The sequence below is a fragment of the Eptatretus burgeri genome, chromosome 4 (assembly GCF_056783735.1).
Source record: "Eptatretus burgeri isolate ZD-2024b chromosome 4, Ebu_testis_v1, whole genome shotgun sequence".
Taxonomy (NCBI): Eukaryota; Metazoa; Chordata; class Myxini; order Myxiniformes; family Myxinidae; genus Eptatretus; species Eptatretus burgeri.
In genome coordinates, this window is record NC_140964.1 from 99302037 (window position 1) to 99374125 (window position 72089).

At 41.6% G+C, this 72089-nt stretch overlaps 1 protein-coding gene and 1 long non-coding RNA gene across 4 annotated transcripts in view; both read left to right on the forward strand.

Moving 5' to 3' along the window:
* The first annotated feature begins 14052 nt into the window (after positions 1-14052).
* On the forward strand, positions 14053-27845 carry LOC147028738 (uncharacterized). The gene is made up of 3 exons (XR_015056948.1): positions 14053-14431; positions 16428-16512; positions 27556-27845. It is a non-coding gene; the product is annotated as an uncharacterized LOC147028738 (long non-coding RNA).
* A 22061-nt stretch (positions 27846-49906) lies between these two features.
* LOC147028739 (E3 ubiquitin-protein ligase DTX1-like) overlaps positions 49907-72089 on the forward strand; it is a 60850-nt gene continuing 38667 nt past the window's right edge. The window contains exon 1 of one of the 3 annotated variants that reach the window (XR_015057690.1): positions 49907-50537. Coding sequence is in view for 2 of the 3 variants with exons in the window: in XM_085879411.1 (XP_085735537.1) it covers positions 49970-50537 (568 nt within the window). In the remaining variant the exon portion in view is untranslated. Of the gene's footprint in view, positions 50538-54317; positions 54458-72089 lie in introns of those variants that run through there. The other 2 variants (XM_085879411.1, XM_085879412.1) reach the window with 2 other exon arrangements.

The following is a 72089-nucleotide window of genomic DNA, read 5'->3' on the forward strand; positions in this document are numbered from 1 at the left end:
TAATAACTTTTCTGTTGATTTGCCTTTAATATTAAAACTTTTATGATCATCACTTAACCATTCTTTCTTTGAGGTTTCTTTCTCACATGCAAAAGGAAGGTCTTTATGCTTATTATGAAGATCACTCGGGTACCTCAAATCAACTTCAAAATAATAACCTTCTTCTTCGTCATTCAATTCCTCTTGAGAAGAAATAACAATATTCATCAAAGCCTTTTCATAATCCTTTTCTTCCACCCACTCTAATTTACCATAAGGCAGAGATTGAGACATTGCCCATCCATACAAATTATTAGCATCAGAATACATCAAATAATTACTATCTTTTTCACTATCATAATTTGGAAGATATTTATTATTTGCTTTAGCATATCTTTTTGAACATACTTGTGATATTCCACCGCTCTTGGACTTCTCAATCATCAAAAGCATATCAACATCACTGATTAAATCTATATCTTGTTTTGTCATTTTCAGCATTGCACTCCAAGCTAAACCAGGAGCTGTGAAACAGTGGGCAGGATCTAATCCATAACAATTTTTATTATGACAGAGTGATCTAAAAGCTTCAAACACATCAGCTAACAATAAAACATCTGTTTTTAGATATAAATCATGATATTCTCCAAGGTTCTTTATCTTAAATATTTTCCATATTTCTTGTGCGTGTTTATATTCCTTATCACTTATCTCTTCTTCATAAAGGTTGTTATAGAAACTTTCTTTTGATGGAAGTTGTGTTTCTTTAAATCTCATAAATGAATCCATATAATCATAAGGATAAATTCCCTTACTTGTAAGAATTTTCTCTTTACTTTGAATTTCATTCCTTGTTTGAATTTCCTCTCTCGCAAGAATTCCTTCTTTAATCAGAATTTCATCTTTAATCTGAATTTCCTCTTTAGTTAGAATTTCATTCATTGTTCGAATTTTCTTTACAATTAGAATTTCATCTTCAGTTAGAATTTCTTCATTAATTTCCTCATTAATTAGAGTTTCCTCTTTACTTTGAATTCTCTCTTTAATCTGAATTTCCTCTTTAGTGAGAATTTCCTCTTTTGGAAAGAATGAATTAAGATTTGGAAAAGAGTCCGTGGAGCTTAGATTTGATGCGAGGTAGGCTAGTGGTGTTCCCATAAACTTGTAAGAATCTAGAAACCTAATACGAGTTAAAGGTTTTGTGAATATCATTTTTGTAAATGAAATATACATTTGGCTTGTGTTTGTTATGGCAGAAATATTCCCTGGTGTTTTTGAAAGTTCATTTATAAATAGATGTGTATCATAGTTGGCGCTGTTGTGAAGAAAGACTGGAATAAAAGAAGGCAATTTATAATTAAGATTACAACAGGAATGAGCGGGACCTCTATAATAATCACAGAATAATCTATCGAGATAATCTATCGATAATCTATAATAATCTATCGAGATAATCACAGAATATACATTGTTTATAGGCTTTTGACTCTGTGTTTAATCCCTGTCTTTCACACGCAGGACAATTCTCAAATTTGTCATATGGAGAATCAGGAAAGTCTAGCATATTTATAAAGTAAAACTTTACTTAAACTGAAATTCATCTATACTTTCAGTTGTATATTGACTCATATTTAATAATATTACCATCGATATTGATATACTTTTTTTCATTACCAGATTCAACGACAACATTTTTTATTTTAAAGGTAATTTTAAAATGATCGTGAACTACTATTGAACGAAATGTCATTTCACCTGATATATTTACATCCTTTATTTCATCAGGATTTACATCTTTAGGGTTGTTGAAAAAAATACAAATTTCTCCTTGCATATTACAGATGGTCTTATCTTTTCTTTCTAAAGCTTCATCCATAAGGTTTTTGTTTTTTGATACTTTTTCTTGTTTCATTGCTTTTTCTAGTTTTGAATATATTACCAGAAGGAGAGGAGAAACTTTTGTTAGAGATACTTTAATTGATGTTCTACCAGGTATACTAAAAGCCCTTCCACTGAAGGAAATTGAAGAACTCATATTATTTACCATAATTGTTTTTATCCAATAGTTGTTATATTTATCTTTGTTCAATTTTACATCCTTGACATATTTCTCAGTATCTTTAACAAATGAAGAGATTGATTGAAACTTGTCTTTTGTGTCTTGAAACATTGTATTTATTAAGTGAAAAAGTTGGAGGATAAAATGGTTTTAAGCACAGATTCACCTGTAAAATAAACGAAATTTTCATCAAGAAAATTGTAGTTTAAGCAAAGATTTATTATATAAATATGGTGAATGCAACATACTGCGATGTTTGTAATCACAAATATCGACATTATAGAAAACACCTCCGAACCAACAAACACACATTTAATCTATTTCATAAAATATCTCCTCTTGAGTTGGAAAGAAAACATTGTGATATCTGCTCAAAGGATGTTTGAAGAGTAGTTATAATAGACATCTTCAATCACAAAAACACAAGAAAAATGAGTTTAAAGTAAAGGGAGACTATTATATTGAAAACACTGATGGGGCATTTAAAGGGCATATAAAAATAAGGATTTTTCAATTTGGAGAACCCGGTCCATCATCAATAGCTGAATCAATTGAAATACTGAAACCTGATGTTGAAAAAGTTATTAAAAAGACATTAAAAGAAATGAAAACTTTAAAGTTTTATATGGGAGTGAAAATGAATATGAAAAGACAAGATGAAGAACAAACTCCTTATATGAGAACAGATCTTCATTTTATAACATCATTTCAAGATTTTTTGAATAGTAGGGTTTAATGAGAACTATCAAAACAAGAGGAGGATGTTGATAATACAGTGGTAGGAAGTGGATTCAATGTTAAAAAAATCATCTTTTTAGATATACACATTCTAAAATCAAACCCTCTTAAAGCTTCTTCTTATATTGAATTACCAAAAGAAATAAAACTAAAGAAGGCAGTTGTTAATATTAAGAACAATGATAATAAATGTTTTCTCTGGTCTGTTCTTGCTCACTTTCATCCACCAAAATGTAATTCAGAAAGAGTAAAACAATATATGAAATATGAGAATACCTTGCACATTAAAGATTTTAAATTCCCAATGCCACTAACAGATATTCCGAAATTTGAGAAAAAGAATAATCTTTCTATTAATGTATATGGATTAACGGATACAAACAAAGTTCAAATATTAAAAATTTCAAACAACTATAAAAATGAAGAAACACACATTGATCTTTTATATTTTAGTGTTGGAAATAATTCACATTACACATACATCAATAATTTATCAAGATTAATCTCTTCTCAGGTATTCAGAACAGCAAACAAAATATATCCTTGTAAGCGATGTCTTAATTCATTTCATACAAAAGAACGATTAGAACAACATTCAAAATATTGTAGTAATCATAAATCAGCTGTAATTACAATGCCTAAACCTGGTGAAAAGATTTCTTTTGAAGATTATAATAAATCTATCATGCACCCATTTGTGATATATGCTGATTTTGAATGTATCCTTAAAAAGATAAATACTGATTCTCCTATTCCAAAAGAATCATATACAAATAAATATCAAAAACATATTCCTTGTGGTTTCTGTTATTATATCAAATCATCTGTTGGAGAAAATTATAACAAACTTGAACATTATAGTGGAAAAAAAGCTTCACAAGAGTTTGTAAAACGATTAGAAAAGGATTGTATAAGACTCACTAAATTAATGAAAGAAACAAATGAACCGATTAAATTAACCAAAGAAGAAAAATTAGAATTTAGAAAGAACAATATCTGTCATATTTGTGAGGGGGAAATTAAGGAGTTTAAAGTTAGGGATCATTGTCATCTTACTGGTAAATATAGAGGTCCCGCTCATTCCTGTTGTAATCTTAATTATAAATTACCTTCTTTTATTCCAGTCTTTCTTCACAACAGCGCCAACTATGATACACATCTATTTATAAATGAACTTTCAAAAACACCACGGAATATTTCTGCCATAACAAACACAAGTCAAAAGTATATTTCATTTACAAAAATGATATTCACAAAACCTTTAACTCGTATTAGGTTTCTAGATTCTTACAAGTTTATGGGAACACCACTAGCCTACCTCGCATCAAATCTAAGCTCCACGGACTCTTTTCCAAATCTTAATTCATTCTTTCCAAAAGAGGAAATTCTCACTAAAGAGGAAATTCAGATTAAAGAGAGAATTCAAAGTAAAGAGGAAACTCTAATTAATGAGGAAATTAATGAGAAATTTTAACTGAAGATGAAATTCTAATTATAAAGAAAATTCGAACAATGAATGAAATTCTAACTGAAGAGGAAATTCAGATTAAAGATGAAATTCTGATTAAAGAAGGAATTCTTACGAGAGAGGAAATTCAAACAAGGAATGAAATTCAAAGTAAAGAGAAAATTCTTACAAGTAAGGGAATTTATCTTTATGATTATATGGATTCATTTATGAGATTTAAAGAAACACAACTTCCATCAAAAGAAAGTTTCTATAATAACCTTTATGAAGAAGAGATAAGTGATAAGGAATATAAACACGCACAAGAAATATGGAAAATATTTAAGATAAAGAACCTTGGAGAATATCATGATTTATATCTAAAAACAGATGTTTTATTGTTAGCTGATGTGTTTGAAGCTTTTAGATCACTCTGTCATAATAAAAATTGTTATGGATGAGATCCTGCCCACTATTTCACAGCTCCTGGTTTAGCTTGGAGTGCAATGTTGAAAATGACAAAACAAGATATAGATTTAATCAGTGATGTTGATATGCTTTTGATGATTGAGAAGTCCAAGAGAGGTGGAATATCACAAGTATGTTCAAAAAGATATGCTAAAGCAAATAATAAATATCTTCCAAATTATGATAGTGAAAAAGATAGTAATTATTTGATGTATTTTGATGCCAATAATTTGTATGGATGGGCAATGTCTCAATCTCTGCCTTATGGTAAATTAGAGTGGGTGGAAGAAAAGGATTATGAAAAGGCTTTGATGAATATTGTTATTTCTTCTCAAGAGGAATTGAATGACGAAGAAGAAGGTTATTATTTTGAAGTTGATTTGAGGTACCCGAGTGATCTTCATAATAAGCATAAAGACCTTCCTTTTGCATGTGAGAAAGAAACCCCAAAGAAAGAATGGTTCAGTGATTATCATAAAAGTTTAATATTAAAGGCAAATCAACAGAAAAGTTATTAACAACATTCTATGATAAAGAGGGATATGTTTTGCATCAGAGAAGCTTAAAACAGTTTTTGAGAGAAGGATTGAGAGTAGCTAAAATTCATAGAGTTTTAAAATTTAAACAAAGTCCTTGGGTGAAAAAGTATATCCAATTCAATACAGATATGAGAGCAAATACAAAAGTAAAATTTGAAGGGGACTTTTATAAATTAATGAATAATGCTGTATTTGGAAAGACTATGGAAAATGTTAGAAACAGGCAAAACATTAGATTCGCAACATCTTGGAAAGAAGCTTCGAGATTGATAAATAAACCAAGTTTTGAGAGAGAAGAGGTTTTTTCCGAGAACTTTTCTGCAATTCATATGAAAAAGGAAAGTATTGTAATGGATAAACCAATTTATATTGGAACAGCAGTTCTTGATTTATCAAAGATATTGATGTATGATTATTTGTATAATGACTTAAAGAAAGAGTATGGTGAAAATGTTTCATTGTTGTATATGGACACTGATAGTTTTATCCTAGATATGAAAACTGATGATGTTTATAAAGATATGAAGAAAAATATTGGAGTATATGATACAAGTAATTTCAGCAAGAAGAGTGAGTTATTTTCCAAAAAGAATGAAAAGGTTATTGGTAAGTTTAAGGATGAGTTGGGTGGAAAAGTAATGAGTGAGTTTATTGCATTGAGAGCAGAGGCATATGCTTATAAGTATGGTGATCAGATTGATAAGAGGTTAAAGGGAATAAAGAAATATGTAATAAAGAAATCAATAACTTTTAGAAATTATTATAATTGTTTGATGAATAAGAAAGAAGAATATAGGAAAATGAATACAATAAGAAGTTATAAACATAACATATATAGTGAAGAAGTAAATAAAAAGGCATTAGGAGCCTTTGATGATAAGAGATTTATTTTAGATAATGGAATAGATTGTATTCCATATGGATATTGTATGATAGAGTGAATAGAATAGATTGTGTTTTAACGATGGGAAGATGGGTTAGGGTTTTTTAAGGGCTACCGCCAGGGTGGTTTTGCAATATATAAATGGTCAAACCAAGTATTAATCAAACTAAAGAGTGGAGAAAATCTCAGTCTTGGTATATAAATGGAAAACATAATGAATGTGAAAAATATCAAATAAGTCTTATTGAAAAAATAACTAAAACAAAGGTAAATAAAACAAATAAGCGAATCAATTTAAAAAGTAGTAAGTTAGAGGATGTAAAGAAAAAAATGAATATCCTTGAATGGACTGAAAACTTTGATGGTTATCAATTGAACAATGAAAAAACAATTTACTATAATCTCAAAATGATATGTGGTCAGGAGGTGGTCAAACAAGAGCATTAAGAGAAGTTTATCATTTCGTAATGGCACAAAAGGGGTATCTTAAAAAATATAAAGATTCAAATGTTTTGTTTTTCAATGTTTTAGATGGGGATTATTGTGCAAAGAAAATTATACTATTGAAGGAATTTGAGAATGAACAAATCTTTATAGGTTCAATGAGTGAGCTAAACAATATGCATCGGTTATTTGATAAAGAGTGTCCCGAGGCTTAGACGTTTTAGATATTTCTTTCGAATCACCTTTAACAAATCACATTACCACTTTCGTACTTGAACAAATCTTTATCTTATTGTATGGATTATTTGAAAAAAAAGTGTCCCCAGGTTAAAAGGGGAGACAAATAAATATACCTTGGGATAAAAAGGGGGTTTATTTTTCGGGAAAAAAATATGAATCGCTGAAAATCCCCCATTCATTTACATGGGGAAAAGTGAACCAGAACCAGTATATTCACCCTACTAACGATCTATCCAAGACTCCAAGGTAGAACCACAATTTCCAGAAATATTGTGGGTTTCGGTGATAGATCTCACATAGTATAACTGTGGATCATCAAGGAAAACTCCATTTTTCCAATTTTAATGTTGTTCAGTGATTGATCTCACATAGTATAACTGTGGATCATCAAGGAAAACTCCATTTTTCCAATTTTTATGGGTTTCAGTGATATATCTCACATAGTATAACTGTGGACCACGAAGGAAAACTCCATTTTTCCAATTTTTATGGGTTTCAGTGATAGATCTCACATAGTATAACTGTGGATCATGAAGGAAAACTCCATTTTTCCAATTTTTATGGGTTTCGTTGATTGATCTCACATAGTATAACTGTGGATCATCAAGGAAATCTCCATTTTTCAAAATGTCTGAAATTTGTGAGTCTCCAAGGTAGGTTTCATATTAAGAACCATCTTCGCAGAACCCTTTTCCCGAGTCTCCAAGGTAGTTATTTAAACCATCAAGGCAGAACTCATTTACTGATTTTTTTCAATATTTGTGAGTCTCCAAGGTAAAACTTGTATTCTGGCTCATCAAGGTATAACTTGTTCAGTGGGTATTGTCTTGATAACTCACAATTAGTACTATTGCTGTAAAACTTTCAGGATTTTGCTGGTTTCCAAGGTATAACTCTTTGGTTGGGTCATCAAGGACGAGCTCGTACTGTGGGTCTTGGTCGCTCACAAGGTCTTCAATCAAACCGACAATTTCGTCCCAAGTTGTGGCAAAAGCAGTATTTTCATTTCGTATTTCAGATGCAATTTCCTGTGAGAGAAAATAATAATGTATTAATTCAGTGATTCAATTATTAAATGAGTATGCTTAAATCAAACTGTAAATAGGAAAATAAAATCTTACCTCAACAGATCAGAGGTTTGAATCCAGTTCATCATCTTGAAGGTTTAGTTCCATACAAGTAGTAGAACTCCAAGGAACGCCAAAATCATCCCACTCAAGGTCTAGCTCATTCTGTGGGTCTTGGTCGCTCACAAGGTCTTCAATCAAGCCAACAATTTTACCCCAAGTTGTGGCAAAATCGGTATTTTCAGATACATTTTCCTGTGAGAGAAAATAATAATGTATTAATTAAGTGATTTAATTATTAAATGAGTCTATGCTTAAATCAAACTGTAAATAGGAAAATACAATCTTACCTCAACAGATAAGAGGTTTGAATCCAGTTCATCAACTTGAAGGTTTAGTTCCATACAAGTAGTAGAACTCCAAGGAACCCCAAAGTCAGCACAGCACTCCATTCTCAGTGGAAGTAAAAAAATATTGTTACGAATTCGCGCCCGCCGGCGTGCGAACAGCCGCTTTTGCCAATGGCGGCCGTCTCGCCCACCGAACAGACAATTCAGTCGCGACTTTCCAGAACAACGCTGAAAACCAGTCACAGGTGTGCTCCAAGCGCACACCACGGCCTAGTCAATATTCTACCCGCGCGCGACAGGGTCAATTGTCGATATACCTAATTTTTCACACGGGCAGCCTACCGAGAGACCATACCTCAGCGAGGTCTGCTTGGACACGAACCACTTAAGTGGTTCGTTCCGTTCTGGGATAACCGAGCGGGGTATTATCGCAAGACCTCACTGGACCCCATTCTTTTATCGGCTATCAAAGAGCCCACTATTATTCCGAAGGCAAGATAGCAGTTCAATTGGGGAGAAAGGACACAATGAAGGGGTGACATTTAAGCAAGCACATTTATTATTTACACGTATACAATCAAGCAAATGAATTGGCGGGAAGGGACAAGGCGCGAGCAAGACAAAGCACTACAACCATCTATTATTTATTATTCACAAGCACTTAACAACAGTTCTACAACAGTCCGTGTCCTCCGCTCTCCTGAACTTCTCCCCCGACTGTGTTCTCCAGACTACAGACCTCACTGACTGACTCCACCGACTCACGACTTCGAACTGGCGCTCCGCTCGGCCTTTTATAGGGCTCAAGAGACGAGATCTGACCTCCGCTCTTCGACCTTCGACCCCCACTGGCCCCGCCCCTTTCTCTCTTTTGATCCGAATTCTGAGGCGAAGCTTCCACAGAGCAGACGTGCGCGAGATCACCAAACTTGCTCGGTGAGCAAACCCCCACATGTGCCTGCAGCAATGCTGTTCAATGCGGACTCGCCGCGGCTGGTGCAAAGATGGCGTCACTTCGGGGATGAATGTGAGGCGATGTTATTCGGGTTGGTCTATTGGGGGAGATGCGGTTTTGGAGATGGTGAGATGTCGTTCTTGTGAAGGCGGTTGTGGAGAGGGTGGTTGGTGGTTGACGTGGTGATTGGTGGGTGGCGTGGAGAAGGTGGTTGGTGGTTGGCGTTGTTGTTGGTCCAAAATAACGATAGTAAAGAAAAACGGCTAACTCAAAGATCACAGCCCTGTCCACACGTATAATTACATTAAACAATGGTGGGGAAATCTAACTGAACACGGACTTATCGGCATTACTGAACTAAGGACCTATATGGTGTTCTGCGAATTTCCACAGCCATAACAATATGTTTAAAATGGAGTCTGGGCTTGAAACTTTTATACAGAAAGACTGGTTTCCCTGGGCAACCCCAGGCAAGCCCAGGCAAGCCTTGTGAGTCAGATGTTGTAATGTTGTGTTAGAATGAAGACATTTTTTTTTTTTAATGGAGGATTCTTTGAAAATTCCTTGAGCAAGCCCAGGCAAGCCTTCGTTGGGAAATTTTTCAAAACCATAACATTCTAGAATTTTCTAGTGAATTCTTTGTGAGTCGGAGATGAACTGGAAATTATGTAAGAGTAGGAGGGACTTAGTGAAAGTGGGCGGGGCTGAGAAAAAATGGGCGTGGCTTTTGAAAAATACCTGATGAAAAGTGGGTGGGGCTTAGCAAATGTGGGCGGGGCTTATTAAACAGTGGGCGGGGCTTATGAAAAGTGGGCGTGGTTTATGCAAAAAATAATCTGAGTTTCAGGAGATAGACGAGAGCATTAAGAGAAGTTTATCATTTCATAATGACACAAAAGGGGTATCTTGAAAAATATATAGATTCAAATGTTTTATTTTTAAATATTTCAGATGGGGATTATTATGCAAAGAAAATTAAACTATTGAAGGAATTTTAGAATGAACAAATCTTTATAGGTTCAATGAGTGAGCCAAACAATATGCATTGGTTATTTGAAAAAGAGTGCCCCTATAGGGGCTTACATGTTTCAGATATTTCTTTAGAATTACCTTTAACAAATCACATTACTACTTTACTACTTGAACAAATCTTTATCTTATTGCATTGGTTATTTGAAAAGAGTGCCCCTAGGTTAAAAGGGGAGACAAATAAATATACCTAGGGATAAAAAGGGGTTTTATTTTTCGGGAAAAAAAATATGAATCGTTGAAAATCCCCCATTCACTTACATGGGGAAAAGTGAGCCAGAATCAGTATATTAACCCCACTAACGTGGGCAGATTTTGACCAAACTCGGGTGGGAGGTACATCTTATGACCTAGTGCTTTGGAAATTGTGATGGTTGTTAGGGACGCTTTGGTTCCCGTGCAACAACCGAAAAACCTTCAAAATCAGCACCATTCACACGAAATCAATTCCGAAAGCCATTATCCCACGTAGGCTTATGAAATTTGGCACGAATGATCTACAGGTGATGCTCTATAAAATATATTCCGATTTTTGTGATATATGGAATACTTTACCCGCAGCGCCCCCTACAATTAGGGTATGCGTAAAATTGGCTAAAATTGAAGGCCCCCTAGCGACCAGGTGAGTGCATCGATACGAATGAAACTTTGCAGGTTCATGGTACTCAATGAGTATGACAACTTTGCCGCAGGACATATTGACCGATTTCGTTTAGGTCAGGGGTCAAAGGTCAATTAGTGCAAAAATCGATAATATGCGAGAGCTGGAGGTGCCTTCGCACCAAATGCTACTCTTCCTAGGGTTATGGTCAAATGGTCATGAAAATTCACACTAATCGTCTGGAATACATTGTGCACAAACGATCAAGCCGGATTTTCAATTTAAATCTTTGTTCCCCCACAGCACCCCCTCAAACTTTGCGGATTTCCGATTTCAAACCGCATTTTCGGTACTTTTCATTCAAATGGATACCGAGTAGTTATCAGTGGATGGAACTGAATGAGATTTGGTATGCATAATCTTAAGGTGATTCCCTATCCACTATATGACATCCATTTTGCTCCATATCTTATAGTTTCCATGCTCGGCGACCCATCGCCGCCAACCGGCTTGTCTGTTTGTCTGTCTGTGTGCAGGATATCTCAAAAAGTTGTGGACAGATCCGGATGAAATTTTATGGACAGGTTCAGTGTGTGACAAGGACCAACTCCTTCGATTTTGGTGAAGATCCCGATTCGGATCCGACTACTTCAATTTTTTCAGTGATTCTTCACCATCAAGAGATCGGGCTAAACCAATATATATAACACGATATTTCAAAAAGTTATGGACGGATTCGGATGAAACTTGGTGGACAAGTTAGGTGTGACAAGGAAGAACTGTTTCGATTTTGGTGAAGATCCGAATCCAGATCTGGATATGATAATTATTTAATTTTCAAAGTGAATCTTCACCATTGAGAGATCGGGCCAAAACGATGAAGGAAGGTGAAGGAGGGTACGCTGTGGTGAACGAGACGAGGGGGAAAGCAGGGCAGAGGGTACCGTGGATTGTCGTTCTGCACGCTGTGGTAGACGAGACGAGCAAGCACGTGTTTCGTGCAGCGTGGGCGTCGTGCTGTGAAAAACACCATTCGTGTAGCCTCTTAAGAGGTATTTGTTCTCATGCCTTTCCAATACAATGGGCAACACTACCCAGCTTATTGGAAGCTCAAATCGACAGTCCAGCACCTAGCACACGTCACTCGCCGCACATGTCGGGTTTCGGGCTCACCCGAGAACGAGACTCCGGATGCAGCGGATCCTTCATGGCGGCGCGGCAGTTTGCCCACCTTATTGTGAAAGCGCACGTGACTGATTTATCCCAGGAAAGAAAAGAAGAAGAGTGGGGATGAAATAAAGGGGGAAATGATTTAAGCAACCCTAACTATTAGACCATCACAACGCACTCCCTTGTTGTCCCGCTAAACAAAAGGAAGGGGACTGTCTTGGGACACCTATCTGTTGTATGCATGCGGTTCCGAGAACCGCAACAATATATAGTACTGTATCGCATGATATTTCAAAAATGTATTGGGCCCGATATGTTCTCTTGGATCAGGATTACAGGACGGAGGTACGCGCTCTACCGAGTGCCCCTCGAGCTATACTTGTTTTCACAAACGTTATAAAACTAAAACACACTTTTACAAAGCACTGAATGCAAATCCTTACATTGAGCATGACATTCATGGGAGATTTTCTTGTTACCCTCACCGAAGGATTCGGAGAAGGTATTGCATTCGGGTCCGTTTGTTTGTCCGTTTATTTGTCTGTTTGTTTGTCTGTTTCTTTGTCTGTTTGTCCACAGAACTTTTGTGTTTTTCTCCCCAACCCCCCCCCCCCTTGTCGAATTGCGACTAAATTTTCACCATTGGTGTGACGACTCATGTCGAATGTTGTAATGATATTTATGACGTCATAGGTCACGTGATGTAGCAGCCACGTTGGAAAAACGGAAACATTTTGGCCCTCTGTATCTCTAAAACCATACAAAGGAAAAAATTGAAACTTGGCATATAGCAAGTACTCCTCATGGGGAATGAGTGTGATTTATTATGACTTCATAGCTGCCCTTGTTATGACGTCATAATTGCACATGTCGAACACCACATCCGATCAGTATGAAAAAATTGGAGGGTCATCTCGGGATAAAATGGTCCACAGAAAAACATTATTGAAGTCATCAGTCACATGTTTCAGCAGCCATATTGTTTTTTTTTTAAACCTTCAAAACCCTTCTTCTCTGAAGTGGCTGAACAAATTGACGAAAAATTTTATACATATGACTGCCTGTCCATGAGGAAGAAAAGGTTCACACACATGATGTCATTGGTCACATGGTTTGGCAGCCATATTGCATTTACCCTCAAACTTATAAAAATCATCTTTTTTAGAATGGCTGGATGAATCGAAGGGAAACTTCACATAAGTGTTCCCCAAGCCCTGGGTGTGCAAATGGCACATAGCAAGCACTCATGGGGAATGAGTGTGGTATTTTTTATGACGTCATATGTGCTTTCGTTATGATGTCATAATTGCATATTTATAACGATTGCTAAATCGATGTGAATGAAACTGGTGCATACATTTTTATGCTTCTCTAACCACATGCTAAGCTATCCAATCAGTATAAAAAAATTGAGGGTTATCTCGGGATAAAGTGCTCCACAAAATATTTTTGATGACATCATCATTCACGAGATTTGGCAGCCATATTTTTGGGGTTTTTTTGAACCTTCAAAAATATTCTTCCTTGAAATGGCTGAAAAGATCGAGGTGAAACTTTACACATATGACCGCCTATCCATGAGGAACAAAAGGGTCATACATATGACGTCATCGGTCACATGACTTGGCAGCCATATTGGATTTACTCTAAAACCTATAAAAAAAATACACCACTCGAAAGAAGTCCTGGCAAAGGTTTGCAATCTCTGATTGCTCTTTTTCTTGTTTTCTCTTTGAATCCATGTGTTTGCAACTGAAATCAATCAATTCCAACATTAATTTACACTTCACATTTGCAAATGCAAATTCATCAACTTTTGAATCATCTATCAGACTTTAATCCAATAAATAAAAGGGGCCACTGGTGAACTCTCAGTCATGGGAGAAAAATGAAGCAGCTCGGAGAGGGAAGACAATGTTGAGCTCGAAGAGGAAGAGGATGAACAAACACATAATCTATCGAATGAGATACAAGCGACCATTGAGTTGATGTCCGGGTCAGTGTGGAGGAAATGTAAGCATGAGTGCTGCTATTTCTGGAAATGGTGTACTCTTCCATAATGCCACCATAGGTCCACATAACACAGCAAACCTGGTAGTGTTCCTAAATTCAATGGATGAAAGTCTTTCCCCCTCCCCCTCCCCCCCCCCCCCCACAAGAGAAAGAGATAGTTCTGGAAGGGCCAGAGCTGACAAACTTTGCCATTTTATGGGACAATGTCGGGTTCCACCAGTCTGCGCTTGTCCAGGGGTGCTTTGGAGCTAGTGCACGCTTCTCAATTCTATTCCTCCCACTCTACTCTCCCTTCCTAAACCCTGTAGAGGAGTTGGTTTTTTCTCCACCTGGCGCTGGAAAGAGTGTGACCATAATCCCCATGAGCAGCAACACTTCCTCCAGGCCATGGAGGAGGAATGCCAGCACATCACTACAGATGCAGGTCAAGGGTGGCTCTACCATGCAAGGTGCTTTCCTTTGACATGTGTGACCAGAGAAAACTTTATCTGTGATGGTGATAAAGAACATTATGTGGCCTGACAGAAATCAGAGGATGGATGAATATGTGTAAAATCACTTCTTTGTTTAAAAAGTTTGTTTTTATGTTGTAATTATAGCAAACTGCTTTTATGTGCAAGTTTTCAGTGATGTCTGGGTCATGTGGGGCGAAGTGTACTGAAATAAAATGATAATTCACTTACAGGTAACCCAATGTCTAAAATGTAAGAACAGTAAACAGGTAGAAATGGGGCGAAGAAAAAATTTAATGAGAAGGTTAAACATTTTGATGTTTTTATATTGTGAATTTATTCCACCTTTATGGTTCATAATGTGAGCTTTTCATTTGATGACAAATAGATCAATCTCATGGGAATATTTGATCTCGTGACACGGATTTTGAGATTTGATGGCATTGTTTTAGTTTGCAAAGGATTTTTGAAGTTTTGATTCGTCCATGAACTGGCTCGGTGATGTTGGATATCGTTTCAGGGAAATGTGTTTATGTGATCGAGAAAAAGTGCAACGTTACAATTGTCACAACAATGAGTCACAATTATGACGTCAAACTGCACCGTTCATAAACACTGGCAATTCCACGTCAAATGCACGAGTCGAGTTGAAAATAGTGAGGAAACTGTTCAAATCACTAGTACACGTGAAAACACAGGCAACCGAGCTCTATAGGGACGGCCATCCTTCCCTGGACACTACATTAGGCAGCAGGAAGCCAGGTCAGCGGAAACTGATAATGGGGTCAAGAAATACATTAACCTCATAAAATATGATATCGTTTTGAAATGTTCGAGTTATCAATCTTTGTCATGGCTTTATTTTTTTGGGGGGTTGTTTTTATCATTCACGGGCTTCCATTGCTGACCGTCATATGGCAGGTAAATGGGTCGATGTTTTGGAATTTTAATTGATTTGCAATCGTCGGACATTGTTTTTGCTCAACCATCATATTTATCCTTTTGTACAGATACGAGGCTTTGGCTTTTCAAAATGTATAGATACTAACACTGTGGTGTGTGTGTGTGTGTGTGTGTGTGTGTGTGTGTGTGTGTGTGTGTGTGTGTGTGTGTGTGTGTGTGTGTGTGTGTGTGTGTGTGTGTGTGTGTGTGTGTTCATGTCATAACTTTTTTACCATTTGAGCTTTTGTCATCAAATTATCAGCAAACCTTTGTTATGGGAATGTGGAGAACACTAATTCATAAATTTTACATTTTTTGAGCTATTTTCGTGAAGTTTAATTTGAGTACAAAGTGGATGTGGATGGGATTTGTATTTTGGAATGCTTTCTAGATACCCTCGCCAGGAGATATGGTATTGCATTTGGATCCGTTTGTTATCCCGACTCTTGTCTGTTTGTTTGTCTGTCTGTCTGTCTGTGTGCGGAGATATCTCAAAAAGTTGCGGATGGATCCAGATAAAACTTGGTGGGCAGGTTGGGTGTATGACAAGGATGAAGTGATTAGATTTTGGTGAAGATCCGGATCCGGATCCGACGACTCGAATTTTACAAGTGATTCTTCACCATTAAGAAATGGGGCCAAAATGATATATCGTACGATATCTCAAAAAATTGTGGATGGATTCGTATGAAATTTTGTGGACATATTGGGTGTGTGACAAGAATGAAGTGATTGGATTTTGGTGAAGATCCGGATCCAGATCTGGATACGAGAATTATTTAATTTTAAAGTGATTCTTCACTATTGAGAGATAGGGCCAAAACGATAGAGTACTGTATAGCATGATATTTCAAAAATGTATTGGGCTCGATATGTTCTCGTGGATCAGGCATTGCATGGCGAAGGTACGCACTCTACCGAGTGCCCTTCTAGTTTATTGTGTAATTAAAGATTTGCCAGTATATCGGTTATTATTGTCTGTTATTGTTTGTTACATATTGGTCAGTCGATTTTGTTATTGTCTGTTTGTCTGTTTGCTTATCGCCTGCAGGTCACAATGATAAACAGATTGTCATGAAACTTTACCAACTTGAGGAGGTCGTCAACTGGGAAGCCTACTGATTTTGATCTCAAAGGTCATCTTGTGGTCAAATGTCTAAAATCGTCATTTTTTCATCCGATTGACTTGAAAGTTGAACAGAATTTGCATGTTGCATCACTGAATTTTGAAACCAACTATTTTTGAGGTCAAAAGGTCAAAGGCCAACTCAAGGTCAAACTTCAAAAATCATCAATTTCAATCTGAAAAATAATCAATTTTCATCCGATTGACCTGAGCTTTGATTAAGATTGTCAATTTTAATCTTAATGAAATGGACAATTTGATGTATCCATGGCAACCTTTGAAGAGAGTGGGGTGGATTTTGCAAGCATCATGCTTTGCACTACATCTTTTTCTTGTTTGTTTGTTTGTCACACGATTTTTGGCCACAGTTTTCAAGCAATTGTTCTGAAAAATGTTCTGTGTGTAGGTGACTGGCCAAGGACAGCAACGATTCATTTTCGTCTGGTTAATCCGGTTCCGGATCTGATAATTTTTGAAGTGATTCTTCACCATTGAGAAATGGGCTAAAAACTAGAAATAGCACATTATCTCAATTATGTGTTATATGTCAAACGTTATGGATGGATTCACATGAAACTTGGTGGACAGCTTGTGAGTGCCACGAGGAAGAATTGATTCAATTTTGGAGAGGATCCAAATCCAGATCTGGATACGATATTTATTTAATTCTTCACTGATTCTTTACCATTGAGAGATGGGGCTAAAAATGACATTGCATGATATCTCAAAAAGTTGTGGATGGATTCGGATGAAACTTGGTGGACATGTTGGGTGTGTTCAGCCTGGTGGGGGTATGTGTTCTACCGAGTGCTGTTCCGTTTCGTCAAGTTGTCACTCTATGAATGATTTTTCATTCTCTCTATTTTTTTTGTTGTTGTTGTTTCTTTATATACGATGTCAAGGCTCACCTAAAAGCTAACACCCAGAACGCATAACAAGGGGAGCAGGGGACAAGAGGGATGGGAGAGGGAAGCACAAAACAGTAGGGAACAGAGACATGAGATCTGTGAATGGGAGAGGGATGGGGTGGGGTACACGGGATAAACAAGATGGATACTACAGGAACTTTCAGGAAGGAAAGCAGGGAATATGAAGGAGGTGGGTTTGGGGTGGATTAACAGGGGTAGAAAAGAACATGGTTTTGGATGGGGGAAGATAAGAGATGGTAGTGAACAGCTGTTGTGAAGACCTGGAGGGAAAAGTGGGATTGAAGAGTGCATGGGAGTTTATTCCCAAGGTGGGAAAAATAGGAATGAAAGAGTGAAGGTGAGCAGTGATTCTTGATTTTGATAGTTTTACCAAAAGGGGGTTGCTCGCGGACCTTGAGTGCCCTGCAGAAATATGAGGGGGGGGCACAGACAGAGCAGAGGGAGTGAGGCCAGAGAGGAGATGGTAGAAGACAGAAAAACCACCAACCTGCCTACAGTGAGAGTGAGAGACCCAAAGACTCAGCCTCATTGCGGGAGATATCAATGATCTTAATCACTGAATTGATGATCACTGAATTGAGAAGGCAACTATTTTTGAGGTCAAAAGGTCAATTGTCAACTCAAGGTCAAACTTCTAAAATCATCAATTTCAATCCGGACAATAATCAATTTTCTTCCGATTGATCTGAGCTTTGATAAAGATCGTTAATTTTCAAACTACTGCGAAACTACTGCGAGCACCACTGCGAGTGCGATAACTTGCGAACGCTTTCAGCTGTCTTTGTCAAACTTTACCATATAAGAGGATTCCGAAGGACAAAAGTGAGGCTGTCAATGTTTTTTGATTATACAGGCCAAATATCAAGGTGATGGTGACGTCGTTTGCATGATTTTCGTCATACCTGTTAGGCTATGATGAAAAAAAGTATGATGCGTTCCTGTTGGTTTGTCTGTTTGTCTGTTTGTCTGCACATAATGTGCGCACATAGACCTGAAGCACCACTTGCTGGTCGCCAGTATTACACATTTCCATATTTAACCAAGCACATCTCTAAACTATGCACAATTATAAGGTGAGTATAATACGTTTATAAAGTTTGTCTATTAACAATGTGGGTGCATCTATAAAGTACGTACTATAATAATAGTCTATGGCAGGAAAATGCGTGTATCTATTAAATACTTACTTGCATACTCTATAAAATACATATGATTGGAACTGAATCTATTCAATAAAACCCAAAAGGTCTGTTCGTCTGCTGTATGTACATAAACCTACATAGTCAATGCATCGTGTACACAGCACACCAGCACACGTACACACCAGGACACGTACACACCAGGACACGAACACCCCGGCACACAAAATAAGTCCTGGCGAGGGTCTGCAATCTCTGATTCTGCTCTTTCTGGTTTCTTTTGAAACTATGATTACTGTTACACAAGCAATCAGCTTTGTCGCTCACTAAATTCTCTCCCCGTCTCACTCCTCAATCGTCACGTTTTTATGGCCACAATTTGTTGGCAGAAGAGCTTTCTGCTCAAAACTGTCATGTTCCGGTGAAATCATATTAATTGTACATTCAACACAGGAGCAGAATATTTGAAGGGCCAAAGCGCCCTCAAGTGGAAACAAAGTAAAATTGGAGCAACTCTTGGAAAAACAGAACCATGGTCTGATGGTGAGAATGATCGACACTCTCACCCTAGATCTTCATGGTGAGAATGATCGACACTCTCACCCTAGATCTTCATGGTGAGAATGATCAGACACTCACACCCTAGATCTTCATGGTGAGAATGATCGTACACTCTCACCCTAGATCTTCATGGTGAGAATGATCAGACACTCTCACCCCAGACCTTCATGGTGAGAATGATCAGACACTCTCACCCTAGATCTTCATGGTGAGAATGATCAGACACTCTCACCCTAGACCTTCATGGTGAGAATGATCGTACACTCTCACCCTAGATCTTCATGGTGAGAATGATCGTACACTCTCACCAAAGATCTTCATGGTAAGAATGATCGTACACACTCACCCGAGATCTTCATGGTGAGAATGATCATACACTCTCACCCTAGATCATCATGGTGAGAATGATCAGACATTCTCACCCTAGATCTTCATGGTGAGAATGATCGTACACACTCACCCGAGATCTTCATGGTGAGAATGATCATACACTCTCACCCTAGATCATCATGGTGAGAATGATCAGACATTCTCACCCTAGATCTTCATCGTGAGAATGATCATACACTCGCACCCAAGATCTTCATGGTGAGAATGATCGTACACTCTCACCCTAGATCTTCATGGTGAGAATGATCGTACACTCTCACCCTAGATCTTCATGGTGAGAATGATTATGCACTCTCACCCTAGATCGTCATGGTGAGAATGATCATACACTCTCACCCTAGATCATCATGGTGAGAATGATCAGACATTCTCACCCTAGATCTTCATGGTGAGAATGATCAGACACTCTCACCCTAGATCTTCATGGAGAGAATGATCATACACTCTCACCCTAGATCTTCATGGAGAGAATGATCGTACACTCTCACCCTAGATCTTCATGGTGAGAATGATTATGCACTCTCACCCTAGATCGTCATGGTGAGAATGATTATGCACTCTCACCCTAGATCGTCATGGTGAGAATGATCATACACTCTCACCCTAGATCATCATGGTGAGAATGATCAGACATTCTCACCCTAGATCTTCATGGTGAGAATGATCAGACACTCTCACCCTAGATCTTCATGGAGAGAATGATCATACACTCTCACCCTAGATCTTCCAATTCCTACACACTAAAGCACCTGCAAAAACAACAACCTCCTTAACCTCGTGGAAACATTGAAATAAACGTTGTGCCCACAACAAAATGATAAACAAAATGAAATGCGACTTTCGAAATGAAATAATCTGCCCCAGAATGCTCGGTGTGTTGCGCAGAAACCCCCAGAAACGATGGAGTTTGGGCCACCATAAAGTGTATCGTGTGTGCACGATAAGGATTGTTACTTGGAATGGCTCATAAAGTTTCTAAAAGAAGGCAAAAATTCTTTGGAAAGTACCTGAGAGAAAGAGCTGTGCATCTGCACAATGAAAGTCTTGGAGAACATTCTGAGCTCGCCGAACAGGCAGCTGCTCAGAGTCCAAACTTTCTCCCATGTGGATCGGTGCAAGGCTCGAGTGGACGAGTGTGCACTACACTAACCCCTGACAGATCGCTACCATTGAATGGACTTTAAACCTTGCTGGAGTGCCTTCTGTGAACATGGCAGGCTTGGTGATATATTTAATGGATGTCTGAAATTGGAAAGACAATGCTGTGCATAGATACCAAGTGACAATAACCAACTCTTTGGCAGAGGATGTCTTCACGACATAAAAATACATCTTCGCCATGTAAAAATACACAAGGTTTGTGCCAACCATATTTATGTCGGGGTTGGATGTATCGGGTAGACTTCCCTGAGAATGACGCCTTATCCACTTTAGATACTTCTGAACACTGATGGGAAGGATGTATCTGAGGCTTGTGAGTGTTCAGGGTAACTTTAAAATCCTGATATATATTATTAATCATGTTGGGAGTGGGGAGGGTGGCGGAGGGAATGAGAGCTATGGGAGCTGTTATAAATATATTGTTTGTTTGGTTACAGGAGCACAAGAGAAATTATACGAGATTTTTGTATCCATTGTTAAAAGGAGAAGCGTGTGTGTGTGTGTGTGTGTGTGTGTGTGTGTGTGTGTGTGTGTGTGTGTGTGTGTGTGTGTGTGTGTGTCATATGTGGGTTTCAGAAGATGGATCGAAGTCCTCCCAGGTCTTGAAGTATCCACATCTGTTGAGTTATGGACCGAGCTGTGAAGTTTTGTTGTTGTCAAAGTTTTGGTCTTGAGGGCCCCAGACAGTTTCCAACTGCCCTTCGTTTGTAGTAATGTTCTCAGGGGTGGTTTTTTAAGATCTCTCTCAGGTTCTTATTCACCATTCCCGTAGCTGTAATGATCACTGATACAATTTCAGCACTCCTCAGCTTCCATGATGTTTTCACTTCATTTTTGAGATCTTGATATTTGGTAATTTTCTTTATTTCTGCATTGTTTACGCTAAAATCACTGGGAACTGAAACCTCAATTAGCAATACCTTCTCTTTTTTTTGTACAATTTTACAGAAGTACTATGTCCGGTCACAATGCTTTGTTTTTTTATGTCCACGCTCAATGGGTTCATCAGGTCGTATGTGAGCGTTACTTCCTTGTTCTCAATTATCACTTTTGGTTCATGTTTACATGAGTTTTCTGAAACTGGGATATTGAAGTTTTTGCAGATGTGCCAGTGTATTACTCTCCAAACCCTGTTGTGCCTCTGTGTGTATAGCTGTTCTGACATGAGTTTTTTTAACATTCCAATCGGAGGTGGTTCATGCTTTCTGTTTCGACCTTGCAGAACCTACACTTGTCCGATTGACTCATTCCTGCCATTTTCTTCAAGCCATTGGTGTAGTGTCCTTGGTCTTGGGCATGAATAATGATTCGTTCTCCATCCCAGTTGAGTAGACCTCTTCTTAGCCATTCTAATGAGCCTGCTTTGTCTGTCCTCAATCTGTCCAACATTTTTTTTATGCCTTCCTGCTCTTTTGTCATTCTCCCAGTTGTCGGTGTATATCCGTTGATATTTCACCTTATATTTTTCTTTTGTCTTTTTTGCAATTATTGGGGCTGTATTCGTTGCTGTTACAGTTTCACGTGTGACCTGTTCTATTCACACTTGTCTTCTCAAAAAAAAATTTAGCTCGGTGGGTTATGGATACCTTTCTGGTTTGCTGTCTTCGTTATTTACCTACAAATTGGATAATGTAGTATGTTGAACTTTTCAAGTACTCCGCCAATCCAACAGTGGTCAATCGGTGCACTTAGTTGAGTTCCATCAGGCCGATACCTCCTTCTCGACTCGGCAGGTACATTCTCGGGATGCACTGATTTTTGTAAAACATTTTGTGGATGGTGAGGAGTTTCCTTGTTTTGATATCTGGTTTGTTGATTTCTGTTTGTGGCCAGTTTATTATTCCGCAGCTGTATTGGAATACTGGTATTGCTAGTTGATTGATGACTTTGACATTGTTTCTCAGGGTGAGATACGCTTCAGGGTTAGCCTCGTTCTGCACAAGTATTTTTTTGGCAATTGTTTTGTGAATTTGTTTGTGACATATTTGGTGGCCCTCTTCTACTCCAAGGAATTTGTATCATGATTCATTGTCTCGATCCTGTTTTGTTGTACATCGGTCGATTTTTCTGCTGTACGTTTTTGTTGCTCTACCTTGTACGAATGTGCATTTGGCACACTTATCGAGACTATGTTTCATTTTGAATGTCGTCGGAGTACCCTTTCACTAATTACCTCCACCACCGAAGATGGGCAGAGGTTATGTTTTCACTCCTGTCTGTGTGTTTGTCTGACTGTGAATAGGATATCTCAAAAAGTTGTGTATGCAGTCAGACGAAATTTGGTGGGCAGGTTGGGTGTGTGACACCGAAGAATTGATTCAATTTTGGTGAAGATCCAGACATGAGAATTGTTTATTATCCAAGAGATTCTTCACCATTGAGAAATGGGACCAAAAACTATATGTAGCATGATATTTCAAAAAGTTGTGGACGGATTATGACAGAAGTTGGTGGATGAGTTGAGTAGGTGACAAGAACAAGCTGCTTCAATTTTGGTTGAGGCTCGTATCCAGATCCAGCCTATCAGTGGGATACAAAACATAAATTGTTCAGTCTGATGGAGGTACGTGCTCCACTGAATTCCGATTGTAGTTTTTTTTATGTAACACAGCAAAACGGCTGTGCTGGTGATGGAATAACCCTTGTATATGAGAGCAGATATTTGTAATTTTGTTCAGGATGCAAGAGATAGTTCACCTACTCTTCGAGAACGCCATGGGACCTTTACCATCCACCATCTAATGCTGACAGATAGGACACACATTGATGAATTTCCCTGCCTGTGAAACACCGGGATGACAGTTTATAGCTGGGTCAGGATTCGAACCCAGACCAGACAGCTCAGAGGTGAGTGTGTGTACCTCTAGTCTCAGTTGTCCTGCCAGTCCGATTCCTACTTTGCCATTTTAATCGTTTGTGAACTTAATGCCACCCAGGTGTTCTTTGAGAAGTCCAAATAAATAAGAATAATACATCTCGAGGTGACAATGCCCGTAATATTGAGGAGGTCACTCATAACTTTGCAACCAATTCTTCCCATGACTTTATATTAATAGTGGTTACATTTTCCTTGTGAGGGCATGCATTATCTGGCAGTGAAGTCACACCCTGAGACAACAATCCTGTCATTTATATTAGCTGATCTCACTTCATTGTGAACCAAGCCAGAATGATAATGTATTTATGGATTTTCCACATTAATTAAACAATTAGGTCCCAAAATGTTACTGCCACGTGTACCCCGATGATAGGATGTACTCCTGAGCTATTTAATTTGATAAGATGTACTCATGAGGTAGGAACCTGGAAACCTTTGTACATTGCACGCTGATCCATCAGTCTTGACCACTAGCAATCACTGGCACGAAACTTGTGGAGATAAACCACGTCACCAACCTCAATGTGTGCAGATGGAACTCTGCCCACAGGGGCCTTCACCTTCCCACAGTGCAGGTGGTTCAAAGTGCACTGATTGTTGTTCCAGGATCAACTGTTGATCAGTGAAGGGTAATTAACTGATGGTAAATGGATCCTGCTGTGTCCACATTTCTCAAGTAGACAACCCACATTGTAGGAATGTAACTAATTAAACAAGCAGTAACTGACAGTTGACATTTTACCAAGCAGTCTGGGGAATGCTTAACATGTGAACTGAGTGATCCAGCGGAAGCTCGACGTGTGTACCAAGCAGTCTGGAGAGATTGAGATAGCAACAGAGATTCATCAGGGCACATGAGGAACCATCCTTGCCTACCAAGATTAAGCATCGCCATGTGTAGATAAGGTCTCAAAGGGACCACCAAGATTGGCTAGGCAAAGCTGCATTCCCCAGGGAAACACGTGGTCCTTTGTTTGGTGTTTGTCCTTAATATTCCCCTTCTAGTTGGCACCTCAACCTTTATTCTAAGCAAATCATACATATGTGGCATAAACCTCAATTGTCAGCGTTCATTTATCGTTTGCTCGTGTGGATTTCTATTAAAGTTTAGTTTGTGGAACAGTATATAACAGAGGTTTGATTCATTTGGATGCCCACACACACGGGGATGGCACCATCGTAAAAGGGTTCTGCAGAGAAAGCAATCGGTTGCGGTGCCATCCACTCGGCCATCTGCTCAACGTGGTTGCATCACCTCCAAGTGAGCCCACCATCCCGAGGATAGTTAGGTGGGCCCTACGGAGCATCGGTGCCCGAGAAGTTCAACATTGCTCTCAGGAGATATTAGCGACAAGTTGGTGTCAGTAATGTGATAACTCGGTTTTCATTTAAATTTTTTCGGGATTAAGTTTTGGGTGAAAGGTAAAAAGGTTAAAAGTAAAGATGGATGGTGTAGATACATGAGACATGCAGATTGACTTGGGGAAAGCAGAAGACAGAAAAATTTGTTTCCTTCCATTCTCACTCCACATGTTTGAGATTTCTTACGTAACACATCGTTACTTTTAATTAGTAGTACAATGAGATATTTATCAGTCATATCGTCTTCAGTTTCATTTCACACTTCACTTTGGGAGTCATTAAGCAGTTATTTTTCCAGCTTTATTTTTTTGAGGCAAGTGTAAGAAATAGATAAGCAATTCCTACTTACATGAATGACAATCCATCCACCATCCAATGGGACCATACTCTGTGCAGAGCGTTGGTGCTGCCTAAGCAGTCTCCTTGGCTATTGGGCACAATCCTGGATGGGCGCCACTCCGACGCGATACCAGCAAGCTGGCACTCATTTTGCCAACCTCAGAAGGATGACAGGCAGAATCAACCCCACCTGGTATTAATTCAACAGCAAAACAGGATTTGAACTCAGGATCCACGGATCCCAAGCACACCACCCTAACCATGAAGCCAACACCAAGCATTGAATGACAATGATCTAACTATTTCAATTGATCTTGTCATAACCCTTCACAAACATGACATTTCATCGTCCTATCAAAATCTTATCTTCCTTAATGACATACAATTTAGTTATTCCAAAACAATACAATTAAAAGTTCCTAAAACTTAATTTTTTTTTAACCAATTCTGATGTTGCATCATTTTCTTCATCGATCTCTTGTTTTTCACATTGTTCATTGTACACCGACTGATTATTTATTTGATGAGAATCCACAAGTTTTGTGTTATAGATATTCTTGAGCAAGAGGTTTATGGGTTGGGAGAACATGTATTTACCATTTCTCAAGTACATTAAAAATCAGTATTATCCACTAGGGATTACAAAGGAATACAAGACTTTGGCAATGCTAGTTTCAGTCTGCATCAAGAACAATTTCAACGATTTGGTTTTATCAACTGATGATTGACAAGGAAATACTTAGCACCAGTGGGAAGTGAAAACAAAGCTGATTTTTCAGGCATTAGCCCTTTGTCAGAGCAAGAGAAAGTCTCTTGCTCCGATGAAGGGCTAACACGAGACATCAACCTAGCTTTGCTCCCAACAGCAGTTGGCACACCTCCATCAACTTTTTGTTGATAAAACCTATACTGTATAACAAATGTACGTCTCATAATTTTTGCTACGGTTGAAAATGTCAACAATTTCATCCATTTGAGAGATTTCTATTTTTGTTGTCCTGTTATTCTGACAATGCTTGGTTTGTTACAAAATATTTTGGCATTTTCCACTTTCAAAGATTTTTCTTTGTGGATTATTATATTTTTTATGAATTGAAGAGTCTCGATCATTCCTTTATGTAAGTGTAATGTCAGTGATCTTTATACGGTTTCTGAGACTATGAGGCACTCGACTTTATTTTCGTGGCGTTACTAGAAATTGTCCTCACCAGTCGAGGGAGGAAGGCTGAGTGAGTGGGTAATGTCTACCAAACGCTCCCCACGCTCGAATAGCTTCACCACGTCCATTTTAATGTTCAAACTAATAACTTTACATCGTACCTTCACTTCCATAGCACATCGCCACAAATCTTTTTTGTAAATTCCACTTGGAAAAAAAAACGTTAACTCGAAAATGACAGGGCGTTGTTCAGAAAGTTCAAAAAGTTGTTATTCATTCGTTATTCAGAAACTTCCGTTGTTGTTGGGTCGTTGTTCATTCGTTCATTCTTCGTTGGGTCGTTGTTCAGGAAGTTCAGAAAGTTGTTCAGTCCTTTGTCTGAGGTGTTAAGTCGAAAAAATGTAAATGGAATGAGTGTACATTGAGAACAAAGTGTATTTCATGTATGTCAAAATGTCTTTTTTATGACTTGAAGAAAACTACAGAAACATTTTGCTCTTCGAACCTTCTGATATCAGACACATTTACTGAACATATGGTGGGATGCAAAAGTATGAGTCCAGTTGAAAATCTATTAAATGAGACGTAACAACAAAATAAATAATTGTAATATGAAACCAAAAGCACTTTCAAGGGATTTCCATGAACTCTTAAGGATAGAACACTTATTATCAGTAAAATAATACGAGCCTTGACATTGCATATAAGAATAAATATCATAAAAAAATTTAAAATCTCAAATCTGCCTTCATGTATCCTTCTTATAATAATTCACGGACCGGTGTTTGTTTGTGTGTTTGTTTGTTGTGCTCCTCCTCCTACAGTTCTGGGCCAATTACATACTGTACATACTTGCTACACAGGATTAGCATGACCTCAATTCGTGTATTGGGGTGTTTTTATCTTTGCTGGTGGTCTTGGGAGAAGGAGGAGGAGTAAGGGATGCAAATTCTCCATGTAAATGTGTATCATGTAGCACCGCCTCCAGGTGAGGAACGGTATTACAAGTCCCATCATTTATGGTACAGTATTCCTGTCCCAATGTTTTACAGTGCAGCGCGGTGTTTTGAATTATAAGTAGCAGGTATGTTTTTGCTTCATGCATGTAACCGAGGTTAATTTTTTTATTTTTCAGGAGGGATTGAGGCAGCTGTCAGTTGCCTATACACCATCCAAATAAAGGTATATGTCACAAGACCGTGTTGCATGCTTGGAACAAGATCGCCCGTAGAGCCGGTACTCTGCTTGTAATAAATAATCAGCACGACCCGCTTTTGCCTTGAGAATTGCCTCAACAGGTCATTTGGGATTGATTTGATTACTTAATGGATTATGTTTGAGTCCATCTTTTCTCCCAAAATGTTGTAATGCACTCAGACTGCTCACATAAATTTTATCTTTCTTTCAAATGTTTTCACCCTTCATTACTTGCGAAATAAAAGATTTGCAAGTACTGTATATTGATTGGCTTGCTCTGTTATTCTGTCTGTCTGTCTGTCTGTCTGTCTGTTTGCATGCATGTCAATCATCTACGGGTCACATTTTTACTCCGATCTTCACAAAACTGGTCAGGGTAGTGACTAGCTGGAAGCCTTTTGTTTTTTTTAGGCCAAAAGGTCAAAGGTCAACATCACATAAATTGGCAATTTTCAACTGATCACACATGATATCTATGTGTATACTCTACATAAAACTGAGAAACATGGGTGGACGGTGAACCCTCATTGAGGTGGTCTTGGTCGACCCCAGTGAGTATATCTATTAATTACATCCTGTTTGAACATAAGTTGGATGGTGAGTACGTCTAGTCATTACTTATTATTCGGCCTTGACAATGTCTATTAATTACCTCCATTAATTATGGTCTATTGGAACATTGTAATGGACTATTGGAACATTGGAATTGGAACAATTATGGTCTATTGGAACAGTGTATACCCCGGTTAAAATAGGTGTACCATATCCCTGTGTCATAAGAGGCGACCAAGGTTGCGTCAGGAAGGGCATCCGGCGTAAAACATGTGCCAAATCACAATGCGGATCATTCGGATGATCCGCTGTGGCGACCTCTAACGGGAGCAGCCGAAAGAAGAAGAAGAAGATTGGAACATACCTTTCAAACATTTTGGCTTTTAGAGTGCTTAAAACATTTTAGACCCCACCAGCAAAGTACCCGCCCATGGGCAGGTACAGTTATCTGTTGAATGGCGTTGGTCCCGTCTCGATCGGATGAAATTGAGAAATTGACGTTATCCGGTGACCTTGACCCCGTGACCTTTGACCTTGACCTTGAAACCCTTATGTCCGTTCCCAAGGATCACATATGCCAAGTTTCATCTCATTCTATCCAACGGTTTTGCCGTCTATAAAGGACAAACAAACATGAAAAATTGACGTTTTAGTCAATTGATGACGTCATAACTCGAAAACCGGAAGTCGGAAGTGAATATCGTCAATCAACTGTGTCATTTAATTTTGATTATCTGTCGAATGGCGTTGGTCCCGTCTCGATCGGATGAAATTGAAAAATTGAAGTTACCCGGTGACCTTGACCCCTTGACCTTTGACCTTGAACTTGACCCCCCCCCCATGTCCGTTCTCATGTCCCAAGGATCACTCATGCCAAGTTTCATCTCATTCGATCCAACGGTTCGGCCGCCTATAAAGGACGAACAAACAAACCAAACAAACAAGCAGTCATAGACTGGTACTTAAGAAATCGTCAACTTGACCTCTGACCTTGTCTAATAAAAGCTGTCTCTAGAGAAGGTAGCAACGCAGACCAGAAGTTTCTACGATGATTCTGTACCAAACATTCAAAAATCGTAACGTCGACCGAAGCAAAAATCTCCATTTCTCCACGCAATTATATTATACCATAACGTAACTCAACGACGCGTCTGCTCGAGCGCACTGCATCATGGGACGACCCGTGACGCGTCGAGTGAAAATACTCAGTGACAACTGAGTTTTAAGCGTCCCAAGCGATCACAAAAAACGAAGACAAAATTAAAATCCAGCGTAAAACATGTGCCAAATCACTATGCGGATCATACGGATGATCCGCTGTGGCGACCCCTAACGGGAGCATCCGAAATAAGAAGAAAAAGAAGATGTTTGACCTCACTGTGACCTTGACCTTTGACCAAAATCTAATCAGCGCTAGCCATCACCCTCCTGAATCACGTGGTGTAATTTGACATTGGTAGCTTCTTCCGTTCTCGAGTTATCATTTTTTGGATGTTTGACCTCACTGTGACCTTGACGTTTGACCGAATTTGACCAAAATCTAATCAGCACTCGCCATCACCCTCCTGAATCATGTGGTGTAATTTGACATTTGTAGCTTCTTCCATTCTCGAGTTATCTGTACCAAACCTTAAAAAATCGAATATTTGACCTCACTGTGACCTTGACCTTTGACCGATTTTGACCAAAATCTAATCAGCACTTGCCATCACCCTCCTGAATCACCTGGTGTAATTTGACATTGGTAGCTTCTTCCGTTCTCGAGTTATCGTGCCTACAAACAAACAAACAAACGGAAACGGAAGTCATCAATATACTTACGAAATCTTTAGATTTCGTAAGTAAAAACTTACCAAGTAACAGATCTTGCAAAAACTTCGTTTTGGCAAGATAACAAACACACACACATGCATACAAACATATTCTATTTTTTTTAGTGTAGGAGATGAGACCATTTTAAACCTTTTATACCTTTTGGACTTTTTAAGACCCCATATACCTTTAACACCCTTTTGACTCCTTTGAACATTAAGACCGCTAAGACCTATAAAATCTCTAAAACCATTCAGACCCCAAAAACCCTTTCGACCTCGAAGACCCTTTAAAACCCTTAATGCCCTGAAGATCCTTAAAACCCCTAAGACCTCGTTCAGCCTTCTGTTTGAGGGCCTTCTGCAATAGCTGAGGTTCACCAGTCATAGTCAAATGCCCCTCCCCAAATTGGTGAACCACCTCAGTACCAAGCAAGCTGAGGGGGCACAAAATATAATTAATTAATTATCTTTTTCTTTCGTTTTTTTCAGGTTCTGCTCATCTTGGTTAGTGGCATATGGGAAAGTCTCAGGTGGAATAGAAAATGTACCACGTGGCATAGAAAAAATGGTATCCCTGACAACAATTTTACCCAAAAATCAAATGTGATATTTTTATGATTTTATTATTGTTAAACCTCAAATTTTTTCCAAGATATCACATTGAAATTTACACCACTGATTTGTACATATGTGTATAAAATTTGATCAAAATTAGTCAAAGGTCAATCAATCTTTGTGTAATTTGTGTTTTGCTTATTGTGGGGTGGCATATCTGTTGCGCATGTTGTGATAAAAGTATCAAATTTGACACAGAGATAGACCAATATACAGTATTGTGAACATATCTGGGTATTGAGGCATCATGGATTTGTACCGCGGACTGCCATGGCAGCCATTTTACAAAATAGCTGCTTGTGATTTCAATTGATTTACTAAGTGGCTGAACTCTGTTGTCCAGAAGTTGGAAGTGAAGGCTTATGAACACATTGATACATGTAAACATGTTGGAGAACAGAACCCAAATGATTTGGGCAGAATAATTTGTGAAATTAGTCTCAGTAGGCTAATTATGCCAATAAAGTGAAGGGCTTAATTCCATACCATGGGTTTTTTTCATGTGCACATCATAGTTACATCGGTGATGGTAGTAATAGTAGTTGTAGTCATAGTAGTATAAGAAGAAGAGTAGTCATTACCATAATGATTTCATTGTCTTGTTTCAGGGGAACGATAAAGTGATCACCACATCTACATGTAAAAACTTAAAACTCATTGACCCAGAGTGACCTGGCCCATCAACCTCCTCACACTCACGTGCACATCCAAGTGAGACAAACTGCAAGCTGTGCGTCATCTGCCAAAAACAAGGCAGAGTCGCTGACAATTTATTCACACTGTAAAAGAGCTGATATGGGGAGTGGATACACTTCGCTGGCAGAAAACCTGTCAAACTCAGTGACCTGGGTTTACTTCCATGGACACTGCAGCTCGAGAGACAAAGGATGCGGCATTGAAGCCACCATGGTCACTCACGATGCACAGTATTATTGCACATGCTGACTGAAATTCAACATCTGTCACAATGCTGAACAGAGCAAAAAAATGAATGCTGAAGACAGACTGTCTCTGCCAAGATGTAGATCAACCAGCTGCATGCAAGCGCATCATGTCGCAAATATCAAGTACAGGTACTGAGAGGATGGTCCAAGAGACATTGTGCTTTTTCTGCAGACAATCAGTTGGCCGTGAAGAACTGCATGAAGCAGAAACCTTCCAACTAGACAGCCAGGTGCAGGCCTGTGCACACCTTGAAGATACAGACCTGCTAGCCAAGACTCTGTGCAGGCGACATGGTGGCTCTTTAAGCCATGTACGATGCCAAGTGCTTGTCAGGCTTGTATAATTGAGCCAGGAAGACCAAGGCCGCCAAATCCACTTTCACTGACTGCAAGAAGGAAATATCCACTACTGTTTTCACTAAATTGGTTCTCTACATCGAGGAAACACATCTGGATGAGAAGACAGCACCTGTCTTCAAACTGGTTGATCTTGCTCCCCTCTATATGTCCAGATTGGAGCAGCCTAGAGTCAAACTCAATGGCAGAGTTCACATGGCATGACTGAAAAAATGACTCCTGGCACCGTTTCCAGACATGAGGGCCCACAACAAGGGGAGAGATGTCCTGTTGGCATTCAATGAAGATTTTGGTTATGCTCTTGCCAAAGCCTGCGAGCTGGATAGCGACAGTGATGCAATCCATCTTTATCGTGCAGTATAGGTGGTCTGCCGGCATATGTTTAGGGAAGCCAAGCCTTTCACTGATTTCCCAAATGGATGCCAATAAGAATCTGTACCACTACTGTTGCTTGCCTTGGTGAGCATGGTCCTGGAGAGGCCCAGTATCAAAGAACAGATGGCACCACTTCCCATCGCCCAACTCTTGAAGTTCAACAGTATTAAGCACAAGCGAATGCTTAGGACCATAGCCTATGTCTTTGTCTGGCACAGCTTATCTCAGGAGACTCCAGTTTCTACCAACCGAGGACTGATGTTGTATGTTCACACATGCAAGAAGGAATTGGTTGACAGGCTTTCCCGCCTGGGCATGAGCATCTCATATGACCGCGTTATCCAGCTCTTGGCACAGATAGGGAACACAGTCTACCATCAGTTCCACCGAGACCTTGTAGTCTGCCCTCCAAAGATGCATGGCAGTGTGTTTAAAACTACTGCTGTTGATCATTGATCAACAACATTGATCACAACCCCAGTGCAACAACAGTGAGGAGTCTTTCCATGGTACTGATTTTTCCCTGCTCTAGCATCCATCCTTCTCTGGTGAAGGGGTTGATCAGGGCATCATCATCATCATAGGAGGATTAGGAGAGGAAAATGGCAAGAAGACCATCAGCCACTTGCATACTACTTCATTGACGTCCCCCCCCCCCCCCCCGTGACAATGTTGGGGTATTTACAGTTTGATTCAAAGTTAAAGTTAATTATTTTGTTGTAACCTGTGTATTCCATAGACATTTCAGAGCAAAAGTCTCGTGTATATGTTAATAAAACTACGTTAATGTGCAGGGTTTTTTGGTAAATATCCATCACTAAAAATAGTCTTCTTTAACATTGCATTGTTCAATTAATCTCACTTGCACCACCTACTTCCTCCTCCTCCTTCATGTGCAGAACAAGACTGGAAGTAGCATCATTGGCTGAGGGCACAGCTGTGCTGCTGATGCGATGCCCCTATTACCAGTACATTGGTACTCATTTTGCCAACCTCAGAAGGATAACAGGCTGAGTCAACGCAACAGGGGTTTGAATTCAGGGCCTGAGGATCCTAAGCCAGCCACCTTAACAATTAAGCCAACACCAGGCCTCACCTACTTCCTCTTACTTGATCAATTCCACAAAGGAACTCTATTGTCCTGTGGCCATTTTGTAAAATGGCTGCCATTGCCATCAGGGCCAAATTCACGATGCCTCGATAACCAGATTTGTTCACAATATATTGGTCAAACTCGATGACAAATTTGATGTTTGTATCACTAAATTATTGTGTATTTTTCAGCTATGCCACCCCACTATTCATTAAAGCTAAAGTACACACTATTTGATGAAACCGAGCTGTTGATGAAACACATTAGAATAGTGATTTTCTTGGTACAAGTTGTTGTTTCGGTTTGGGTTGGGTTTTTTTAATTGGGGTTTGCTTCTTGATTTCGTCGAAAACGCTTCTATTAAGGGGTACCTGGCATTGCAGGAGGAGAGAAACTATGAACGGGGTTCCAGCACATGTTGTGCATTGTAAACGTTAAAATCTTAGAAATACATCTCCAATTGGTTGTGTGTTTGTTTGTGCAATTGTTTGCTACTCTTTCATGGCCGAATTGCAGCACCAAGAGGCCCCAAAATTTGGGTGTATGTACTTCAGAATCTGGGCAAGTTTGTCAGCTACCTATGTTGGCCAATATGAGGTCAACAAAGGCTATAAAGTGGGAAGTGGGGTCAGGCAGTGCTGCCACCTTCTTCATAATTCTTCAAATTACCTTATAAATAATTTAGAATTATCTTATTAAGATAATAATTTAAAGTAGCTGGCCACTTTTTTTCACGGGCAACGCCGAGTACCCTGCATGTAGTGCAAAGCGAGGAAAGAAATTGGTTCAGTCTGTCAGTTTATAATCAAGGAACTACTTAATTTCAATTCAATTAAATATTTTGACCATCGCAGAACATGAATCAGCTTGTTGGCACTTCATAAAACATGCAATTGAGCAGTATGTTGCCCCTGAAGTTGGCAAAATTGTACGCCATCTCATCCTGTTTACGTCTGCACACAGGAGGGTAAAGCAAAAAAAATTGAAAATCATTTTAAAGTTGAAACTTACCATTTTTAATGACCTCATAAAGGACAAAAACAACAGGCACAAAGTACTAATTTAACATATCAAATAAGGTTGTGTAAAAAACGGTGCAGCCCAAATGCATCAACGGTGGTAAACTTCCGAATCAATTTACTCTCATATGTATGTGTGTTTGTGTGTGTATGTATATATATATATATATATATATATATATATATATATATATATATATATATATATATATATATATATATATATATATATATATATATATCTTCTTCTTTCGGCTGCTCCCGTTAGGGGTCGCCACAGCGGATTATCAGTTATGATCCGCATAATGATTTGGCACAGGTTTTACACTGGATGCCCTTCCTGACGCAACCCTGGTCGCCTGTTAAGACACAGGGATATGGTACACCTATTCGAAACGGGGCATACACCGGGCCCTGTACACTGGTACTCACTTCGCCGACCTCGGAAGGATGACAGGCTGAGTCAACCTCCTGGTGTGTATTAATTCAAGCGGCCAACGGGGCTTGAACTCAGGACCTTTTGGATCCCAAGCCGCTATCCTAACCACTATGCCAACACCAGGCTTATATATATATATATATATATATATATATATATATATATATATATATATATATATATATATATATATATATATATATATATATATATATATATATATATATATATTCATATATATATATACATATATATATATATATATACATATATATATATATATATATTTACAGCCCGGGGTTCGAGGCTCGCCACAAGGGAAGCACTCGGGTCCCTCCCGAATGTCCGCTCCTGTGGCCGCCGGGCACAGATAACTCTGCAAGCTGAAAGGTTGCTAAGCAACCACGAACACCAATTGGTACTGCCAATCCTGGCAGAGCTACACTACTTTGCGTGTTACCGTTTCTGGTAGATTGACCGCACCAAGCTAGTTTCGTGTCCTCGATGTGTAATTGCGTTAATTTAGCATATCAGGTGCAGCCGAGCGGAGCTGCCAAGTACGCACTGGCTAACCAAGCAAATCAGGTGGGGTGCAACTTTCCATCTAACTATACTTGTACACTGTGTCGGACCAATGAAGGAAAAGAGAACCGAGACAGATTGGAAAGATTGAAAATAACAACAAACAATTATTTATTCCAAACACACAAGCAAGCAATCATATAAAAGCAAGCATTTACAAGAAAGAAAGCAAAAAGGCATATCAGAGAAGATTTAACAATACACGTATTCATTCTTATTAAATCTTACTTACACAAATAACTCATGGCCATCATTCAAATCAGGGGAGAAGAATAAAACAAGAAGTACTTGAAAATAAAAGTAAGGTCTTTTCTTTTCTCACTCACTTCACACATCTCGACGGGGCTGCGTCAGCCAAAATATACGAGAGAATGTGGAGGAAAGGCTGAGGAAGATAGGCAGCAGTGATGCCATACACTGTGGCATGCAGCCACATTCCTGAGGTGCTCAGACCCAGTAGGTGAGTCCTCTCCAGCATCCCAGATACATCAGCTGCAAGCAAGCCCGTTTCTGCTGAGCCACCATGTCCGGCAGCTCCCCACAAACCAAACCACGTTTTGGGCTTTCTACACTGCCCTAAAAACTCTCGGTCCCTCTTGGTTTCTTTCTCTTCCTCAAACAGGATCTCTGAGCTTTCTCTCCTCTCAGGACAAGCTTTCTCTCTTCAATCGTACTTTCTCCTCCTCTTTCTCATCCTCTCACGCTGATCGCGTGAGCCTCCTGTCCCCTTCCTCTTCAAAATCGTATCGCTTTTTTCCCACCTCAGCTCATGGGAGCCTGTCCCTTATTGGTTCGCATCTGATGGGGGCAGGTCCACGATCCAGCCTTTGGAAAATGCAGTGTCATTCTGAGGAAACTTTCTATGCAGCCCCGCCCGCCCCTCCCTTCATGCACCCAAGGCCACAATAGGAGCCCGCAACCCCTCCCTGTACGCACAAAACGTCCTTTGTCCTGTACGTACTGTTTCACATGCAAGAAGTGCCGTCCCACAGGCCACGAACACCAAGCGCCGTGCTTTGTGCCACAAACATGCATGTGAGAATGGACACAGTCCCATGTGATGAAGGTAATCAGATTGGCCTGAAGTATTGCCAACCACAGATGGATCGAACATGCCCAATCCAACAATGCACTAATGGGGTGAAAACGAAGAGGGACGCCGCCGGACTGAGGGAAGACCAAAGGCCGTGGGGCCAAAGGTAAGACTGACGGGGTGAAGGAGGGATTGTCTAAATGATGTTTGAAAGGGAGGTAACAGACCGATGCAATGAAGGAGGAAAGATTGAAAGTAGCAGAGTAGTGAGGGGGGGGGGAGGAGGGAAGACATTACACCAGGGAAATACAAACTAACCAATGCATCACCTCTGTGTCCATGTGTGCTCCCTTTGGGGTAAGTTTCCAAAACCATAACAATCTATACATAATGGAGCAAGTGCATGTGAGTATGTATGTATGTATGTATGTATGTATGTATGTATGTATGTATGTATGTATGTCCGCTCTTCACCCATTGGTTGGATAGCTGATCTGACGTCACCCACAATTGTAACCTGAAATACTCGACCTAAAGTGCCCAGAAGACCAAAAAGACCCAAAAGACCCCAAAAATGCAAAAGACCCAGAGGTCCCAAAAATCCCCAATGACCCAAAAGACCCCAAAGATGCAAAAGGACCCAAGAACCCAAAATACCCAAAGTTCCAAAAAGACCCCGATGACCTAAAAGTCCCTGAAGACCTAAAAGACCCCAAAATGCCCCAAATACTCAGAAGACTCAAAATTCCAAAAATACCCCGAAGACCAAAAAGACAGAAAAGACCCCAAGGACCCAAAAGACTTGGGGACCCTGAGAATCCAAAAAGACCCAGAGGATCCAAATGACTTGAGGACACAAAAGACTCAGAGGACACAAAAGATCCAAAAGAACCAGGGAATACAAAAGACGACAAGGACCCAAAATACTAAGAGAACCTAACATACCTAGCGGACACAAAAGACCCGACGGACCCAAAAGACAAAACAGGACTATCATGGACCCATGGAAATTCTGCATAATGTAAAATATGGCTTCAGGTCCCTAACCCCCCCCCCCCGACCCCTCACCTACACACAATTCCATGTCCTTAACCCCCTTCCCACCACACCCAAACTTTGTGCTCCCCTCCCCTTTACTTCAAATCCTCAAACCCCTCGATCCCAACTCTGTCCCCTCTCTGCCCTCCCTCCACCAAGCCAACTCTGTCATCCCCTTCCCCTTTCTTCTTGAAGTCCTCAACTGTCTCAAACCCCAAGTACTCAATCCCTCTTCCAATCCGAAGTCCATCTCCCTCCCCCCTTTCCCAACGTCTCACTCTCCCTCTTCCAATTCCATGCACCCTCACCCCCAACTCTCTGTTCTTCCCTCCCCATTTCTTCCTGTTCTTAACGTTACACAAATACACAGGGAACTTTGGTGCATGAGAAGGCCATTCGGCCTTTCATGCCTGCGTTGTTCCTGTTCCCATTTGTTAAGAACAATGTTAAAAGTCAATAGAGATGGAATGTTAAATTCACAATCAATTCCCCCCTTTCTTCCCTTATCTATATATTACTAAAACTCTCATCTTGTATGTATGTATGTATGTATGTATGTATGTATGCATGTATGTATGTATGTTCCCGAAATACAGCCAAAATGGTACAGGATAGCACAAAAATTTTCAGCCCACCTTACTCACCATTCTCCTTTCGGTGTGCAGCATCAAGTTTCATTCAAATCGGGCAACGAAAAAAATTATTAAAAAATCTATAAAGGATTTAGTCAAGTACTCTTCGGGAGAATTTGATCAATGCAAACAACCTCAGCGGTATAGTTCGCTGGACCTATCTTTTTTTTTTCTTTCTTTCTTTTTGAAATGATTTTTTTTATCAACCTCTGTCACAACGGGAACCCAAGGGGTTCACGGGTGGTCGAGTCCTTACTATTATTCATGGACCAGTTTGTGTGTTTATCACACTACTACTCCTACAGTTGTGGCCCGATTCCACCCAGACGTGCTACATCGGATCAGCATGACCCCAATTAGTGAACAGAGGTGTTTTTATCTTTGCTGTCGGTCTTGGGGGGAAGGGGAGGGGACGCAAATTCTCTATGTAAATGTGTGTCATGTAATGCCGCCTGCAGGTGGGGGAGAGTATTATAAGTCCCCACCATTTTCAATGCAGTATTCCTGTCCCCACGTTTTCCTGTGCAGTGAGATGTTTTGAATTATAATCAGTAGGTATGTTTTTTCTTTATGCATGTAACTTCATGTTTCTTTTGCCCACACAGTGCTGTCAGTTGATAATACACTGCCCAAATAAAGGTATGCGTCAGAAGAACATGTTGCATGCTAGGAACAAGATCACCCATAGGGCGTGTACTCTACTAGTCTAATTAAACTCTCTTTCTCTTGCACGGCCCCATCTTGTAAGTTACAAACTCGGGGTCCAAATACAACGTTGTGTGGGGGGTAACATAGGCTGTGTGGCCATGGCCTCACACGGGGATTGGGGAGGGTGGGAGGGTGTAAATTCTCCATGTCAATGTGTACCACGTAGCGCCAGGTGATGTCAGAGGGTATTATAATTTCCTTTTTTTTAACCTGGGCAACACTGAGGTCAAAGCACTCTTCACACAGGTAAATTTATCCTCCTCCAGCTCTTCTCCCACCCCCTCAAATTGGAGGGGTCTGTCAAAGCCTGTCATCATGCATGAGACATTTCTTGTGGGAATGGGCATCAGGACAAACGGTTTGGGGGGGGGAGGGGAGGGGAGTGGAGGATGCATGAAAGCACTTCATGCATTGCTAAATTTGTCTTTCTTTCCTTCTACTTCTGTCCAAAATGGAGGGGCCTGTCAAAGTCGAAAAAGAATAACCAGAGGCAGCCGGGGACATCGTGTGAGGGAAACATTTCCAGCAGCAATCAATGGGCATGTGGCTGGGATGGGAGGGGGGAGGGGGATGGAAGGAGGGGTATTGTAACATAGGCTTTGTCGCTGTGCCCTTTGAGGCTGTTTTGAGTCTGCAAAGTGATGCCAAAGTCACCAATATAGTAAAGTGCTTTGGCTTTCCATTGAAATGGAGGGGGTATCCCTTCCTATATCTTTTTTTTCTCATTACAGCACAGGGGTAAGGTGTTCTATACTTCGATGAACTCTCCAGTTATTATTATTATTAAGCCTTCCGCAATTATGTAAGGGGAGGCTTATTGCTGTTGTGGGGTTTGTTTCTACAATATTAGCCATCCCATTTTTTTATTGTACCACAGAGTTTCTTAGACTCCCAAGGAGTACAAAGCCACCATTTAGAATTTTTTTTTCTTCCTGCACTGCTAACACTCCCAATTTCCAAACTGTATCTCAGAGCCGGCTGGGACTTTCAGAATGAAATTTTTCATCAATAATGTGAAAATAAAGTGTGTGGGGTTGATATAATTTTTTTTTGACAGTGACCTATTTTTAAGGTCATGACCTAATTATAAACATTTTTACATTTTTCACCAAAACTCATCAAAGGTTTATCCAATCAGAACAAAATTGCCCTCTCTTGGAAGCATTCAGCAAAGCACATTTATGCTTAATTTAAATTTATCCCCTCCAGCTTCTTCTCAAGGTCAAGGTCAACATCCCTTGGAGTACTAAACCACCATTTAGGTTTTTCTCCCTTTTGCCTATGTCTGAGCTACATCTCAGATCTGACTGCAACTTTCACAATGAAATTTTGCATCAGTAATGGGAATATAAGGTAAGCATGGTTGATCCTGCAAAGCCTGCAAAGTGACTTTGTCAGGTCAGGCCAGATTAGATCTGCGACCTGCTACAGGTATCATGTAAATCTGCACTAACCTGTTCCATGGTCGGGTTGTCGGTGACGAAACCGTCTCCCCCACCAGGTTTTTTGGTGAGGAGGGTGTTTGGATATGGATACCCAGCAGGATTAACAACAAAGCGTGTCAATGGGCGGAGGAGCTCCTTGTGAGCCAACGGACATCCATATCTGTGCCCAACTGTGCCTGCGGATGTCCTCCTGCAGTTGGGTTACTTCTTATTAGGAGGTTGGTGGCAGGATTTGCACTCCGGCCACAGTAAAACACTTCATTCTGCAAAACACAAAAACGCAAAGAAATCTGAAAACCCACTCCATGGGAGTACCTCCTGTACAGCTTCCCTTCACAGGGCAGCTCACCAGCTGATAGGATTGGGGCAAAGCCTTCGGGACCCCCAATCTTTGATGATAGGAAAGAAACCATGGGGGGTAACATTCCCGGGTCAGATTGCGGGAGAGTGTGGCGGAGTGGTGCTGAGGTGTCATCCACCAGACGGCGGTCTCCTTGGGTTAACCTGAGGTGGTCCCTTTAGGTGGGTGCCTGAAATGTCCTATCCCTAAGAGAGGATGATCACCTGTCTCTGTTATCATCTGAGCTCAAGCGTTTAGACATCGGTATTGCAGCTCTCTCTGAGGTTCGGAGACCGGATTGCGGCGAGATCATGATGGGTGGTTACACCTACTATTGGTCTGGTCGCTCTGATGGTTACCATTCCCAAGGAGTTGCTGCAGCTGTGTCCAATAAGCTGACTCCACTGATAATTGAGGTAACACCGGTCAACGAGCATATTATGAGACTAAGGATCCGTCACTCCTTAGGTGTCATTTCCCTGGTCTCTGTTTATGCTCCGACTGGGGCGAGTGATCTCACCGTGAAGGATGCGTGAACATGCTCAAGTCTGTGGTTGATCAGTGCCCCAGACGAGATACACTTCTGGTCTTGGGGGATTTCAATGCATCGACTGGAACTAATAGGGATGGTTATGAAACGTGTGTTGGTCCTCATGGGTCTGGAACTGTGAACCAGAATAGCACAAAGTTCCTTGACCTTACAAGAAGTCATGGACTTAGGGTGGCCGGTTCATGGTTTCAGCGCCACAAGCTCATCGGGGGACTTGGTATTCCAACGCTGGCGGTGTGGTAAAGGAGACTGACCATGTCCTCATTGATGGTCGCTGGAGGATGATCCAGAACTGCAGGGTCTACCGGAGTACTCAGTTCCTCAATACTGACCACCGGCTTGTAGCAACTCTGAAGTTGCACCTTAAATCCAGGAGAATGGTACCATCCCAGCCTAGGCTGGATGTTGGCAAGCTCAAGGATGAGAGGGTAGATGAGGAGTTTGCAAACAAGCTGAGTGGAGATTTTGGGGGTCTGGGTGCTTTGGGAGGTCCTGAAGAGTTGTGGAGTGCCTTCAAGACCAACATCCTTGATGTTGCCGGTGGATGTCTTGGAACTCACCGTAGGGCAAGGAAGAATTTTTTCTCTCAAGGGACACTGGATACCATTAACCAGAGTTGCAGGGCCAGGCTGAATGGCAGAGCTGAGCTGTTCAGGGAGCTGAGGCATACAACTGTACGTGCGCTAAGGGTGGACAAGGAGGCCTATGTGCCAGGAATCTGTGAGGGGGTAGAGCATTACCTGTGGTCAAGTGATTCTCGTCCTGCTTACAGGGGAATTCGCGCATTGTGTTCATGCAAGCCCATCCCTCGGTGTACTGCAGTTAGAGCAGAGGGTGGAAGGCTCTTGACAGAGAAGTCCAAAGTGAAGACCTGCTGGGCCAGTTACTTTGAGCGGTTGTACCAGGCTGATCCACCAGCTGTCGAGTTGGACGTCAGGGGTGTTACAATCCCTGTTGCTGACCCTCCAATCAACTGTGGTCCACGTTTGCTTGTGGAAACATGCTGCGGTGAACCCGTTAAAATGGGGTAAAGCTCCAGGGATCTGTGGTATCCATGCTGAACTTCTCAAAGCTGGTGGAAATGCTGCACTCGTGTCGTTGCATGCAGTTCTGTGCTCTGCCTGGAACACAGGCAGTATCCCAACTGACTGGAAGAGAGGCCTTGTTGTCCCTCTCTGGAAAGGGAAGGGTGATCGCCAAGACTGCAACATCTACCGATGGGTGACGCTGCTCTCAGTGCCGGGCACGGTCTTTGCTCCGATATTCCTTGATAGGGTTCGCCATTATCTGCTTGAGCACCAGCGTCCAGAGCAGTCAGGCTTTACACCGAAGAGGTCAACGATTGACAGTATCCTTGCTCTTCGTGTCCTCACCGAACGCAGACGAGAGTTTTGGCTGGGGCTGCTTGCAGCCTATGTTGATCTCTGTAAAGCGTTCGATTCAGTGAATCGGGATGACCTCTGGAGGATTCTTGGTCTTCGTGGGGTGCCACCAAAACTGATCGATCTGATGTCTGAACTCTACTCTGGTACTGAGAGTGCTGTGAAGTGTGGTGGTACCATCTCTGACTTATTTCCAGTTGTTACTGGAGTATGTCAGGGGTGTGTACTGGCCGCTATACTTTTCTGCACTTGTATGGACTGGATTCTCGGGAGGATGTTGGAGAGATCAAGCTGCGGTGCATCGTTTGGGAATGTCAAGATCTCTGACCTTGATTTCGCAGATGATGCAGTCATCTTTGCAGAGACTTTAGATATCCTTTTGGGGGCCCTCAAGGTGCTGAATGAGGAGTCGGAGCCGCTGGGATTACGGGTTTCGGTCAAAACTAAGATCCAGGCTTTCAATGACATCTTGGATGATGCTGTCCTGTCTGTTCCTGTTTGTGGTGAGGATGTTGAGCTCGTGGAGAGATTCACTTCCCTTGGCAGTGATATTCATGTCTCTGCCAGCTGTGAGTCAGAGGTCAAGAGATGTCTTGGTCGGGCCTGGGGAGTCATGGATTCACTGGATCATGGGGTGTGACGCTGCCGGTACCTGTGCGGGAGGACGACGGTCCGAGTTTTCAGGTCCTTGGTGCTTCCAGTCTTGCTCTATGGATGCGAGACTTGGACTCTGACCAAGGATCTGAGATGGAGACTTGATTTCTCTGGTACCCGGTCTCTTCAGAAAATCCTTGGCTATTGCTGGTTGGACTTTGTGTCCAACGAGCGGTTGCTGAGAGAGACTCAAATGAGATTTGTTACCTGCATTGTCCGTGAGCATCAGCTGCGGCTGTATGGACATCTGACTCGTTTTCCTCATGCTGATCCTGCTCACCAGATTCTCTCAGCGAGGGAGTCTCGTGAGTGGAGGAGGCCAATGGGCCGACCACGTGCCTCGTCGTTGCAGCAGGTTGATTGGCATCTCAAGGAGATGGGGATGGGCCAGGCATCTGCCTGGGGGATGGCCAGACGGAGGCCCCCGGAGTACCGACGGAAAGTGGACACAGCGACGCGCTGCTCTGGCGCATGCTCCCAGACCTGACCCATGGTTGATGTAATTTTTTTAACCTTGACCTAATTTTTAAGGTCATGATAATTACAGACATTTAAAAAATTTCACCAAAACTCGATTTAGATTTGTCTGATCAGAACAAAATTGTCCCTTGTAGATTCTAGATGGCCTAGAGCAAGGCCCATTTGCACTTATTTTACATCATTCCCTTCCAGGTTAAAGGTCAAGGTCAAATGGCAGTCTGAAAAATAAATGTGTTTTTTTGTATTTGCTCAATTTTGCCATTGTGGAATCTCAAAGACCAGGGCCAGATTAACTTATTGTGAGCCTGGTGCCAAACAAATTTGTGGTCCTCATTTGGGGAACCATTGCAAAAGACAGACGACACAGAAGTAGTCTAACACAGCACACAGCTGTATATAAGTTTTATTTACAATATTTCCGAGTTTAAGTGGCAGATGGAGGTGGCTGCCACGAGGGTACCAACAATGGTAGACAGAGGGCAGAAGTACATTTCTGAAAGTGTACATAAAATAAATAACAAATGCAAAAATATCCTGCCATTTACTGATCCCACTAAAAAGCAAACTTTCTACTATAAATGGATGAGAGAGTGTGTGCGTGTGCATGTGCGTGTGCGTGTGCGGATGTTTTTTGTGGAGGTGTACTGGAGCTTTCTGATGTGGAATGTGATACACCAAAATGATTGTCATGATCTCTTGAGTTGATTCGGCTAATTTACTCTACAAATAACCCAGAAGAATTCCCATGTTTTAAATGCACGCCTTGTTAAGGTGTCGAGAGCAGCTTTATATGTCCTTCCGTGGCATGGCATTATAATTACAATACAAAATAAACAACAAAAATAATTATAACATTGTAACAAAGCATATATTAATTAATACTAATAATATTAACAACAATAATAATAGTGGTATAATTTGGCAATAATAATGAATGTATAATCCCCGTCCTGGTCGAAACACATCTCAGCTTAGTGAGTTAGTTCAGCTGATGCTCAAGCCGTACATCAGGCAAGTATATGATACAAGGCTGTGAAAACCGATGAAAATTTGGTCCAATGGACTTTCAACCATTTTATACGCACTGAGCGCAAGTTAACATATGGACCTTTTATTTATATACATTTAAATATGCACAGTGAAAATTACATGGGCACATCTCCAATATGGCTATAGATACTACAATCGTACTGAAATACACAATTTGGTGTCTGTCTATGTGTCTGTGGTTCTTTTTGACCGTGATACATTTGGTCGTTATTTATCCAATCTCACCCAAACTTAACAGGAGGACTGAGGGTCACATGATGGAGGTTGCGGCGACTTCATTTGCCCCCCCCTCCCAAAGGGGGTTTTCTGCCTTGGGTGATATCCTTGTTAAGGTGTATATCCGTGTTAAGATAGCTAATCATGGAGTTTTTTCCAAAGCTACTTCTAATAACAAAAGTAATAGCAACAAGAATGACAATCCTTTGGATTTCGGCAATTATGTTGGTCGGTTGTGTGTGTCATTCTGTGTGTCTGTCTGTTGGGTCGCCGAAATAGGTGACCCTTATTGTCAGTAATTCTGTCTGTTTGTTCGTTTGTCATCAGCATAATTGGTAGTAAACGTGGGCCGATTTTGAGCAAACTCGGGTGGTAGGTACATCTTATGGCCTCGTGCTTTGGAAATTGTGATGGTTGCTCGGGACGCTTTGATTCCCTAACAACAACTGAAAAACCTTCAAAATCGGTACCATTCACGCAAAATCAATTCCGAAAGCCATTATCCCACGTATGGTTAGGAAATTTGGCAGCAATGATCTACAGGGGATGCCGTATCAAATATATTCTGGTTTTTGTGATATATGGAATACTTTACCCGCAGCGCCCCCGACAATTAGGGTATGCGCGAAAATTGGCTAAAATTGAAGGCCCCCTAGCGACCAGGTGAGTGCATCGATACGAATGAAACTTTGCAGGTTCATGGTACTCAATGAGTACTACAACTTTGCCTCAGGACATATTGACCGATTTCGCTTAGGTCAGGGGTCAAAGGTCAATTAGTGCAAAAATCGATAATATGCGAGAGCTGGAGGTGCCTTCGCGCCAAATGCTACTCCTCCTAGGGTTATGGTCGGATGGTAATGAAAATTCAAACTAATCGTCTAAAATACATTGTGCACAAACCATCGAGCTGGATTTTCGATTTATATCTTTGCTCACCCACAGCACCCCCTCAAACTTTGGGGATTTCCGATATCAAACCGCATTTTCGGTACTTTTCATTCAAATTGATACCGAGTAGTTATCAGTCGATGGAACTCGATGAGATTTGGTATGCATAATCTTAAGGTGATTCTCTATCCGCTATATAACATCCATTTTTTTCTATATCTTATAGTTTCCAAATGGTAACCCTCTCAACTTGGTTGTCCGAGGGCCATTGAGCATTCCCACTGAAAATTCAAAGTACACTAGCTCCAAGACGGTTGAACCGAATTGAATGAATCTTTACATGCTTATAGACCGTAAAGAGTACTACAACTTTGCTCATTTGCATAATGACCTATCTCGAGTTGGTCGGGGTCAAAGGTCAATAAGTGCATTTTTCGGGCGAAATTACCATTCAAGGCACCCTTTCTCCTACACGGATTAACTGATACGAATGAAAGTTCATAGGTACATAGTACTCAATGAGTACTACAACTTTGCTTCAGGACATATTGACCTTTCTCGGCTAAGTCAGGGGTCAAAGGTCAATGGGTGCATTGTTCGGGCAAAATGACCATTCAAAGCCCCCTTGCTCATACACGGGGTTAACCGATTTGATTGCAATTTCGTAAGTACTTAGTACTAGATTAACTCAGATCAGGGGTCAAAAGTCATCGGATGCTCGGTGACCCATGGCTGCCTACCGGCTTGTCTGTTTGTCTGTTTGTCTGTGTACAGGACATCTCAAAATTTTGTGGCAGAATCGGATGAAATTCTGTGGACAGGTTGGGTGTGTGACAAGGATGAACCGATTAGATTTTGGTGAAGATCTGGATCCGGATCCGACTACTGGAATTTTAAAAATGATTCTTCACCATTGAGAGATCGGGCCAAAAACGATATATTGTTGTGGTGCTGGGGTTCGGGGGCGAGGAACGACCACGTGATGGAGCAGTTGGGCCGTCTCCACCCGAACACCCGGAATTTGAAGGTTGTCACTCCGGATAACTGAAGTCGACGGGTCGCTTAATGGACCGTGGATGCCAATATTTCGACCGCGTGGTTAGGGTCTTTTTGGCTGATTCCAATTTACCTAAGTAGCCACGTGGTCTAGCCTAATTCTCAAGCCCGAACCATACTGGGTCAATAAAAGAAAGCACAGACAACTAACTGGAACATTTAACAGTTATTTATTTGCAATGTAAGAGGGAGGGAAACACAGAGCAGATTTGACCACAAATAGAGATGTAGGCAAATGTACAATGGCAATCACTTAAACGATTTCTACTGATCAGACTGGCCACAGACAGACACACACACCCAAAAAGAAATGGACCTCGTGGGTCTTTATTCGGCCCTTCAGCTCAGGAGGGAAGGCGAGCTGAGGGTCAGAGTCTGGCTGGGTACCTGGCCGCCTCGTGCGGTTTTACCGACTCGCACTTGTGGAGCTCGGAGTCCGAGGACCGGAGCATGGATCCCCAGCTCGAGCGCTCCAACACAACCCACCACGGTGGGACTCGAACCCACGACCCAGAATCCAACAAGCGCAGCCAGGATCCCACGAACGATCCGGATAGCCACGAATGACGATCGACAACACGAGCACCACAAAACACCTCCGCCACGACCACCACCACCACCACCACCACCACGAGCACCACGAGCACCACGAGCACCAGCACCAGCCACCAAGGAACCCCGAACAAGACCGCCGCTGAGACAGCTCGCCACCCTTCTTATCCCTTCCCCGGGCGGGTGGAGGGATCCGCTCTGAGGTAACTCTCCTCCGGATTGGTCGGGGGCGTTGGGCGATCGGTGTCCTCCCCGATTGGACGAGGCGAACATTCCATCTGGCTGGGGCGGAGTTGGCCCTGAGGTGATCTCACTCCCGATTGGACGAGGGGAACATTCCATCTTGCTGGGGTGGAGTCGGCCCTGAGGTGATCTCACCCCCGATTGGACGAGGGAAACATTCCGTCTTGCTGGGGCGGAGTCGGCCCTGAGGTGATCTCTCTCCTGATAGGACGAGGGTAACATTCCATCTTGCTGGGGTGGAGTCGGCCCTGAGGTGATCTCACCCCTGATAGGACGAGGGGAACATTCCATCTTGCTGGGGTGGAGTCGGCCCTGAGGTGATCTCACCCCTGATAGGACGAGGGGAACATTCCATCTTGCTGGGGTGGAGTCGGCCCTGAGGTGATCTCACTCCCGATTGGACGAGGGAAACATTCCGTCTTGCTGGGGCGGAGTCGGCCCTGAGGTGATCTCACTCCCGATTGGACGAGGGAAACATTCCATCTTGCTGGGGTGGAGTCGGCCCTGAGGTGATCTCACTCCTGATAGGACGAGGGGAACATTCCATCTTGCTGGGGTGGAGTCGGCCCTGAGGTGATCTCACCCCTGATAGGACGAGGGGAACATTCCATCTTGCTGGGGTGGAGTCGGCCCTGAGGTGATCTCACTCCCGATTGGACGAGGGGAACATTCCATCTTGCTGGGGTGGAGTCGGCCCTGAGGTGATCTCACCCCCGATTGGACGAGGGAAACATTCCGTCTTGCTGGGGCGGAGTCGGCCCTGAGGTGATCTCTCTCCTGATAGGACGAGGGTAACATTCCATCTTGCTGGGGTGGAGTCGGCCCTGAGGTGATCTCACCCCTGATAGGACGAGGGGAACATTCCATCTTGCTGGGGTGGAGTCGGCCCTGAGGTGATCTCACCCCTGATAGGACGAGGGGAACATTCCATCTTGCTGGGGTGGAGTCGGCCCTGAGGTGATCTCACTCCCGATTGGACGAGGGAAACATTCCGTCTTGCTGGGGCGGAGTCGGCCCTGAGGTGATCTCACTCCCGATTGGACGAGGGAAACATTCCATCTTGCTGGGGTGGAGTCGGCCCTGAGGTGATCTCACTCCTGATAGGACGAGGGGAACATTCCATCTTGCTGGGGCGGAGTCGGCCCTGAGGTGATCTCATCCCTGCTTATGTCCGTGGCCTCGAACACGTGCGTAATGGCGCTGAAGGAGTGGAGGGGGATTTAATGCAGAAGACTAACTGGATAAAAACTCACAGCGCACACATGAAATTCCCATTTCACATAAGGGAGGAATTCTAACTATCCACATATACTTAACAAAATAACTAAACTTTGGGTCAACCGTACTATGTGTGAATGCGAATGGTTTCCAGATTCGTAACAATATATCACGATATCTCAAAAAGTTGTGGACCGATTCGGACGAAACTTGGTTGATGAGTTGGTTTGGTGACGAGAAGAAGCCGGTTAAATTTCAGTTCAGGTCCGAATCCAGATCCGGCCTTTCAGTGGGATCCAAAATGTAAACAAATCAGCCTGGCAGAGATATGTTCTCTTCCAATTGCCCTTCTCGTCATTGTCGTTCTTGATTTTATTTATACCCACACCAGACGTGGAGCACAATTTTTACACGTTATCTTTTTTTTTTTCAACTGAGTACCTACACAAGGTATGTAGAATTCGAATGATTCGAGAACGTCTTTAAAGTATGCACGGTACCATTAGAATTTGAATACGTCTATAAAATACGTACTGTAAAACCACACAAAACAAGTCCTGGTGAGGGTCTACATTTACACAATCACCGATTGCTCTTTCTAGTTATTGTTGTTGTATTTTCTTCCCTTTGATTTGATAATGTTGTTTGTTGATTCTTTTTTTTTCGATTAACTCCCGTCTCTTGCTTTTATGAATTTCGATTTTCTTTCAATAAAAAAGGCTTCTGCCATCAAATTCGGTTTATCGATTTCATCGTGTTCGCTCTTTCTGAAATATAAAAAGTTTGTCCTCTTACGTTTCGGGCGATGTATAAATCAAATGTACTGTTTACGAGGTTGCTCTCAAAATTTAATTTTTTTTTTTGGAAGTGTAATAATCGTGAAATTGTTATTTATAAACGAAACGTCGGACGTACGTCTAATCCTAATATCAATTTTTTTTTGAATCGCCGTGAAACGTGAATGAACGAAGCGATTTGAAGGGGGTGACGTCAGCACGTACGATCCTCTCCGTCGGACGTACAGAGGGTGTCGCATCGGCCAACGTCGATCAGTGTTGTTGGCTGGAGAGGGCGATGGCGGCTGTGAGCTGCGAAGCTCCGGCTCAAGGTTGTCCGTTTATCCCGGTCACAGACGCAGCCGACGGCGCGGAAACTCCGACGGACGAGTCTGCAGACACTGCGGACAATAACCCTGTGTGCGAGGATGTTCTCGGAACTGAACCCGGTGACATGACGGCGAGCGGGGCTGCGACTCCCGACTTAACCGTGGGTTCAGAAGCAGACCCGGCGTCCTGCGTCGGGCCGGATCCAACTCGGGGAGCTGCGCAAGCTTCGAGTCCATCTGGGTCTGTAGCTGTGGCTCCAGGACCAGGAGGTCCGGGTCCATGTCCTCCAGGGCCCAGGACGGGAGATTGTGCACCCGGCGTCCCCATGATTGACACGATGTTGGTGGCCGTGTGGGAATGGCTGAGTGAACAGCGCCGATGGCGACCGTACGGGGCCCGGGTGAGCCGGCACATTGAGGCGGCCCTGGCTGGGCCCCACGGGTCTCGGGCGGCCGTCGTGCTGGGCCAGGCCGAGCCCGCCCTCGTCGCCTACATCGTGGACCTCCAGGCCATGTGTCAGTTCCGTCAGGATACCGGTAGGTGTTCTCTTCGGGTGCTGGAGGCCGAAGTGAAATCTTGAGGTGTCCCATAATTCCGTGCGCGCCGCCACGTTCATTGTACTTTTATTCACTTCTTTGGCGACTTCAGCATCAGCAGCTCGACAACCGAGCACGTCTATCTCGTTACTTTGACTACGCTGCAATGGAAGTTTACGCTCATTATTTGGACTTGTTTAAATAGGTTTAATAGGGCATCGTGATGTCCACCTGTGGTCGTTACTGTACGAGTTGTCTCATGTCGTCATAATAGATACTGATGTTTGTTCATTAAATGGGTGCTGCACCTATTTTAATGCGGTTATTTCATATAGATCACCCCCCCCCCCAAAAAAAAAAATCTAAAAACGATAAATATTCATAAAACCCAAATTATGACGCGTGTGGTTCGACATGACGTCATAATAGATACTGATGTTGGTTCATGTAATGGGTGGTGCACCTGTTTTCATGCGGTTATTTCATATAGATCACCCCCCCCCCCCAAAAAAAAAAAATCTAAAAACGATAAATATTGATAAAACCCAAATTATCACGCTTGGAGCTCAATGTGACGTCACCAGAGTAAAGAGTTTTACTCCATTTCGACCTGAAAAGCTCTGGTGGATTATTAGAACATTGTACAAGTTCTTATTAAGATTGAAACGGCGAAGTTGATTCCGGGTCGATATTCGACTCTGCGTTCATCTTGCCCACAAATGACGTCGTCACGCACTCTCTCAATGCTTCGGATGATTTTTCGTTCCCATTCTTTAGAAAAGTCAGTTATACATTGGAAGACATTCCACTGTAATTATCTATCTGATAAGAGAGGTGTTTGTCTGTGTCGTCGTCAAACTTTCGGAGGTTCAACAGTGAGTGCCGGGGAATGTTTTCGAAGCAAAATAAATAAATCGCTCTATATATTGCCAAAGCAGTTGTCGGTAATATTAAATGATCGCTGGCCCCATTCCATCGTGGGTGTTGGGAAGTGTTTCAGGACCCCAGAAGAAAAAAAAACAAAGTTTGATTTCATCAAAATGCCGACAAGACGAGAGCAGCACCAGGTAACGCCGGGTAGCCCTGTTCGTTTTAAATCTGAGAAGCATCAAGAACGTTGGAAGAATATCCAGGTCTCGTTGCCGCAATGCCTCTTCACAAGCCTTTGTTGAGAAGTTGTCTTCTTGTTACTTTGTTTCTCACAACTTGAGTAAACTTGCATGGTTTATGGATAGGAATTCAGTTGTGCTACACTTTATACATTCCAAGTGCCAGGACATGTCTGAAATGATTGTCTCTTGTCGAGACTCAAGTTGTAAAATGTTTCCCTGCCATTCTTGCACTCTGGTGAATGTTTATATATATATATATATACAGTGGACACTCCCACCCTTCAGGCTGGAGTACCCTTCTCTGTTCGTTGGAGCTTGGGCACCAGTACGTGCTGGAGTGTGCACCAGAGTAAGGTTAAAGTATGTGCTCATCTGCTTGTCTTGGATGGCCACTTAAGGCTGGTGTGGGGGTTGGAACCAGAGGTAGAACCATGGTTGGAACCTCTCCGTACGCCCAAATACTGTGAAATGCCAATTTTGCAGTTTTGCTGACGTCCACGTTTGCTTCATTCTATTTTAAATCATCATGAAACGTTAATTTCGTCGTGAACCGAAACGTTAAAACGAAAGTAAGATATAATATATATATATATATATATATATATATATATATATATATATATATATATATATATATATATATATATATATATATATATATATATATATCACACGGTATGTAAACATGATTTAAGGCCCATCGTGGAGCTGCCACACACATGGACATACAGACAAACATAAGCGCCACAGGAATGTCAGACGAGACAAAGAGTCACCGAGCTTGGGTGAAGTGCATTTACTTCCCGTGGTGCTCTGGGTGCCAGTGACGTGACAATGGTGTGATGTGACATGGTGCTCTGGCTCCAACGTTCTTGATGCTTTATCACCGCACTCAGTGGGGCATTTCCTCAAGAGGAATTCCCTCCTTCCCATGGATGCCAACCTATGGTTGTTTGTGCATGCTCTGAACCTTTTGTATGCTCAATGTCAATCAAGGAAGCAGCACGTACCATTTTCAAAGTCTTTGGTATGCCTCATCAATATGAGTATATGGTATACTTGTATTGGGTGTATGCCTGGTGTTGGCTTTTTGGTGAGGTTGCCGGGCTTGGGATCCTTGGATCCTGAGTTCAAAATCCCACTTGGCTGTTGAAGTAACACCAGGTGGGGTTGACTCTGCCTGTCATCCTTCCGAGGACAGCAAAATGAGTGTCAGCTTGCTGGTATACTGTGTTGGAGTGGCGACCCGTCCAGGATTGTGTCCAATAGCCAAGGAGACTGCTTAGGCAGCACCAACGCTCTGCACAGAGTATGGTCCCAATGGATGTATGGATGGTATGCCTCGGCTAGTATTTGAACCACTAACATTCCCAGACTTGCTGTGGACGCTTTAACCATTACACCGCAAAGTCTTGTCAGATGGTGGCTGTTTGGTACCACCGAGTCTGGATTTAAGAACAAGGACAAATGTGTCCAAGAGCAGCGTCCTAAAGGTTTTGTCGGCTAAAAATAATTTTTTTTTTTTTTTTTTTTTTAAAAACAGCAACTTCCGATATTTCGTCACGTGCCTTCATTAAGCCAATAGCGAAGCCCGTCATAATGTATTTACGTATTTACGATATATCGTGTATTTACGAAATTGCAATACGATAAATGGAATAATCTTTAAATAGTAACGTGAACTTTTCGAAACTTTAAAGCAAATGTCCGAATATATTTAAAAGTTCATGATAGATGCTCTCAAAAGGCACCGTCTATGTGAGGATGTGTACATGTGCTCAGTATTTAAGGAGATCCGGATCTTGTATATACAAGAGCCGAGTCCTCGAGATTAAGGTTTTGTCTTCACAAGAAGAAGAAGAACAAGAAGAAGAACAACGCCGAGCTCTCTATGAGCAGCATCACTATGCGAGGCGCTGCTAAAAAAAAAGTGTTTTTAACCCAGCAAGGTTTGAATTATTCATATCAACAGTTAATTGTTCTTGTAGGCAATATATTGTACTTCAAACCCTTCCAAGCTAACACTGACATTGGCACAACATCAGCACTACCATTCACAACATCAGCACTACCATCCAACGTTGTCCGTTTGGCCCTTGTCCCGTCACTCATACCATGTGGCTGCCATTGGACCAACGTTGGACTAAAGTTGGTAAATAGACATGTTTTTATCGACATTGGACCAAGGACGGAAATCCTCTTGCAACCATTCCAAGCTTTGCCAACATTGAGTCAACGTCGGTGTGCTTGCTGGATTCGGATGTAGCATTGCCATAGTGGATCTGGTGAAGGAATCTAAAATTAAAAAAAATTAAGACTACATATGTTGGGGTTTCCCAACTAAAATAGAATGCAAAAAGTGTAAATTGTTAATTTGATTAAACATCTTCCCTTTTTGACTTGTCTGATCACAAATCTTCTGTTGTGTTCTTGTTCAACTCGCCTTTCCTTCTGCCCTCCACAAAGTGGACGTCTAATCTGTCTTTGAAAGCTAAAATCTGGGACTTTTGCCATTGTCCTCATTTGAAATGAGAACTTCAGTGAGGCAAAGATTTATGCTCATGTGTAATGCCTTCAGGCAATTGTTGGTACAGACGGTGCTTGTAATAACTCCATTGGTTTGTGCATCCTCTGATCCTGAGATCATTTTTCCATTGTGACAATGTAGGATGTTAAAATGGCAGTTTGATCTTCGCCCACGAAGGCTTATAAAGAAGTACTGCGGCGATGAGACCTGCATGCTCTTCATATGTTTGAACCTCCTTCAAAGGGGTGAAAACATAACCTCCTGCACCTTCGGTGGCAGAGGTAATAATGATGAAGGCACAGTGTGTGTTAACTGATTTTCTTGGACTAATCCTTTCAGAGAATAAACAATGGCTTTTTAAACTTAACATTGATAAGACTGTTTCTGCCATGCATGACGAGGTACTGTTCATATATTGAGCATTTGTCCTTTATTAGAGCAAAATGACAAACCTCTTATGCTTCTGACGAAGAGTTCAGTCCACAAGGGATGTCTTGCACTTGCATCATCATGAATACTGGGCTGCTTGTCTTGTAGCTACTGAGTTTTGCAGCAATGTACTTAATTTATTACTTACGAAATCTTGATCAGTTCCGTTTCTGTTTGTTTGTGTGTTTGTTTGTTTGTTTGTAGGCACGATAACTCAAGAACAGAAGAAGCTACCAATGTCAAATTACACCGCGTGATTCAGGAGGGTGATGGCTAGCGCTGATTAGATTTTGGTCAAAATCGGTCAAAGGTCAAGGTCACGGTGAGGTCAAATATTCGATTTTTGATGGTTTGGCACAGATAACACAAGAACGGAAGAAGCTACTAATATCAAATTACACCACGTGATTCAGGAGGCTGATGGCTAGTGCTGATTAAATTTTGGTCAAAATCGGTCAAAGGTCAAGGGCACAGTGAGGTCAAACATCCAACAAATGATAACTCGAGAACGGAAGAAGCTACCAATGTCAAATTACACCACGTGATTCAGGAGGGTGGTGGCTAGCGCTGATTAGATTTTGGTCAAAATTGGTCAAAGGTCAAGGTCACAGTGAGGTCAAACATCCAAAACATTCGATTTTTGATGGTTTGGTGCAGAATCATCGTAGAAACTTCTGGTTTGCGTCGCCACCTTCTCGAGAGATAGCTTTTATTGGACAAGGTCAGAGGTTAAGTTGACGATTTCGTAAGTACCAGTCTATGACTGCTTGTTTGTTTGTTTGTTTCTATGTTTGTTTGTTTGTTACTTCCGAAATCTAAAGATTTCGTAAGTATATTGATGACTTCCGTTTCTGTTTGTTTGTATGTTTGTTTGTTTGTTTGTAGGCACGATAACTCGAGAACGGAAGAAGCTTCCAATGTCAAATTACACCACGTGATTCAGGAGGGTGATGGCAAGTGCTGATTTGATTTTGGTCAAAATCGGTCAAAGGTCAAGGTCACAGTGAGGTCAAATATTCAATTTTTGATGGTTTGGTACAGATAACTCGAGAACGGAAGAAGCTACCAATGTCAAATTACACCAGGTGATTCAGGAGGGTGATGGCTCGTGCTGATTATACTTTGGTCAAAATCGGTGAAAGGTCAAGGTCACAGTGAGGTCAAACATCCAAAACATTCGATTTTTGATGATTTGGTACAGAAACAACGTAGAAACTTCTGGTTTGCGTTACTACCTTCTCGAGAGACAGCTTTTATTAGACAAGATCAGAGGTCAAGTTGACGATTTCGTAAGTACCAGTCTATCACTGCTTGTTACTTAAGAAATCTAAAGATTTCGTAAGTATATTGATGACTTCCGTTTCTGTTTGTTTTTTTGTTTGTTTGTTTGTTTGTTTGTTTGTAGGCACGATAACTCGAGAACGGAAGAAGCTACCAATGTCAAATTACACCACGTGATTCAGGAGGGTGATGGAAAGTGCTGATTAGATTTTCGTCAAAATCGGTCAAAGGTCAAGGTCACAGTGAGGTCAAATATTCGATTTTTGATGGTTTGGTACAGATAACTCGAGAACGGAAGAAGCTTCCAATGTTAAATTACACCAAGTGATTCAGGAGGGTGATGGCTAGCGCTGATTAGATTTTGGTCAAAATCGGTCAACGGTCAAGGTCACAGTGAGGTCAAACATTCGATTTTTGATGGTTTGGAACAGAATCATCGTTGAAACTTCTGGTTTGCGTCGCTACCTTCTCAAGAGACAGCTTTTATTAGACAAGGTCAGAGGTCAAGTTGACGATTTCTTCAGTACCAGTCTATGACTGCTTGTTTGTTTGTTTGTTTGTTTGTTGTAGGCACGATAACTCGAGAACGGAAGAAGCTACCAATGTCAAATTACACCACGTGATTCAGGAGGGTTATGGCTTGTGCTGATTAGATTTTGGTCAAAATCGGTCAAAGGTCAAGGTCACAGTGAGGTCAAACATAATTCCAGGAAATTCATGTGGAGAAATGGAGTATTTTTGCTTCGCTCGACGTTACGAGTTCGTTTTAACTTCGATTTTAATTTTGTCTTCGGTTTTTGCGATCGCTTCGGATGCTTAAAACTCAGTTGTCGAAATTCTGGTAAAAATCGGATGTTTTGGAGACGTTTTAAGATTGTATAAAAAATATTTCACTCGACGCGTCACGGGTCGTCCCATGATGCAGTGTGCTCGAGCAGACGCGTCATTGAGTTACGTTGAGGAATAATTGCATGGAGAAATGGAGATTTTTGCTTCGGTCGACATTACGATTTTTGATGGTTTGATACAGAATCATCGTAGAAACTTCTGGTCTGCGTTGCTACCTTCTCGAGAGACAGCTTTTATTCGACAAGGTCAGAGGTCAAGTTGATGATTTCGTAAGTCCCAGTCTATGACTGCTTGTTTGTTTGTGAACAGTATTACGGAAAAACTGCTCGACGGATTTCGACGAAACTTGGTGAGGGGGTTAGGTCTGGTCCAAGGATTATGCCATTAGATTTTGTACTTTGTCCAAAATCCAATATGGCCGCGATGGCAGCCAATTTGAAAAAATATTTTAATTTTTTTTTTTGCATTTCTACATGTTTTAAGTGATTTCCAACCCCCCTCCCCCAAAAAAAATTTAGAGAAAAAAATTTTTTGCAACTATTTTTTCAAAAAAATTTCGATTTCTTTTTTTTTGCATTTCTACGTTTTAAGTGATTTCCAACCCCCCCCCCCCCACCCCCAAAAAAAAATTGTTAGAGAAAAAATTTTTTGCAGCTTTTTCAACAAAATTTCGATTTTTTTTTTGCATTTCTACATATGTGATTTCCAACAAAAAAACATGCCAAAATTATAATTGCGGCTGATTTTGGAACTTCAGGTGGATATACCCCCGTAAAATCAATTTCTGTCTCAAGGAATCTCGTTATGACGAATGAATTGAGTATGTAAAAGTTAAAAGTAAAAGGGAAAGTTGCAAACTATAACTCTGTGAGCACTGTTGACGTCAAATTGAATGAATAGGATATCAGGTTCACTTGAGTGACCGAGCAGTATTGGCGGCGGAGGTTTTGCACTCTACCGTGTGCTCCCCCTCTAGTTAACCTCCTCCATCAAAGATGGATGGAGGTTACTGTTTTCACCCCTTTCTGTTTGTTACTTACGAAATCTAAAGATTTCGTAAGTATATTGATGACTTCCGTTTCTGTTTGTTTGTTTGTGTGTTTGTGTGTTTGTTTGTTTGTGTGTTTCTTTGTTTGTTTGTAGGCACGATCACTCGAGAACGGAAGAAGCTCCCAATGTCAAATTACACCACGTGATTCAGGAGGGTGATGGCTATTGCTGATTAGATTTTGGTCAAAATCGGTGTAAGGTCAAGGTCACAGTGAGGTCAAATGTTCGATTTTTGATGGTTTGGTACAGATAACTCGAGAACGGAAGAAGCTACCAATGTCAAATTACACCACGTGATTCAGGAGGGTGATGGCTAGTGCTGATTAGATTTTGGTCAAAATCGGTCAAAGGTCAAGGTCACAGTGAGGTCAAACATCCAAAAAATGATAACTCGAGAACGGAAGAAGCAACCAATGTCAAATTACACCCTGTGATTCGGGAGGGTGGTGGCTCGCGCTGATTAGATTTTGGTCAAAATCGGTCAAAGGTCAAGGTCACAGTGAGGTCAAACATCCAAAACATTCGATTTTTGATGGTTTGGTACAGAATCATCGTAGAAACTTCTGGTTTGCGTCGCTACCTTCTCGAGAGACAGCTTTTAGTGGACAAGGTCAGAGGTCAAGTTGACGATTTCGTAAGTACCAGTCTATGACTGCTTGTTTATTTATTTATTTGTCATTTTGCTGAAGAAAATCTTTATCAAAATCATTACTTGGTGCAGGTTAAAGAGCTCATCGTGGCCTTCACGGAGAATAGGCGAGCTATCGCCGGCACCATGAACAAATTACAAATGCCTGCCCTGATCTATAGAGGGCACTGCATCAGCGGCACAGCCATGCTCTCAGCCAATGATGCTCCTCGCAGCCTTGTGCTGCATTCGAAAGAAGAAAAAGATTAACGATATTTTTATTTGAAGTCCACACCCAAAGATGTGCTCCTAAAGTTGCATGTTCGTGTTTGAGAGTTTTGGGGCTGAAGAGGCCAAGGCACCAAATGTCATGCTCGGTCCCAGTTACCCAGTAACTCCACAGACGATCGAGTTATCTGGTCAGTTTTTTTGTTTCTTTTAAAAGATCTCTTGAGGACTGGGAAAAAAAATTAAATCTTTGGATGGTCTGAATTTAATCCCCTTTACCAGCTGTTGCACTGTTTAATAATACAGGGTTCAAATTTCATCAAACAATGTAGTAGGCTGCAGGCTTGTGGCCCAACCGTTTTATTAGCTCGTCAAACTTTTTACCTGTCTGCTAAGACTTGTAGAAACTGGAATTTCATTTTCATTATTATGTAACTTCCTGGATTTTTTAGCATTCATCTCTCCTTACCATTAAGGAAATTAAACTGCCCATAGCTTTGCGATTGTTGTGTCCTGTATTTTGGAATCCGCTACTGGAAGGTTCTGTGCAAGTGCGTCCGTGTTAACAAGGAAATCCAACACAGGTGGAGGCCATTCAGCCCATCATGCCTGCACAAACACCACACCAACCCATCTACACAAGATCCAAGGAAGAAAATGCAAAAAAAAAAAGTTTTTAATCAATGAAAGAAAAAAAAGTTTTTTGTTTTTGTTTTTTGCGGGGTTTTTTTGTAGTTGCATGGGCAATTTGCTGTTGAATAAGTATGCTAATCACGAGACAGACTGGGCTACTACAAATCAAAAGTTGCAGGACCGGTGTGGAATTTAATACACTCGAGCCTCTGGAGCAGTGGGAATTTCTAACCCTGTCATTGAGTTAGTTCTTTGTCCTGCTAATTGCTGCTCTTTATTGCCTTTGGAAGGGTTTGAATTTGTACATTAAAGTCATTAAATATAAAATAAAATAAAAAAAAGATACCAGAGTATGTGTTTCACTCAGATTTTACAGTTTTAATATTGATAGGAAGAGTAAAAATACGATTAGTGTTTGAGATGTTATCGTCACTTGATGTTTAGCTGATTGCACCATGAATTACTTCTTTCGGGAATGTAAAGTAGAATAAATATGATTCAAATAGCTTTAAAATACTGTTATTAAGGCTTATTATTAAGCAGTTTTTAAAATGTTTTAATATGATGGTATTTGAATTGAGCGTCAATTTACCTCTGGTTTCCCTTTTTCTACTCTTCTTTCTGTCCATCTTCCTTTTTGTAAACCTTCGGACTTTGTTTTCCTGCTTGGATGTTTGTTTGTTTCAGTCTCGTAAAGGAAAAGCTCCTTTCATACAGAGTTTTAAAAATGTTTTACAAACTTGCATCATCTAAATTTGCTTCCAACTTTTATTCTCCTTGTCCCGGTCAAAAGTAGACTTGCATTGTTAAAGCGTTCGTACGTTGTGGCATTCTTGGAGCGGGAGGGAGGTGAGGGGTGGGGACGATTCTCTAAGTCCAACTGTTGTTGTTTTTTTTCTTTTGTGCTTTTTTTGTCTCCTTTTATTCATTCATCATATGATTGTTTGCCTGGGGTTCTTACCACACGCACGTGAAGCGAAGAGGGGTTAAGCAATTTGTTTCACTCTTTCTGTTTGTCTGTCTGTCTCCACAAACATCAATTTATAACTGAGCAACAACGTTTATTTCGATTGAGTGTTATATTTTGAACATGAATCGGGGAAAACTAACCTGCAGTTTAGCAGTACTTTGGCTCTGAATTTGTGCATTGCACAGAGGAGTGAGGTAATTTCTTGATCTATCTGCCTGTCTGGCTTTTCCTTTTTGAAGACGTCATCAAGAACACAAACAACAGGCCCGAAGAACTGATGTAACGTGTTCAATAAGATGGTGTAAAAGATGCTACATTCGCGGTGGTAAACTTCCGAAAGATTTTTCTACAACCTTCAAAACAATTATTTATTTCAATTCAATTATATATGTGAACACTGTCGAACACAAATCACCTTATTGATACTTTCAAAAACCTTTCATCTTGCAATACTTGGACAAATTCCTGGTGTTGGCTTTGTGATGAGGGTGGTGGCGGCGAAATTTCTGTCCCAGAGAGCGGCGATCACAGACTGCGAAAGGGAACAAGAACTGGGTGGCCTCAGCTGTTGGTGAATGAGCATACGATGACGTGGTGAGGGGACAGCAGGAGAAAGGAAAGCACACGGCAGGATCCAGGGACGATGAAATAGGCTGCGGGCATGACAAAATGGGAACAGGGCAGAGGCAGGCAGGCAGGACAATCTCCTTCACGAGTTCTCCTCAGTCTCTCCATCCTCCCGAAGCTCTCCTCAGAACACTTCTCAGTATTCACAATCTTCTCAAAATGCACAGCACCTGCGCAATTCAGGCTCCTCTTCTTCCTCACTCTCTGGACAATACTTCGCCCCTCGAGACGTCCATAGTGCCGCCCCTGACAGTCAGTAGCTCTGCCTTCTCTCTCTTTTACTGGGCAGAGCCTCAAGGCCACCCGGTCCCACGCAGTCGGACATTACAAGGGGTTATACGATTAATTTCCTTAATCTTAATCCCTAATTAATTATTACCATGCACCATCCCCTGTATGGTGCACATTCAAACAAGAGAATTCTTAAGCTAATGTTTCCCTACTCGATCACATCAAGATGGGCTTGCTCCTCGTACATGGACCATACTACTCTATGCATTTATATCTGTCTGATGGAAATGTCCAACACCCACCCCACAAACATAACAATATTCTGGCATTTTACATCATCTTGACCAATCATATCTGCCGCTCACAAACCTCGCCCATGTCATTTATTTATTTTCAAGACTGCACGGGGTAAAGTGCTCTGTGAACATTCTAGTTGTAGTTTTGGGCTCTCCCGTCCTATAAAATCCCATGCCATCCCATCATCTGTCCTTATCTGGGATATCCTATCATTAGTTAAATGGTAGTTATGGTAATCCAAGTCGTGAATTTAAGTTAAATGTGCTCGTGATGTAATTTGTGTTCTTAATATGACAAACCTGCACTTCCAATTGGCGAAGATCTTGAGACTTTATGGGGACCATCGATGCATCTCCTTTTTAACATTTGAGAGTGCTTGCATTCTTATTTAGCAAATACGAATCTGCTCTGACCGATTTTATCAAGGGAATCTTGTAAACTTGCGTTCACATCATTCACTGGCTGTTTGTCAAATCTGATGTTCTACAATATGGTGCATAAAATCTTCTCCAGCTCCACTTAAAATTCCTCATCTCCGGTTGTGCCTGTTGTGAACATGCTGCAGCCAAAGATTATAACCTACTCTTGAGGATGGGGGGGCGGGGGGGAAACCTGACTGTGTAAACTTCCTCGACTCAGATTCTGAAACCGGTCCAGACGGCATCAGCCCACGTGTCATAAAAACCTGCTCTTCTGCTCTTGCTCACCCTTTCTCTGTTCTATTCACCCTCTCATTTGCTCAAGATCATCTGCCATCTGCTTGGAAATCAGCAAACATTACTGCCCTGCATAAAAAAGGTGCAAAAACAGATCCCTGCAACTACAGACCAATCAGTCTTCTCCCAATCATCAGCAAGGTTATGGAATCCATCATCGCTTCAGACATCAAATCCTTCCTCTTCTCCAATGGCTTGATTTCCGATCATCAATTTGGTTTCAGACCAGGTCACGCGACCCTGGATATGCTGCTTCTGCTCTCCCAAAAATGGATGGAAGCCCTCAATGCCAGACATGAAATCAGAGCCATATCCCTGGACATATCACGTGCTTTTGACACGGTCGGGCACCCTACCCTGCTCACCAAACTCTCTTCCTATGGTAGCCAAGGCCATCTCCACTCATGGCTCGCAGACTTCATCTCCTGTCGCAGTCAACATGTGGCCCTAAATGGAGTTCTTTCATCTCCTCTTCCTGTCCAGGCTGGAGTTCCTCAAGGTAGCGTTCTAGGCCCTGTTCTTTTTCTGGTTTTCATCAATGATCTCTCCAACTCTCTGGAAAATCCTCTATATCTCTTTGCTGATGACTCCACCCTCTGCCGTACCATCGGTCATCCCTCAGACCGGCAAGCAGCAGCTTCTTCGCTCACTGCAGATCTGGGTAAAATCACAAACTGGTCCAACACGTGGAACATGTCTTTCAATCCGGACAAATCTCACACTCACGATGTGTCTCCGAAAGGACCATTTAGAACAACCCCCCCCCCCCCATCCACTTTCTGAACAATCCTCTGGAAGAAGTCCTTTCTTTCAAGCTTCTGTGTCTCACTATCTGCCATGATCTTTCCTGGGAAAGCCACATTTCAAACCTCGCCTCCAAAGCCAGTCGCCGACTGGGAATCCTCCGTCGTGCACAGTCCTTCCTCGGCCCACCTGAGCTCCTGACTACTTACAAAGCTTTCGTCCGCAGCCTGATGGAGTACTGCTCTCCCCTCTGGGCTGGTGCTCCTGCCTCCCACCTTTCTCGGCTTCACGCTGTAGAAACCAAGGCATTTCGGATCATTGGCATTGCCCACAATGAGGCTGAGTCTTTGGGCCTCTCACTCTCTCACTGCAGGTTGGTCGGTGGTCTTTCTGTCTTCTACCGTCTCCTCTCCAGCCTTGCCCCCATGCTCTCTCTGCGATTTGTCCCCACCACATTTCCGCAGGGCGTTCAAGGTCTGCCAACAACCCCCTTGTGGTAAAACTACCAAAATCACGAATCACTGCTCACCTGCACTCTTTCATTCCTCTTTTTCCCCACCTTTAGAATAAACTCCCTCACTCTATTCAATCCCATTCTTCCCTCCAGGCCTTCAAAACAGCTGTTCACCACCACCTCTTATCATCCCCCATCCAAATCCTCGATCTTTTCTACACCCGATAATCCACCCAAGCCCACCTCCTTCAAATTCTCTGCTTTCCTTCCTGAAAGTCCCTGTAATGTCCATCTTGTATTCCCCATGTTCCCCGCCCCATCCCTCTCCCTTCCACAGATCTCCTCATGTCTCTGTTCCCCACTGTTTTGTCCTTCCTACTCCCACCCCTCTTGTCTCATGCCCCCCTTGCTGTGCGTTGTGTGTGAGCTCTCACATGAGCCTCGACAAGGTATATATTAAAATATATATATTGTGTATATATATATATATATATATATATATATATATATATATATGTATTTGCCACAAAAGCCTGGTGTTGGCGCAGTGGTTAGGGCAGCGGCTTGGGATCCAAAAGGTCCTGAGTTCAAGCCCTGTTGGGCCACTGAATGAATACACCAGGGGGTTGACTCAGCCTGTCATCCTTCCGAGGTCGGCGAAATGAGTACCAGTGTACTGGGCCGGTGTATACCCTGGTTAAAATAGGTGTACCATATCCCTGTGTCGTAAGAGGCGACCAGGGTTGCGTCAGGAAGGGCATCCGGCGTAAAACATGTGCCAAATCACTATGCGGATCATAACGGATGATCCGCTGTGGCGACCCTTAACGGGAGCAGCCGAAAGAAGAAGAAGAAGATGTATTTGCCACAAAACCCTGGGGACACTCCCTGGTACGGTCCTTCTCACCATATAATTATCTTCAAACTGTGGGCCTTTCCTCTAATTATAATTTGTTGTTTCAATTCAGTGAGCTATAATTGAGGTTTCCTTGGTGGTTTTAAAAAAAAAAAAGATCTTGCTGTAATTGTGAGTTTTGAGCAATATTTCCTTTGCGTATGTGGTTTACCTTTACATATTGAAAGTTTTACTGTTTGTGCCAATATTGTCTCCAGTATGAAAAGCTCATATAGTGGTACATACAGTATGTATAGTTGGTAAATACAACTCTCTGGCAACCGACCCAATATGGAATGTCCAGAGAGGAATGGAGTGGAGAGACTGAATGTAGGTGAAACAAAGTCCTAGTGTTTCACGGCATTAAATGTCTCGCCTCTTGTTTCCACCCTCGCCTTCCCTTCTCTATATTCTTTGCAATGGGGGGCATGGTTTGAGTAGAGGCCCTCCCTGTGGTGTGGCCTACAATTGAGCCCTCACAAAGAAGGCACTGACCGAGAACTCCTGGCAGCTTGCAGTGAAAGGCAGCATTGCCATCTGTCATGGCCTCAGAAGTGCATTCCGCTGTTGCAGCACCATTTTCACATCCGCACCAACTTACACTTGCCATGCAAGTGCTCATCTTGTGAAATGTTCTCTCGATTTATGACTATACAAAGTAATACTTAAATATTTGTTGCTAAATGTGTATTTATTGGCATCCATAATACTGTTCCTTGTTTTCTTTCTACCTTGTTTACTAAAACCAGTGGGCCTGTTGATCCATTGGACCAAAGTTTCATTGGTCTTCACGGCTTTGTGGCATACCTGCCTGCTGCACTGCTTGAGCATTAGCTTGCTTTTCACCAAACCCAGCTGTGCTTGGCCCAGTGCAGGCATTATCCATTCATTATTATGATTGCCAAATGATACCTCGTCCATTTATAGTAATTGGTACTTTTATTATTTTTTGTATATGCATATATATATATATATATATATATATATATATATATATATATTTTTATATATATATATATATATATATATATATATATATATATATAGATGTTTAGGCTCATGGGGGAGATAGAACTTAGGATCAGGACGTAACGGGAAAAAAGGAACAGACAGTAAAAATTGGATAGAGTGGGGGAAGGGCTGGAAACACAACAGCAGGATTGAGGTACAAAATAGAGAGTGTCTTGTATAAGTAAGCGATGTGGGTAAGAATAAGGGCAAGGGCAAGGACAAGGGCAGGATATGGAGAAGACAAAATGGATACAGCCACAAAAGGAAAAGATCATGGTTTTGTTTGCAGGATGATCTGAGATGGTGATGAACAGCTGTCTTGAAGACCTGGAGGGAGGAATGTGATTCAAGTGAATGTGGAAGTTTATTCCACAGGAAGAAACAAATAAGAGGAATGAATTGGTGGAGGTGAGCAGCGATTCTGCATTTTGGAAGCTTCACCAGAAAGGGGTTGATGGTTGACCACGTGCACTTGGCAGAAACCGGAGAGGGGGGGAGGGGCAGGGGAGAGGGTGGAGGAAGCATGGAAAGAGCAGAGAGTGCAAGACCAGAAAGAAGGCAGACAGAGAGACCACAAACCTGTCTGCGATTGGAAACTGATAGGCCAATCGACTCGGCTTCATCGCAAGAGATTCTAGTGATCGCAGGAGATCCTTGGTTTCCACAAGGTGTGAGGCAGATTTGTTGGCCTAAAGGGGAGAGCAGTAGTACTCCATCATGCTGTGGATGAAGGCCTTGTCAATGGATATCCAAGTGTGCCAAGGAAGACTGTGCATGACGGAGGATGCCCAGTCTGGGACTCGCTTTGGACACCAACTTGGATATGCCCAAAAAAGGTCATGGATGATATCGAGCCCCAAAAGTCTGAATGACTGAAATTCTTCAAGAGAATTGTTAAGAAAGTAAAGTGCTGTGGTTTTAATAGACCTGCAATTGCATTCCTTCCAGACTCTTTTTCAGTCATGTGTCCTCTGGCATTATTATTATTCCTGATGGATATATTAAATAAAAATAACCACGGATTGCTTTAATCATTGTACATAGTTTGCTGTTGGTGTTTTGTGCTGTGATTCACATTAGAATTCGAATCTATCGGTCTGAGTTTTGAATTATTTGTTGTAGAATTTGTAGTAATGAGACCACTTTGCAGAATTAACTGCAGTGTTGCCTCTCGTCTGAACTTTAAAAAGTTCAAATTGACTCTTACACAATCGTTGGAATTCTTTGCACAGTATACTCTCATAAAAGAGGAATCTCATGAATTGCATGTTTGGAACTCTGCCTTTATATCCAATTAGTCTTACCATAATCAATGTGCAAATTACAATAAAGACGGCATTTATCTCGGATGAGCATGTCTTGCATATAGGACAGAAGCCTACCTCTTCCTGGAACGTTCCACTCGTCGTTGCTCCAAGCAGTTCATTCATGGCATTTTGTTTAATATTTCATTCTTAGCACAGGAAGTCATGCGCATCAAGCTTCAAGGCATTGAAAGAGCTCATAACACGTCTGTTCCATTGTTGCATGGCCAAAAAAGCTTAAGCCAGTTCTGGGAAAGCCAAAATGACTCCATTCTCCCCCTCCTCCAACATTCCCACAATTCTTACAAATCCCCTTCATCTTGGATTCTGGAAGATTATACAAGGTCTCCCTAAAATGGGCACCCATTTTTACCTCGCGCATGAAAAGCGAAAAGTGGGGTTCGGCAATTGATTCATGTCTTTCCGTCTCTCCGTCCGTCTGTCTGTAAACGTCAGTTCATGATTGAGCAACAATTAACTTATTTAAATTGAATTTGTCCTGATCACACATGGGAAGAGAGGAGTGAGATATATATATATATATATATATATATATATATATATATATATATATATATATATATAGTGGAAAATCGATATAACGCTCACCGGTGGGTTCCAAAGCAACTAGGGCGTTATAAATGATACAGTGCTATACTGATGCAGTGAAAAATATTTTATATCACATACAAACCAGAGCCAAGACACGTGGACATGTACGTCCGCCATCTTGGATTGTTGGGGTTGATGACGAAGCGGTCGTTATTTTCTTTTCTTTCTTTTAAACAAGAAATAAACACAGGAATTGAATACATATAGAATATTTTTTTTTATGTACAATCGAACATTACTTAAAAAAGAAAAAAATACAAAATGTACATTATCACATAAATCGGTAAAATATTTTACGCTTCCTTAATCACAAAATGGATACGGAATTTATATCTTGAAGAATTCGGAATTTATTTCTTAAAGAAATCGGTGATCTTGGTTGGTTTCATGGATGCTCTTGAGAGTCTTCGGGTGTCATCCAGAAGGATTTTAACCTGGTGTATCTTCAAACGAAGATTGGGGCATTCCTGCTCATCCAAGGACTCCAACCAACAAAGACCATAAAGGAAAGACTGTTCAGCTTTGGAGTGGAGAGGCTGGGGGAGAGGTTCAACTGGTGCCTCTTCTTCTTCCGACTCCTCTCGGGGTTCCTCTTCCTCTCCAGTTGACAGCTGTTCTTCTCTGAGCAGTTCTTCAGCCAGGTCTCTTTCTTCTTGATCAACCCAGGCCTGGAGAGCATCAAGAGCTGATGTGCCAGGGGCGAGGTTGAGGGCCGTGATGGCAGACCTGCCCACCTCCTCCTTGGAGAACCCATTGAAGTCTTCTTCATTATCAGACTTAGGAGGACCTAGGCCTTTCCTCCAGCAGTTAATGATGGTGTCCTTGATGACCTTCTCCCAGGCTGGCCCTGCAAACTCCATCGTCTTCTTAACGTCCCTGGCCTTGAGGAAGACGGTCATCTCTTTCTCCTCCCTGGCCATAGCTTCGCATAATTGATCTTTGTAGAATAGCTTGAAACAGTTGATGACCCCCTGGTCCAAAGGCTGGATCTTGCTGGTGGTGTTCTTGGGCATAAAGGAAGCGAAGATCTTCCCATCCTTGGACTTTACGATGTCTCCTGATGGATGAGATGGGGCGTTGTCAATGAGGAGGATAGCTTTCTCTTCTTGCCCAAGCTTTCTCAGGTGCTTCCCCACAGCAGGGCAGAATCTCTGGAAGAACCAGTCCTTTAAACAGGCTCCTGTCATCAAAGCCTTCCTGGTGTTGGTGTAAATGCAGGGAAGGAGGGATCTGTTGACATGGTGTAGACACCTGGGGTTTAGTGACTTCCCTATGACCAACGGGGTCATCTTCAGAGACCCTGACCTGTTGGCACGGAGAAGGAGGCTGACTTTGTCCTTTGGCTTCTTGTGTCCAGTCTTTCTTGATGGGTTGTCATCCAGGTCCATAGTTCTGTCTGGAGGGGTCTTGTAGTACAGACCAGTTTCATCTCCATTGAAAACCTGGTCTTCTGTGAAGTTGTTGTCTTCGATAAGTTCATTGAAGACAGAGAGGTAGTTCTTGGCAGATTCAAGGTCTGCAGACTTGGCCTCTCCATGTTGTTGGTTCATGTGGACCCCATGTCGATCCTGCCAGCGTTGCAGCCACCCCCTGCTTAAGCTGTAGTCAGCATCTTCACCTCTCTCTTCCTTGTGAAGATCCTTGTTGATCTTCTTGGCCTGATGAAGGAGGATGGTGCCTGAGATGGGTATGTCAAGCTCTCTAGACTTGCAGAACCAATTGAATAGTTCCTGGTCCAACTCCTGATCCCTCCCAAGCTTGACCCTCTTCCTCTTCATCCCTTCATTGGAGTTGACAGTGACGATGAAACTCTTGATGTTCTCTTCATCCTTCAACCATCCTCTTAGAGTTGAACCGGCGATGCCTGTATCCTTGCTGATGGTCGCTTGAGTTTCACCATTCCGTATCCGTTTAAATATGTGTAGCTTCTCCTCTATGGAATAACACTTCCGCTTCGGCATGGCGGCGCTGAACTGAACAGAGCAAACAAAACTAACAAAGTTGAAGATTTCTCGGCTGGTAGGTGATGAAGATGTCGAAGAACTGGTACAGGAGATGTAACGGGAGCTTAGATTTAAGTTGTTGACCACTCTTCCGAAAGGATGTGGGCGGTAGAGCACGCGAACATTAGTTAATCTTGTGCAGTACAGTACTGTACTTACATTGTGCACTGTGTTGTATGGTGTTAGAAGGGAACATGAACGTGAGTTACAGGAGATACGGATGCTATGATGATTTGAATTGAATTGATTTTGTTCATCTCACCTTCGCCATTTATACGGGAAAGGTGCGAGAAGATGACAGCTCGTGAGTATTTTGACGCCACATGTCAACTCAACACAGGGCGATGACAGCTTGAATTTTTTTCGCCACTTAGCGCAATTTTGGACTAACTTTGTCTCTATTTTCTCACTTTTTTGCCTTTAAACATGAAATAGTAGTATTTTTGGGGGTCCAAGGTGTACGAGCGTTATATCAGAACAAGCGCTATAACGCTTAGCGTTATATCGATTTTCCACTGTATATATATATATATATATATATATATATATATATATATATAAATATATATATATATATATATATATATATATGTATATATATATATATATATATATATATATATATATTTTTTTTTCGCATTCTGTCTGCCTGACAGTCAAACAAATTTGAAAATTATTCCAAACAGGAAACCTGCTGTTTTTAAGGATGTGATAAAGGACACGTACAACAGGCTCAAACAACTAATATAATGTGGTGGATCGGGTGGTGTGATCGATACCGCGTCAACAGCAGTAAATTCCGGAATTATTTTCTTTCTACGACTTTTCCAATCTTTATTTTATTTATTTTTAATTATATACTTCATCACTGCAGAAAACAAATCGTCTTATTGACACTTTCAATAATCTCCAGTTTTGCAGTGCTTAGACATGTTAAATCGGGTGGTGTATAGGACTGCTTCAATGGCGATAAACTTCTGGAATTTTTTTTATTTTTTTTAAATGTGAAACCACACTGAAAAGCACGTGCCATGTGTTTCGCCATCACCTCCTGCTGTTTGGCCTCGTGGCATCACCCGTTCAGTCAACACAAGCCTACGATCGTTCCAAATCTGTCTGATAATAGCGACCTCAAGTAAGGTTAGGGAGATAGATGATGAAGGCCTAGTGTTCCAACAAAAATGGACGAAAGAGTAATTACTACTTCACCGAACAGAAAGGTTCTGCCTTGTGTTTGATATGTTCGGAGAGGGTCGTGCGATTCAAGTACAACCTCAAGAAACACCAAAGCATGCGGCCGACAACAAATTTTGTGAGTAAGCATAGAAAAACGAGGTGCAGAAATTCAAAAAGAAGTTAATGGGGCACAGGGTCTGGCGATGTTTCGATATAACGGTTATACCGGTATAACCGTTATATCAAAACAATGTGAAAAAAAAAAATTGGAGTATCACCAACAAATCGAAGAAAGGTGTTTACAATCTTTAAATACCGTACATGTTTTAAATAGCTTAGGTACCCTCTGCTACACCTGGAACAGTGGAACGTATGACATCAAGATGTACCAGGAAGTTGGTAAAGTAGTTTTTAACCTTTTACCCCAAGCACCGTACAAGCAATTGTGTTTTTCTTTACCCTCGTGGCTGTTTTTAAAGCAATTACCAATTAGTTATTTTGTATGAATTGGGTGTGCTTTGGAAAGCCTGTGCCGATTATCGATGCCATGATCTGCGATCGTCATTCTGTCCTGTGCCGATAATTATTGGTGCGGTGATCCACGATGGTCATACCGGCCTGTGCTGATTATCGGTGAGGTGTTCCGCGATAGTCATACCTGCCTGTGCCGATTATCGGTGCGGTGATCCGCGATAGTTATACCGGCCTGTGCTGATTATCAGTGCGGTGATCCGCGATAGTCATACCGGCCAATGCTGATTATCAGTGCGGTGATCCGCGATAGTCATACCGGCCTGTGCTGATTATCAGTGCGGTGATCCGCTATAGTCATACCGGCCTATGCTGATTATCAGTGCGGTGATCTGCGATAGTCGTACCTGCCTGTGCTGATTATATATTGGTGCGGTGATCCGCGATGGTCATACCTTCCTGTGCCGATTATCGGTGCGGTGATCCGCGATGGTCATACCTGCCTGTGCCGATTATCGGTGCGGTGATCCGCGATAGTCATACCGGCCTGTGCTGATTATATATCGGTGCGGTGATCCGCGATAGTCATACCGGCCTGTGCTGATTATCGGTGAGGTGATTCGCGATAGTCATACCGGCCTGTGCTGATTATCGATACCGTGATCCGCGATCGACATACCGGCCTGTGCCGTGTGCAGAAAGAGGCCAACTGATTCACGAGTTGCACAACCACATCAAATCTTTTCAAAACAAAGTGTGGTTGTGGCGTGTGCAGATATAGTGAGATGACACATCTCACTTCCCATCCCTACTCAGAGCCTTGATGAATGACAAACAGACAGACAGACAGAATGTCTGTTCACAGACAAACAGACCGACAGATGAGCGTGAAAACATCCTCCGCCCACCTTCCGTGGCGGAAGTAACAACATTTCAAACGTTTTATTCCAACTGTTCTATAGAAGTTTCAACTGGAAAGTTGTGTCTCCTGGTTGTATTTGGATACATATGGATATGTATCCATATTAACTGCCAGCAGTTAATACACATTTAAGGGACACCCTGTACTTATTATTTCTGGTTCAAATGAATGGCTTATGTAGGGAGAATGTATCCAAAGGATTGTGTGATAAAAATCTGTAATTTAATTTAACCACTTTAAGATGAATAATCATGTTCTGAATTATTTTTTAATATCAACAACTGTGATAATTATTATCAGTCATTGTTTCCACACGTCACCCTTGAGGCACCTCGCAGATGTTGTAAACATCTTATAGCTGTGGTTACTTTACGTAACTTTA